General features: G+C 40.7%; 2 protein-coding genes across 2 annotated transcripts; both read left to right on the top strand.

Moving 5' to 3' along the window:
• Positions 1-2,902: 2,902 nt before the first annotated feature.
• Positions 2,903-15,196, top strand: KDELR2 (KDEL endoplasmic reticulum protein retention receptor 2). The gene is made up of 5 exons (XM_075179685.1): positions 2,903-3,187; positions 9,966-10,066; positions 12,016-12,174; positions 12,914-13,166; positions 14,482-15,196. Exons 1-5 carry the CDS (start codon positions 3,097-3,099, stop codon positions 14,514-14,516), a joined length of 639 nt encoding a protein of 212 aa, XP_075035786.1. The 5' UTR covers positions 2,903-3,096; the 3' UTR covers positions 14,517-15,196.
• A 7,300-nt stretch (positions 15,197-22,496) lies between these two features.
• Positions 22,497-54,029, top strand: DAGLB (diacylglycerol lipase beta). The gene is made up of 15 exons (XM_075179684.1): positions 22,497-22,695; positions 24,853-25,004; positions 26,836-27,010; positions 27,499-27,760; positions 36,442-36,564; positions 38,133-38,260; positions 38,813-38,939; positions 39,043-39,126; positions 41,267-41,344; positions 46,158-46,238; positions 47,196-47,323; positions 48,362-48,430; positions 48,512-48,584; positions 50,074-50,324; positions 51,671-54,029. Exons 1-15 carry the CDS (start codon positions 22,601-22,603, stop codon positions 51,867-51,869), a joined length of 2,025 nt encoding a protein of 674 aa, XP_075035785.1. The 5' UTR covers positions 22,497-22,600; the 3' UTR covers positions 51,870-54,029.
• The last annotated feature ends 6,919 nt before the right edge of the window (positions 54,030-60,948 follow it).

The following is a 60,948-nucleotide window of genomic DNA, read 5'->3' as shown; positions in this document are numbered from 1 at the left end:
TACTGTTTTGTAACCTACAATTGTCAAACTACTGCATTTTTCATGCATTTTATATGCATATTTCTATACTGCATTTTTTTTAATTGCCCATGTAAACTTTTTGTATTTATAGAAACCATGAGGCTACATACACACTGGCCTTTGGAATGTGTTTTCTAACACGTTAAACCACAAGTACAAATGCATATAAACCAATCTTTTTAAAAATGAGACAAAACAGGGAAGCCAGACGCATGTGGAAACGCCTATTTTATTTTTTAAAATTCTTTTTATTGTTATCGCTTTGAAGCAAAGCAATACAGAATGAAACACTGATGAACATAATGTTTAGATAGTTGTGTATGAAACAACATTATGAAAAATAATTATGTATACACCATATAGCAGTAAGGTGTTTAACATATATATCCGTATTTAGTGTATATATAGGAGAACAAGCATATATATATATATATATATATATATACATATACAAAAGAGAAAGAGAAGCGCCAAATCATAGTGTGATATTGCCAAAACAGAGCAGTGATCAGGATAATTATCAAATTGGCCTCGTACCAAATGTAAGAAGTAAATTAGCTTATCTGAGAAAATATCCCTCTGCGGTCCCCAGATCCTTTTGGTGCAGATTAAGGAACTCCAAACTAAAACTCAGATAGAAAATAGCAAACAATAGTGTAGTGCGTTTACAACAGAAGTAAAATAACATAAATTTATTCATAAAATTGTATCCATAAACAGCAAATCAATGCCCGTACATTGAATAAAATCAAATCAAGCTTATCTGTGCACTGTGATCATCCACTGTCCAAAATATATCTCGCCATAATCTTGACCCATTATTCGCTTCATTAAGTTTTTTCATCTTTAATCTCCTATTTATGGGAGATTGTAGTGCTATTTGAACACATTGTGTTTGAAAATAAAGTTTCGTGTTCTCTGTAAAGCTTTATTGATCAAATTGCAACGGAAGTGATGTATTCCTGTAAAACGGAAGTCATCCGGACAGTCTGAAGGGCGGAAGTGAGAGCGGGGTAGCGCTTCTCACTGGCACTGGTAACTTCCGGTTTCCGGTATTCCCATCGTGAAATTGGTGAGGAGCGGGCATTATAAAAAGAAGGCATGTTCCGACTGGTAGTATTCACCCTTTTGATAAAGTCTAGTAGACGAAACGCGTCAAGGGATTTTCTGATGTGCATCTGATTTGATCTGTCGGCTGAACACGCATTGTCGCTTGTCACCAGAGGGGCTAAGGAACTACTATCTCCTGTTTGTGTATTGGTGTAAAGGAGCCAGGATCACCAGTGGATGGCGAGATCTATATTGGACAGTGGATGATCACAGTGCACAGATAAGCTTGATTTGATTTTATTCATTGTACGGGCATTGATTTGCTGTTTATGGATACAATTTTATGAATAAATTTATGTTATTTTACTTCTGTTGTAAACGCACTACACTATTGTTTGCTATTTTCTATCTGAGTTTTAGTTTGGAGTTCCTTAATCTGCACCAAAAGGATCTGGGGACCGCAGAGGGATATTTTCTCAGATAAGCGAATTTACTTCATATATCTGGTACGAGGCCAATTTGATAATTATCCTGATCACTGCTCTGTTTTGGCAATATCACACTATGTTCTGGCGCTTCTCTTTCTCTTTTGTGTATCTAGGTTGTACATCTGCAAGCTGATGTTTTAAAGGGAAGCAGCCTACTGTATGTGATTTTTAATATTTGAGCACAGGTTTTAAACACGTGATCATTGGTGTTTGCACTGAGCGCCGTTGTCTTTTCACATTTCTGTAATATATATATATATATATATATATATATATATAAAACGCACTTATGAGAACAATTGGAACGCTTCAAATAGAAGACAATGATATATGCCTAATGTGCTCCACTGCTGCCGTGTGGGAAGGTACCCCCATTTTACAACAGAATACGCGGGTCATCCAGGAGTAAACACCTTGTAGAGAGGTGTTTCCATGGCACACCGCCAGTGGGTGTGGCCAACATGCTTTGGGGCGTGGCTATAATTTTAGACAGTTCTTGGCTGCTCTCCAACTCTTCCTATCCCCATCATATACACGGGCAATGCTGCCTGCACTACTGTTAGGGGCACACAGCTCTCCCTTTTCGAGCAGAGCTGTGTGATGTGGGATATACCTCCCAACTGTCCCTACAATCAGGACCCTGATTGAGTGTGTCAGAACAGTTGACAGACTGTCCTGCTCTCTCCTACCTGTTCTTGCTGCTTTCAATACATGTTGGGGAGAGATGGCTGTGAACAGTGCAGACAGAAACGATCTGCACACAAGCTGCAAAGTGGCTGGTCCCAGGGCAGGGTCCAGCCACCTCAAGCATACAGTACCCCAGGCTGGGAGGGGGGTTTCCAGGCACTATTTTAACTGCGCTGACATGCATTAAATGCAATTAACTGGAACAATAAGAGTGAGGAATAACCACTGCAGTGCAAAGCAAGTTAAACACACCTAAAGATACAGCTACGTGTGGTCTGATTTAGTACACGTATTTTTACTTTCACAGCTATTTAGATGCATTAGAAATACATTTCGGATATAGAATTTTGTAGCCTGTGTTTGTAAAGTTTTCTAAATTTCTGATATATAAAAGTTAAGCACTATGTCAGGCTTGGACAAGCTGTGGCTAACTGGGCCGTGCAGAATCCCCACATGATGCCTAACCCTCCATTAGGTCTAATGTGTGGGGAGGGGGGGTTATATAGACTTCACTCTTTACACTGAAAAAATGTAAAGACCATTCTGGGATAGCCCCGCCCTCTCGGGGGGCGTGGCCACGCCACGGGACAGACAGGGGAACGCACGTTGCAGAGGAGGGAGGACACACGCGCGTCACTCTGCCTGAGCGCTGTTTCCCGGCGTGCTTTGCGTCCGCTGCAGATAGGCCACGTCCCCGGGCCACGTCGCTCGGCGCTCGCCATTTTAACGGATTGAAAGCAGCGTCTGCAGCGTCAGAGCCAGTCTCCACCGCCCCGGGTCACCTCTGCCCTCTCTTCTCCCCCGGTCACCGTACAACCCTTATCCCAGGCTACCCATCTCTCCTGACACAATGAACATCTTCAGGTTAAGCGGGGACTTGTCCCACCTGGCAGCCATCATCATCCTGCTGCTGAAGATCTGGAAAACCCGATCCTGTGCAGGTGAGTGCAGCCTGCACCCAGAGGTGCCTGTGTGGGTGGGTGCTGGTGGCAGCTCCATGGCTCTCCCACTGCAGCAGATGCTGTGTATTTACTATACAATGCAACTTTATACCGACCCCTGATCTATTTCATGTGTAACTTGTGCATGCACAATTACTGTAACAACTGTATTTATCTCATTGGTTTGTGCATTATACAGTGAGTTCTCTGCACATATACTGTCTCGTTATTGCCATAGGAAGATCCCACAAAGTAAGATCTTTAGATACAATGTAATAATGCTTAAATGCATTTATTCTTAGGGTGTAGGATTTTTTTTTTTTACTTCATTTATTGAAAATATTCAGTAATATTCTATTGGAGATGACCCATGTCATCATAGAGGAGCATTCTCAGGACTTTAGTTCTTCCACTCAGGAAAATGTCATTATGTAGCTTATTTTCAGTCTGATAAATCGTGATCTATTTAAGGATGTGTGTGTGTATGTATGTATGTGTATATATATATATATATATATATATATATATATATATATATATATATGTGTTAATACAGATGCTGAAGGTGTAAACTGCTTTGTATTTTGCTCAGTTGGTGTTTTTGAGTTTAGACAAAGTAGAGTTTTGTTAATTGCAAATGGTTTGGGACTATGCCCTGTTGTTTGACATCAGTCAGATAAAACAGTGCAGGGTGAGTGCTTCCTCATGCTGTGTATTATTGTGCATGGTCATCACTTGCACTCACAGCTGCTTGATGCATGTGCAGGAGCCTGGAAGTGAATGAATCAGTGCCTGGTCTAAATGATAAGCTCTGGCTTGAACTGTGTGAATCTGACGTGGCAGCCGGCTATAAGGCGTGGTGAGGCCGTAATCCGTCAGATCCCGTTATTACATGTCAACCATTAACCCCTTCCCTGTGGTAGATGACTGAAATAGTTTACAAGGCGCCCTTGCAGCCCTCCCTGGATTTGGAATCTCTCTCTGTGTACTATATACAGTGTGACAATATTGGTGAAGAGTAACAGGGCTGTTACTAAGGATGCAGCCACATCATCACTCGTGTTATTGGTTAACCGATAGTGACTTATTTTCATGCTGCCTACCTGCTGAGATGTTGGTTACAATGAAACCCTAAAATTGTAGGGACTCTTAATAGTATGTTCATTTGACATATGCTTAAATATGTCCATTTTTTTTTCTACTTTATACTTAGTGACTTGAATGTTTTACCACTGAAACAAAGCACATAGCTCCCTTAAATAAAAAAGAAATAGTGTATGTGTGTATGTATATATGTGTGTATATATATATATATATATATATAAATTTTTTTTTTTTTATTTTTTTTTCCACTATCCTGAAGTTGTGAGTATATATGTAACATCTATCCATATAACCCTGCAATTATCTAGTTCCTATAGACAGGAACATTCAACATGTTTACAGCTTTCACTGAATGACTTTTGTCTTCCATTGTGGAACTGTGCTTCTCTCTAGTTCTCAGTGGTATGTCACTTCACTTCCCTGCAAAGCAGTTAGCTGTGTTATCATTTAACAGTGGGAAGTGTGCATGGCACTGTTGGGTAACAGGAGGCCCTAGGGGGTGGCATGTGGCACTATGAGCCTTCATCTATTGGCCCCCAGCTATTGTAACAATTGTATAAAATGCTTTCTGATGATATTACAGCTAGGTTTCTTTTTCTTTTATTAAATAGAGCAAAATAAGTCACCAAGTAAGACCTAAATTGCAAGGCTGTTGTAGAGACAAAGTGGACCTGCCTTCAGTGATTCCACATGAGATAAATGGAAATAAATATTTAGGCTACATACCCAATGATGTGCATTTAAAAATAAAAAAAGTGTTATAACTAGTATAGGCATATCAAACACTTTCTACTCTTTATAGAGATGATTGTTTCAAATGCAAATAAAAAAAGAAAATGGGTATGGTGACACTATGTTGAATCATTTTTAGTGTCAGATATGTTTAACCCCCCCCCTCCAATAATAGTGTAATTGTAGTCTTATTTCAATTATTCTGCAATGTGTGTACTATTTATCTCCTCTCTATTAATTAGCAATTGATATATATTAAGTGATTGTAGGATTTAATTGGACATGCCTCTAAAAAGTTGAATTGAAACAGTCTCAGAACTATGGCCTGATTGAGGTATAATTACTTATATGGCTTCCTTTTGACATGTTCTGTAGAATTAACTTACTGTGGTGTCAGGTGGGTACTTGGTACACTAGTGCATTTTCATGTAGAAAGTGGTAGACTTCATGTTGCTTCAGTGCTGAGATTAAAGTGAGAGTAGCATGCTCCTACCCATCAAACTAGAGTGACTGACTATGCTCAATGCAACACTTTCTGAATAATTGTCCCCCCCTTAGGCCTTGTCACATGCCTTCTTTGTCAAATATATACGTTTTACTTGGACATTTCAGCCCTTGGATTAGTTTGGTGTATTATGTTTGTCTTAGTACAAAGCCATGCACACTTTGTTGTAATGCTTTTACATATTTTAAAATGTATATGTCTGGCTGAATTTTGTTCAATATCGGCACTATGCGTGGCATTAATCGTGGCAGCAGGAGTTACTGCTCTGCTGGATTCTCTTGTATACAGCAAATAAATTAGCAGTGCATTCAATATTTGCATTGCATCTGACTATATTTAATTGCCTGCCTGCCCCCCTTTTTTTTTTTTTTTTTCCTGGAAGCTGTTCATGGAGAGGTGCTTACACTACTTGTTTTTTGTCTGACTATTATTTAGTTGGCAGCGATTAATTTTACATCTTTATAAATTGTGCTGGGATTATGCTTATTGTGGCAATTAATCCGCTCTAAAGACAGTGCTGCCTTATATGATTTTTGCACGTCCTGCTTTGAGGGGTGAACCAGTGTTTGCAAGGATTCCACCTACCAACTCATTTCAGTTCTCTCTTGTAAATAGTTATCTACCCTTCATGGACACCCCCCCCCTCTTCAAAATGAACATCATAATCATCAAGTGAGTCTCTTAGCCAAGTGGCTTCTTATTTGCGTTATTGCTGTGCCTTGAAGTGTGTTGCAGAATATGAGGTGGTTCCTGAGGCAGGTCCAGTGACTTGCATAAACTTGCTGTTTCCAAAAGAGGGCTTGGTAACCATGCATGCATTGTATTTATGACTGACTAGTACAATTTTAAATACAGTTGCAAGTTTTAGGTTTATAGAAGTGATCAGCACTAAAGAGATAATGGCCATCTCCTTCATATTGTTACACATGTGGAAGGAAGGTCCATGTGGTTATAGTACTCCCCTGTTTTAGTATCCCCTTTTCTTTGAATTCTTTGTAAAGTGGTATGATGAGTGTTGCAGTGACATCATTATTTATACCGTTGATTGCAGTACGCTGTAGATGTGTGCAGACTATGACCATTGTAAAGAAGAATATCAGCGGGTGCCAGTACTTTATTATGTATTCTAATTATATTCAAGTCACCATTCTGTTTTAGAATAACTCTTTAAAATGTGGCAGGGATAATTTAGTGTTAATGTAGTTCAAGTTCTATTGTTAATACAAGCTTTCTTTTCTGTAGCTATCTTTCAATACGATTCAATGGAATGCCATGACTATTTCCAATTTTGTATGATTCTTTTCGTTGTCATGTCTGAGAATATTACAGATCAGAAAACATCTAAAAGTATTAACACCAGTCACCAAGCAGCAGGTCCACTGCATTACATTCTATATTTTCCCTAGAACTTCTATTGAAATTGAGTGTTTGATGGGAGAAGGTCTTCTTGCTGAGTTATTGAACTCCAATTTCTGCACTAAAGATTTAAGAAGTGTGCATTTGGTGTAGTTGGTGTTTCTTTCCGTCACCTGTGTATTTCTTGATTTCAAGTCAATAATGCCTGCTACCTTTATGATTTGTGGCCTGTGAGTCTTAATCTAGATGTTTTGTATGCCATATTTTAAGAACAATGAAATAATGTCAGGGACACCAGCCTATGCCTGCTCCCTGATCTGTTAACTTATCAAATAATCAAACAATATATCCCCTCTATTTTATCAGAAAACCTCTCCTGACTACCTTTACCTGTCAAAAGCCACATTTGTGACTTGGATGTTTACTGTAAGGGCCATCCCAGGATTCCAGCACTCAATCTTACACTTGCCTATTCCTAAGGTTACAGATCTAACAAGACCCTTCTGCACCACAGCCACCCACTTCCACACCTCAATTGCTACCATCTACATATAAGGCTTGTAAACAGCCTATTACTTACCCAATTGTGTACACTCTGTGCTCTGATAGATAAGAGTTAACAGTTCCCACCCTGCAGTGGCGCACCCTTCGTTAAAGAAGTGCCCTACATATTGGCACTGTACTATACAGCGGCCGCGGCGCTGTCAAAGAAGCGTCTGCGGCGGTGCTGTATTGTATACAGCACCGCCGCGGACGCTTCTTTGACAGCGCCGCAGCTGCTGTATAGTACAGTGCTGGCTAAACGGGTTTTTTTTTCCCTTTGGTGGAGGAGAAACACCCCCCCCCCCCTTAAAAAAACCTCTGTGCGCCTCTGCACTGGTATTTAAAGGGTTAACGCCGCCAAACAATCAACTTCTAAACATGCCATGAATTAGTTTGGCAGAATAAGGACAGCACTTATTAAATTGAAATTTAATATACAGAAAAAAGTGTAATGATTACAGATTATAAAACCAATTAATAGGATGACATAACTTGCAGCAAAACATTTAAAATAGAAAGGAGAAAGTTTGAGTATAAATTTGCATACAAGTTGTGTAATCTCTGCCAAGGGAAATTGACTTGCAATATGGACAGTTTATAAATTTATGATTTCCCAAATGTCTGACAATATCTTGTACATGGTCCCATCCTTTAAAGACACTTTTTTCACCTTTCGCCTCTTATTTGGGTGGTCTCCATAGGAGGTCTGTGGCCGTTTAATAACCACAGTTTACATCTTCCCTGTTTAATACCCCAATTATAAAAGGTAACCTATCTTTTCTAGGGAGGGTCACATAGACCCAATGTTATCATTGGTAAATTTGTATTGGATTTATTAATCTACAGGTACCAAACAGAGGTCAAGTGGATAAGTTGAGCTGAATCTTATATTTGTCTATATAAAATATAACAAGCTATCATGTGGTCAGAGCCCATGTCTCTTGGTGTAAGACCCCCTGCTAGCTTGATTCCTTAAAGCCTCTTTGGGTGCCAAAAACCACTCCAGTACCAAGACATAGCTCACCCCACGAGGCCTTTGAAACTGTTCAATGCCCCCTTAAGGTGACAGTGTTATCTTGTAGTCCTTGGGTCTGCTAGTACCCTGTAGGGCCACAGAATAAACACAGGCCAGTATTCCTGGCCTCACATTGAGTTAGATCATTATCTATGTGAGAGCAGGTCTGTCTTTGAAGTCATTTGCATCCCACAGAGTAACACAAATTATACATGGATTAATTTGCTAGACAGTAGTAACAACACAGCTGTATCATTAGAGGCTCAAACAAAGTGGTTGACTGATGGGTTATTTGTGTGGGTTTTGTTTTTCTTCTTTTGGGTGTTCTGTCCTTCCCCAACGCAAACTAAAATCTCATTTAAGACCAGTTTTCACTAAAGGTGCCACACACTTGCTAATCTTGCTTCATGGTCTGAGATTAGAGTGGTATCATTTTTCAATTGGGCAACTTGTGTGGGTTGTTGTACAGTTAGTTGTCCAGCTCTTGGGTCAGGTGTCTGGATTAGTTATAGCATTGCTGTGGCCTATTGGTATTGTTGATTTAAGGGGTGGAACTAACCAGGCTGTAATTGGGCATTAAATTAGTTATTTAGTAATGACCAACATTGGTGAAATTGGTCATTTGTTGTGTTTATCATTTTTTTTTTCTCTGAACAGTAACTGTCCATACTCTACTTTTAAAATGTTACTTACCCTCGTCTGGAATATGTTACACAGTTTGTTTTCCATTTCAGTTGTACTAATGTGTTTTTATGCCCTTTGCACTTGGAGCAGAGTGAACCGTTTAATGTGGAATAAAGTTTATAAAGAGGCTCATTCAGTTACAGATGAGTGAAAATGTCAAAACTTCTATTTCTTATTCAGATTGTGGACATGACACTTATGTGGAAGTCACCCTCTTTATATTTTATTTTTTTAATTCTACCTGGACTTCTCCCCTACTCCCACCGCACCACAAAGCAAAATGAATTGACACTGGAATCATCCTAGCTCTAGTAATAGACTGTAAACTCCACAAAATTACAAATACTGTTCATAGTGGGAAAGCAAAACTCAGATTGTGCTGACTGGGAATTCTCGCAAATGTCTTTTATTGCCGCAGAGCTGTGTGCTTCTCTCTACATACAATCTATGACTCTGACGGCCAGTTAGGTTGTTTTAGACCAATTGCCTTCAAATCGCTGTACTTGAGTCCAGTAAAACGTCTCATCAAGAGCCTTCCAATGTTGACGGGCCAAATGCTGACAGCTCTGGTCAACTGTGATTTTTGCCCTATAAGATGATGTCAGGCCACTAAACTGTAATAAACCTTTCTGATTTGTCCACACATATTTTAGCACCAATAGTTCTTAAGAAACCCAATCTAGACTTAACAATGTGTGCATTAAATTTTCTTGTTCTGTTTTTCACATTGGTATTCTGTAATACTATGGCTGCATATTTTTGTTATCGTTGTTGTTCAGGATAGGTATACTTCCAGTTGGGTTTTGGTTTTTATAGTTTTTTAATCTTATTTTTTGCAGGTATTTCTGGAAAGAGTCAGCTGCTCTTTGCGATGGTGTTTACCACCCGGTATCTGGATCTCCTCACGTCGTTCATTTCTTTGTACAATACTAGTATGAAGGTAAGGCGTTGACCATTGTGAGTGTGTGACACAAATGTGCTGCGACCAGTCATTAGCCTAACTTGCCCCAGAATAATCCCAATTTCCAGTTGCTATGGGTTACAGCACATCTCTACAGTATCTAATGCATTATGAAATAGACTTGCTGAGATTTCCCTCAAGTTCACCTGGTCTCTGAGTAAGGACAATGGTGCCACCACTAGAATGACCTCGCCATTGGCTGCCATCTTCCTTACTACTTTTACTTATGACACAACCGACAAGAAATAATTGAGATTGCATTTTTTTTATAAGGGTATGTCTAAAGAGCAACTATACTGAACGTCTTATGCCTCATCTACTATGTAAATGGTAGTTAATTTAGAAAAATGACTGATTTAAAAAGGAAAAAACCCTGTGGGGGGAAAAGTGATTTTGAAGCATGTAAATGAGGGGTGGGGGGGGGACAGCTGCAAAAAAATTAAGAACCTAAGAAATTCTATCTTTTTAGTGATAAATCAATCTTGCTTACGTGGTCTTAAGTCATGCAAAATGAATGTACCTGTAGATTTTGTTTGGCAGCATCCCTGGTATGAAACGGGGAGTGCACTGTTGTGATAAGTGCAGACTAGTATTTGATTTGTCACCTAAGGTAGTTTTTCCTCATTATGTAACAAAGGGATAAATGTTCCCGGCATCAGACTGCAGGCTCATCTGGGGGAGAGATCTGCATGTAGAGAATGTTGCAGTCATTACTCATCCTCTGCTCTCAATAGCTATTCAATAAGCTTTTATGATGTTGGGCTGGTTGGCAATAAGGGAGTGTATGTATTAATACATTTCTGACTGGAGAAACACAAACGTCTGTTTTCATATAATGGAGCAGAAAATGTATTTCTGCTGCTCTTGTTTCTCCCAGAAAAAGAAATGTAACACCCCTTTTGTAATTTGTTTAAAGCTTTGAAGGCATATTATACCGACGACTTGTGTATTCTGAAAAGTGACTATTCTACCTTTGTTCACGGTTGAGGGGATGGTTCCATTATGGAATATATGTACATTCTTTCCTTTTACAGCAGCATGCAGTAAGGCAGCTTACACTTTTGTTTGCCTGATTGCATTTATTGATAAGATGTGGGTAAAAATTAGAATAATTCCTCTTCTCCTTCTATAAGCACTGAAAGGCGTGAAGCCAGTTTTCAGAACGTTTTGCATATGTTTTTGAAAAGCTGTTTTTCTGTGAAGTTCATGTAAGGGAATGGCTTTAACAATGAAATAAGAGGAATATTTAAGTACTAATGGAGTCATAGGTCTTGACAACTAAGCAATGATTTACATTGTAGCATTGTGCCACATCAATTACTGATCGAGGAGCTGGAGGTAGAACAATGACTCTAGGTCTATTTGGTGTGTAAGATAACATAGTATTTTCATTCCCAGTCATCATAAATACTGCATACCAAACATAACAGCTATGTGTGCATGAGTTCTTCTCTTACTGCCAATGGATTTATTGTATTGAAGAGCTGCTCATATGGCAGATTAACACGTTTTATGGTGTAATGGGTGGCACTGAGAAGAGTTTGTCAGACATCTGCATCCGTGATGGCCAACGTGTGGCCCCCCAGCTCGTATTAAGTGAGTGGGAAGGATGTGTGGGCTGTTTTAGGTCAAGCGGAAGGTATGAGAGGTGTTTTTGGGATAAATGGGTTTGTTAAGGGCATTGTTTGGGAGCACATGTGAGATCTATTCTAAGGGCATATAGTTTATTTTTTTTATTATATACCAGAGAGTGCGCAATTAATTTTGTTAGAAAAATGGCATACTTAGTAACCAGTGTAGCTAAACATCGCTGGTATAATCCTGGCCTTAAGGCAGTTGGTAAAATCTAGTTCATTAACTGCCATTCAACCTTTTTTTGTTTATGTAAATATTTTGAGATGTCTGTAAAAACTTTAATTACTTTTCAGCTCATCTACATTGGCTGCGCATACGCAACAGTCTATCTGATCTACATGAAATTCAAGGCCACGTACGATGGGAACCATGACACATTCAGAGTGGAATTTCTTGTTGTTCCTGTTGGTGGATTGTCCGTCCTTGTTAATCACGACTTCTCTCCCCTCGAGGTACTATCTGGTTTGTTTGTTTGTGAAATCTTAGACTAGCTTCCCACTGTAATTACATATATGGGTGCTGGGCATACATTGGTCCGCTCACAGTAGAGCATTTGGCTTGTCTTTCCGTGTTTACTTGTTTAGTTTTCTTTCCTCGTCTACTTCCGTCTGAAGGACAATAACCAGTTTGTCATTGTGTGTATAATTTTATATGGTAAATTAGATAGTGATGTGATTACATGTGTGGGTTAATGTATGATATAACCTGTGTTATTAGCTCACTGGTGCTCTGTAATAACAGGAAAAACACATTTTAGTGGAGACTTGCATTGAGAACTTAAAGGTCTTTACCACTTTGCTGGCAATGTAGCTTGGACATGCTAGGAAAAAAGCCAGAGAAAATTATGTAAAATAACTTTCTTTGGCTGGTGGGATATAGGACAAAGTCAACAGATCACATATATACAGGGTAATAATGAATCTTGCACAGACTGATATACTTGGTCATAGAGCATCACCTTACAGATTCACAAACAAATCTGTGTGTGGGGAAGGGGAGTTGTGTTCACTCTCGTCTGCTGCCCTCGTTTGAACACATAACAAATTAGTCATTTGTTATTGAGGAAAACATGTAAAACGGTAACTACAAATGCACTTGTAAATGATGTAATAAATGTACATAATAAAAAAAAAGAGCAGCATAACTCTTCTGACTTAAAACCAAGATGTCGGTTTTTTTTTTCTCCTGTAGATCCTATGGACCTTCTCCATTTATTTGGAGTCCGTGGCCATCCTGCCTCAGCTCTTCATGATTAGCAAAACGGGTGAAGCGGAGACAATCACTACTCATTACCTGTTCTTCTTGGGCTTGTACCGTGCCTTATATCTCTTCAACTGGATTTGGCGCTATTCCTTTGAAGGTTTCTTTGACCTGATCGCTATTGTGGCAGGTGTGGTGCAGACCATCCTGTACTGCGACTTCTTCTACTTGTATGTTACAAAAGGTGAGTGCGTTTCTCTTAGCAGTACATGCACGATCCTAGCGTAACCAGCTCTTTCCGATTTTTAAAGTCTTGGATAAACATGAAAGTGAGTTAAGTTAAAAGGCCACTAACATCAAAGAAGACATTTACAATATTTTCCCATAGCACTCAATGTAAGTTTGCAACGGCCTTAACATGAATCAGGTTCCCGGTATTTTATTTACTGCTCTGCTATAGAAAAAAAAAAAACTTGCATCCTCCTTTGTGAATATTTTGCTGACCTTGCCACAGAACTTGCTCATGCCGCGTTTTAGATGAATTGCGATGTCTTCCTGGATCATGAATTCGTTTCACGGTGACATGCATCAGTGTTCTGAAAGGAGCAAATCTGTCAATGTGCTTGTCCAAATTAGCCTTCTAAAATACAGTGCATAGGTTTTGCTATATTTTGCAACTATACGGAAAGAAAGCACTTCACTCTTATCTTAATAAATGTTCTTTGCTTAATTGTGCCTAGTACTGAGGAATGCGTATGCTAGACATGGGGTTATGCGATCTCTGTACAGGCTGAGTACATTCAGGAAATGTCTTCATCTAATGGCCGGCCCATGTTGTCATTCCTCAATTTATAACCTGTCTGAGCCACAAGATCACAAGCCCACTTAGTTATTCCTGTGTGATAATTCTTACAATGCAGCACTGACGCCAGGATTTTGGAAGGAAGTTTGGGGGGAAAGAAAAGTCTGTAGAAGCTTTTAAAGCTATGATCTTATTTACCTTGGATAAAAGAAAAATGTAAAAATGGATTGTTGGAGAATTAAGCCTTCTGTATGCTTTGTGTAATGGGTACTTGATAATTATAGAGCAACTAGAGTTTCCTAGTGATTTTTGCGTAGTTGATATCGCAACTGCAAATTTATTTAACTGGGTTATTAATCACACCTCTGCTTACACAATGTGTCACTTGCCACACACAGTAAACGCAGCAATTTTGTGGGCTAAGCCAAGATTTAAAATGGATTTTGATGGCAGATAAGAATCGTTTGGCCCCATCTAGTCTGCCCAATTTTGAACATATAGTAATCTCAATCTCTATTTGATCCTTTTATTCTTTGTAAAGATATCCTTGCGTCTATCACTAGCATGTTTGAGGAACTAGTAACTAACACTTTTTGCCTCGTGCTTCAGTAAAGTCGGTGTTTCCTACTGAACAGGTAGAATGTTGGTTCAGCTGACAAAATGGCTGCTGCGTCTGTGGAGTTGTTTGTCCTCTTCAATGCATTTTAAGCTTACAGTTTTGGAAATTCAGTACATTCATACTGTTTTCTCTTTGCAGTACTAAAGGGAAAGAAGTTGAGTTTGCCAGCATAAGTGCCAAAGACCAGCAGCTGTCGTCCTCACCATTCGGACAGAACAATCCTTACTATAAGTGAAGAAGTAAGATGCGTGAAGCAGAGTCAGACACTACTTTTATATGCAGAACTGCCCTTTTTGCTGCCGGAGAGGCCCAGAACGGAGTGAGATGCCAGCCCCTCCAACAGCAAAGTGGTTTAATAAGTGACTCTCGGAAACCAGCTGATTTGTTTTATGCATCTTGCCTTCCCTGTTTTTTATGATGTATAAAGATTTTTTTACATAAAAGGTATACTGTAATAATAGATCCAGTGCGCAGGTCCAGTTCAATAGTTGTAAAAGTGAAAATTTTTGTGCAGTTTACAACTAGGTTCAAGTGCAAAATTTCTTTCTTTTTTTTTTTCTTTTTTAATTCCCCCAGCCCCCTTCCTCATCCACAGTTACTGGCTTTTTTTCAAGAGCTGTTGATTTATATATTTTCTTTGTTTTGAATGCTATTAGTCTGTTTGTAATAACTCCAATATTTCCTAGTCATTCCACTATAATTTATTTTCTCTTGGGTGAGGTCTAGGGGGGCTGCTTGTTCTGGAATTATCACATCTATTTCAAGGATTTTTTGTTTTTTTTATTTTTCCTGATTCCGTTTAAGTCACGTTTTCATGAAAGATTTCTCAGAATAAAGCATATGGATCACGGTATGTTGTCAGCATGTTGCAGTGTACATGGCCGTTATGGGATTGGGTACCATTATACAAAATAACCCCCACACTTTTTGAATTTTATACATGTTACCAAGTGTATATGTAGGCGGTTTTTTGTTTTTGTTTTTTTTGGGGATTTATTCAACGTAAAGAATACAGAGAATGATTAAAGAGGAGGAAGTGCCATTAAGTAGGCCAAAGGAACCTTGTACCTTTCACAAAGAAATCTGTTTAGAACCAACCTTTTTTCAGAGTGACTTCTTCTTTTTAAGACGGTCCCTAACAAGTGACACATAGGACACTAGTGCTGGCAGTTAGTGGTTATATTGGTGCAGGCACTATGTTCTGAATCCTTTGTCGGATAAACAGATGTGGTCTGTCATGCCCATTTCACCCTTTAGTACACTAGTGGGTCACTTGTGACTCCAGCTTTCAGACTACAACTTTGGGCATCCACAAAAGGGGCGCTGCATCGTGGCCACAATATAGCCATCCCCCTCCCCCCATTCTCGCTACTTTTTGGAATCTAACCATGCAGTACATTCTGTATTAAAAGGAAAATGATATGAAATATCAATGGGTTGAAGTAAAAATATATGTTTAAAAAAAAGAGTGTCTTTTTTATTTCTTATTTCTGTGTAGCACAAACACAACTTTTGCTTCCTTGGAAATCAGTTGACAAATGTTTTTTAATGGCTGGTGAACATGACATTGTACATATCATAATTTCACAACTTCTCTACAGTTGTCATGGCTTCGCATCAACTGGCATTTTTCTTAACAAACCACCTTCCCCATAGTGTAGCAGGAAGTAATCTGTCTCTTCTGTTCCGTATGGGATCTATGGAGAGATGTCTGATCAGTGCGCACAGCGATCTTATAAAAGTGGAAGAGAGTAGGCGCTAGGGAGAGTAAAGCATTTCTTACTTTGGACCTATTCTGTCATCTACTTTGAAAAGATGGTTGTGTGTATTACAACAGTGATAATTATCTTGGCGACGAGCATAATTCCAACGAGAGATGTGGACATTACAATGCTGATATAGCTGTTCTAGCGATATAGTAAATGTAGACTTACAGAGAAAGTGAAAGTAAAAATTTGCACTAAGATTGGAATGTCGGAAGTTTAATTCTAGTCACTTAAGATTGCGGCAGTAAGATTGCTGGTCTTTAGGGAGTGATGCGACCACTCGGCTCCAGGATAATGTACATGTGTTAATACAACACCTAAAATAAAAAGCCTAGCGGGTCTGGCTTATAAACACTTTTAACTGTAGCGCTGCCAAAGTTAAGTGTTTATATAAAAAAAAAAGAAACTCACCCCTACGCTTATTTTAGCTTTTATATTAACCGTTGTACATTATCCTGGAGCTGAGTGGTCGCATCGCCCCCTCAAGACCAGCAATCTCACTGTCGGAATCTTAAGTGACTAGAATTAAACTTCCAGCATCCAATCTGTTTCAAATTTTTACTTGCAGAGAAAGTGAAAGTCTACATTTACTACATGTTGCTATAACGGCTATCTACATTGTAGTATTTACATCTCTTGTTTGAATTATACTTGTTGCTAATTCGCACCCTACCCCTTTGCAACAGTGTTTCTGAATAGAGCTTCATGATCTTGACTTGAGCATTCATTTTCCTTCTGTTCAGGTGCCAATATAAGAAGCAAAGAACAATTTAAAATAATGCCTGCGTGCATATTGCCTTAGGAAATCTGACGCAAAGCTGTCAAATGATATATCGCCATATGCTGCTTTACATAACATGCTGTGTATCCTTGTTGCTGTTCTAACCCAGTTACATGTAACATAGGCTGTGTAGTCATAGACTGATCACCTCTGCTCTGCATAAATGTAACTCAACCTATCTTTGTGTACTTTTGCAGCAATGGTGAACTTGTATATCTACATCCAACATATTTCAAAATGCAACAGTGGCTTGTTAACTAAAATAAAACAAATCACAATTACTTGATGGGAACGATTGCATATTCTGTACTTGAACTCCGGAGTGACGGTTTCTAACCAGAAAACAAAAATTCCTGTACTAATAGTAGTTGGTACAGGAATTGGTGAGTCACTCTTGTCACTAAATAGTGCACACAAGTTCCTGTACACACACACACTCGCACACGGCCTTAGGAGCTTAATCAGTACAATTTCCCTATTTTGCAAGCGCACTACATCTTCACCATTGGACTCTAGCACAAAGATGGCCATGGATGTATATAGATCATTGGGCCCTCGACCTTCAACTTCAGTGAATGAACAGTGCAGCTTAATGGGGCGGTTGCTAGTAATATATAACAGCCATTAACTGTTTCTTCCTTGGCTAATCCTGACTTTTTGATATATGAATCTATTTTATTTTAATGTGTTTTATAAGCTGTTCATTATGACAGTTGAGTTCTAGTCTCATTATCATCTATTTGTAAGACATCAGTGCTCCTCTGCAGCGGACTGGTACCTGTTGTCTGCCACTGCTCTCATCTACTCCTCCAATTCATTGCCTGAGTTCTTCTACTGCTTCTTACCTTATACATGCAGTGGGTAGAGGAGGGAATGTCTCTGGTATCACATGTTGGGCTGCTGCTGTGACTCAGTGACAGGCTAGGAACATAGTAACTTTTTTTTGTGTACATTCAATTTTTATTGAAAGTGGTACAGCTTTGGTAACTTACAAAATCAGGAAAGCATGGGGCACAAATTCCATAACAATGTATTGTTACTAAATCTCTCTCAAATTGGCAATAAAAAAAAACAACCTAATGGAAATACAGATGAGTCGATAGAACAAAACCTTAAACAATATAGCACTGATGTATAGTGCAATAGACCAGGTGAGAAGGGTTTAACACTCACTTGTGTCAAAGGGCATATAATGGGGTATCTTTACAGTTCATCCATTTGAACCACAGTGTGCAATATGTGCAGAACTTGTCTGTGGACGATAAAAATCAGGTTATCCATGGACGTGTAAAAGTCCAGTCTCGCAAATCATTTCTCTACGGACAGTGGTGTTGGAGCCTTTGCGGCACAATTAAGATATTTCAGGGTGTATTGCTTATACTGAGAAATTGATATCCCCGTAACATTAAGTAGCCAGAAATTTGGACTGTTTGCAGATCCAATCCCTGTGATTGCCTTTGATAAGTATCACTGCCTCCCAGAAAGGATGGAGTGCAGTACATCCCCACCAAATATGTAGATGGGAGCCAGGGCCTGAATTGCACCTCCAACATAGATCCATGAGGGCAGGGTACATCTCGACAAGCAAGCTGGGACGGAGCATAGGGATTTTATCACCTCTTTATACTTTCTCATAGCCTATCAATGACCTGGAGCAGCAGTCTATACCATCTATCAGAATTCTATAAGAATGTATTTACTGATGCAAGTATTATTATAATTCGAATAGAAGAACTCCTGTGTAGTATTTGGTAACCAACAACAAAGCAAAGGTTGGCATTTAAACTTTGTGTCTGATGTCCTGTGCTTAAAAAATATAAAACTTTATGCATGTACTGTTCCCTCCAGTTCCTTCTAATATTGGAACCGAGCAAACAAATGGTAAAAGGTAAATGTCTGCCATAAATATTAAAAAGAGGTCACTTCCTGGTTATAGCTCCTATATAAAGTGCAACAAAATAAATATACAAATACGCAGGAAAAACTTATGTGCTGCAAATTCCAACACAGATTATAGCACAGTGATTTCTCTGTAGACTTTTTGCTTGTGGCTCATAGAACTATGAACAAAAATCAGCAAAGAAATTACATAGTAATGGTAATAATGCGCTGACCATGTTGCTCTAAAAAATGTGGGGAATTGAATCTGCCCTCATATCTCAAAATGCCACCTGTAATTACAGCGCTGTGGTCTGATGTCACACTGCATATTGTGGATATCCTACCTGTGACTATTGGAGCCAAGTGCCCTAAATCTGATATTGTAATGCCCTCAGTGTGTAACTAGGCAGTGGACGTCATTGGTGAATAGACGGAAGAATTTATGTTTGTAAATCCACATACTTGTCTGGCAAGTGTAAATCAAGGTCTCGGCCCATTTCCTGGTCTTTGGACACAACCCTGTAAAAGTATGTACATCTACTTTGTAGGATTGGCAGACAAACCTGGAAAAATGCAGAATGGAAACCGTAAACACATCACATCATCGATCCAGCCTACTACCCACTTGTGCTGTTCACCTGACTTACTGTCTGTTTTAGCCTTATTTACGACATCAGGATTGTCTTTATTACATGTGTTACTTTTGGGTGATTAAGAATTTTATTACTTGGGTTATAGTGCACCTACAAATGTGCTTTCCTGCAAAAGCAGCTGGACGTTGGAAAGTTTGTCCCATTAGAACTACAGGGATGAGACCCAATGTCAGGCACATCGGTGGTGATGGAAAATATAAGAGTTTTTGCAGGGAGAAAAAGGGACTGTGCATCCTCCCTGTAATGTGTCTTCTCCACCTCTTTATAACATTTAAATAATCGTGTCCCGCAAAACAAAATGTCATCTTTGTACTTCAGTGCAGGTGTGTGCCCACTTGTGCACCTAACCACACTGAGCTAGAAGCTCCCTTTTGATGCCCAACCACTCCAATCCGCTAATGAAAACTTCTGTGTGCCGGTACACTCCACCATATTGTCCTGCAGATCCATGAGCTTCCGTTAAACTAGGCGTATTTGCAGAAATGTTTGCACATGGCATCCCAAAAGAGCATTTGTACTGCAGTCTTCCACTTGGGCAGTTCAGTGTCCTGAGCTTTGCCAATACTGATGGCAGCACTATGACTATGAAGAACCGCTTGGCTGTCTACTGTGGATAACCACTGTATACAATAACTATGTATTTTGCCATCTTCAAATCCATGAAGCAAGGAATTCATGTCAGGTAATATGTAGTATTATGCCTTGCCCTATGAATTGGACTATAACACCTTGCTATACAATGGGGTTTATTTACAAGCAAATGAAAATGTGTAATAAACAAGCAAAATTAGGTTTCATCCTTGTAATTTAAGTAAGGCTATAAAAGCAGACTTCTGATTGGTAGTGATACTTCTGTACTGTCTTACCCTGTATAGTCTACTGTTTGTACCATGTACGGCGCTGCGGAAACCTTGTGGCGCCTTACAAATAAACAATAATAATAATAATAGCTATGGGTTTTTGCATATTTGAAGTGTGTTAGTTACTGCACCCATCACTTTCCCCACTGTGGAGGATATGCTAAGTATAGATACATTGGTGTAGTCAATGTTACAATCATATTGTTTCCATAACAAGTTAAATCATCATCATTAATTTATATAGCGCTACTAATCCTGCAGCACTGTACAGAGCATATTTGTCAATTACATCAGTCCCTGCCCTTTTGTAGCTTACAGTCTAAAAACACACACACACACACACACACACTCTCTCTCTCTCTCTCTCTCGATCTCTATCGATCTCTCTCTCTCGATCTCTCTCTCTCTCTCGATTCAGAACCGGAAGACTTGTGGTAAATGTGGCACCAATGTAGCACCTGAGGGTAGCAGAAATCTAACCAGGTTCAGCATCCACACACACCCTCGTCCATATTGCAGTGAAAGCCATGGACGTTAGCGGTCCTCCAGCATTAAAGGATTATAATAAGTATATAAAATTAATTGTTACAAGAACACTTACTAAAGAAGTAGAGTTGAGCCAATAGACATGCATTTTTATTTTAACATGCTACTGATCAATGAGCTCCATTACTGTTGATACAGTACCCAATAGACACACTCAAAAAAGCCGGATTAATACTAAATTCACACATCCACACTAAATTCACACAAAAAGCTGGATTTATACTAAATTAACATAAAAAGACAGATCCACACAAAAAATGGATCCATACTAAATTCACACAAACACACTTGGATCCACACTAAATTCACACAAAATGTACAATTCACTAAAAACTAAAACACTAAAAATTCACATGGATGTATACTAAATTCCCAGATAAAGCCAGATCCAGCTTTTTGTATATATTTAGTGTGGATCCTCCTTTTACCCTATAGAGCTGCAAATATGAGTCAAAAACTGCAATATCAACAATAGCATGTTAGTTATTTCCCTTCAAACTTGGTGTGACTAGTCGCAAATTTTGAATCTATCAATCTGTATAAAGCCTTTTTATTGCTTAGAAGACTCATAGGTAGATCAAAGATCATGACTAGACTTAGCAACCAATTAGGAACATTTTAAAGGAAAAACATGCAAGTGACCCAGCACAAGGTCTCTATGGGACGGACCTGGGGGGGGGGGGGGGGGGGGGGCAGATGCCCTACTGCCCCCAAGCCCAGCCTGCCCCTGTCTGTGTATTAACTATCTCTTCCCCATTCCATGTAGATGTAACATTGAGTCGCTATACCACATTTGCAGCATTAAATGAACAACCACCCATCTCTACTGTTTTCCCCAATGTGGTAAATGGGCAGGGGTGGTCCTCCCCTGGAATCTCTGTGGGCAGCTTACAGGGGGACAGTCTGTCCAGTCCTATTAAGTAAAGATGACAAATGAAAATATTCTATTCAGCTCAATTCCTGCACAATGGACGTCTCCTAAGAACTTTAATTTTGAATACTATCATTTGCAGAGTACACAGCTTAGATGGAACAATAATTATAATGAAAGCAACATTTTTATGCTTTTAAATAAGAGTAGTGTCCTGTTATAATATTACAAGAATATGTTCATTTGTGTACAGCTCCTCTTGTTGATTAGCACAATCAAAACTTACAACAGTGTCATTCTGAGGTAGAAAAACTTTAGTGATAGCAACTGCAGCTCCACAAGTAGTTCTTAGGATAACACCGACACTTTATCTTAGCTCACTAATACATATACTCTGATATGATACAGCCATTTCTAATAAAATTATTATTTGTTCTTTAAGTAAAAACAAATTATAATTTATTGTTACTTATATAAATATTCTATATATAGATCAAGGTACAATTAATGAATATCATAAAACAAATGTAGATATGTTTCTAGTGTACAGAATACAATGTCATAGGATATTTATGTAGTCTCAATATTAATGATTTCTGCTTCTGCAAAGTTTGTGGTTTTTAATTTTTCTGTATCCTCTATCTTTATTTTATTAGTACTAAAATGACTGGCTTAGTTCTATATAATATCACATAATATTGTGCAATGGTTCAGTGAAGTATGAGGAAAGTGATGTAATGCTGCACGGAGCTGGCAGCCAGGTGTCGCTGTTTCCGGCCGGAGTGATTAGAGCGCTGCACACAGTGAGAGGGACTGAGCAGTGTGATCCCTGGGCTGTGTCATAGTGTCGCCGCACAGGGGGACCTCTATCCTGGTAGCTGCCCGGGACCCCCAGCAAGATGCCGGGCTTGTTCATGTTTGGTAGGCGCTGGGTTATAGCCAGTGATGACCTGGTCTTCCCTGGAGCCTTTGAGCTGCTGATCAGGCTGATATGGTGAGTGATGACTGGATGTGTGTTATTGGTGGGTGAAAGGCTTGGGCAGCCTCTATAGCTGCTGTGGAAGGTCCCAGGATGCCCTCTGACTGGCAGGACCTTGCTGGGACTTGTAGTTATGGAGCCATAGATTGCCTCACTCTGTTATAATGGGTCAGTAGTGTGAGAGAGAGTTAAACATACTGGGACACTTTTAGGTCTTTAAAATCAGGCAACCAATATATGATGGTCTTAATATGCCATTCAGTACAATATAATGGAGTTCTATGGGATTGCTCCTTAAATATTTTGTGTTTATGCAAACCCACTGCACTGGGCAGAAATCTAGGGGCACTGCTCCTGGAGGATTTTGCACTACACCTTGCATTTTGTAAGGGCCCCTGATGGAATTAAAATCCTACCCATGTACCCGAATGCTTCAATCTGTACAGAATATTTCTGTTTACTCGGTCAACGCAAGTCTGTCATCATGACACAAGCGTCTTGACCTGAAGCTGTAACCTTATAAACAGCTTTTTAAAATCTCTGACTGTCAACAAAGTGACTTAAGTATACTTTATTTAGGTCTATTATTTAGCTTGCTATTTAAACATATTGTCTGTTCTTGTATGTTATAGCAGTTCTTGTTTAACCACATCTTGTGAAAGAAATTTTCTCAAAAATTGAATGTTGTAGCTTACCAAACACTGCAGGATTTCTTAAGAGTATTGGTCAATCTTCTTTCTTTATTCTCCTTTCTTTGCTTCTGAGTCTGAGGAAGAAAAACTACAGAGAACAATGTAAATGGCCAACACCATAATATAGACCGATTTGGAAAGTCGAGATTAATGACATTATAATAGGTCGACAATTGTAATGTAGACAGTATTATTAGGTCGACAATTGTAATGTAGACAGTATTATTAGGTCGACAATTGTAATGTAAACAGTATTATTAGGTCGACAATTGTAATGTAGACAGTATTATTAGGTAGACAATTGTAATGTAGACAGTATTATTAGGTAGACAATTGTAATGTAGACAGTATTATTAGGTCGACAATTGTAATGTAGACAGTATTATTAGGTCGACAATTGTAATGTAAACAGTATTATTAGGTCGACAATTGTAATGTAGACAGTATTATTAGGTCGACAATTGTAGTGTAGACAGTATGATTAGGTCGACAATTATAGTGTAGACAGTATGATTAGGTCGACAAGTCTAATGTAGAAAGTATGATTAGGTCGACAATAATATCCTTAACTATGTAATACTGTAGACATTTGAATTGTAAACCAAATAATACTGTCTACATTACAATTGTTGACCAAAGGAATGTCTACCTGTTGACCACATACCAGGGGCTGATATACATCTCTACTGTAAAGTCTAGGGATATTAGTGACCATATAAAGGTACAAGGCTGTGGGCTACAGTAACTTCAAATATCCTGAATAATTTCCAGTTAAATTATTCCTTATAATGCACATGCTTTCATACTGAACATTGAAGTCATGAAGTCACAACTCGCCATTAATACAGATAGTATTTACTGAACGTTTTTATATCAATTAGCATCACTTCTGTAATATAGAAACATTACAGATTTTTGTTGATTATCTTCTAACAAACTAATGGATCCCACACACAGAGATTTGTTGAAGAGGGAGGCAATCTGATCTGACACACCTCTGAATGGGCCATAAATGTTTAAAGTCTAATGTCCGGATCTGTATCAGTTTTTTCCAGCTTTCATCTGGTTGCCATGCATTTTGGATGCATGATAAAGAATGGAAGTCACATGATAAATAGAATATATTACTTTCTATTGCACTTATACATCTTGATTGTGTTATGAGTTAAATGGCGTTTATCCAATTATTTCTTCCTGTGTTTTATATGCATATTCCATGCTTTCTTGATGTGTGTTTTAAAAACACCAAAGGGTATATTTACTATACTGCGGGTTTGAAAAAAGCAACCAATCAGATTATATGTCATTTTGTAACATTCACCAAATAAATGAAAGCTACAACCTGATTCGTTGCTATAGGCAACAGCTCAAAATGTCTTTAATATAATTGCGCCCGGAAGATGCAAATATTCCACTAACTTACTTTATAACTGTTGAAGGATCAATAAGTGTTCTATTTCAGCATGTTTGTTTCTTTCAGGTGGATTGGGATGTTAGTGCTCTATTATGTCCACAAAGGGCAATTTGATTGCATCGGAGGACCTGTACTGCACAGTTACCTGATTGTACTTATTATCATGTTGGCTGCAATAATATGCTCAGTATCTGCCATTGTCTATGTCAGTATGCAAGGTGAGAGTAATTATCCTTCTAGTTAGTTTGCTTCATTTGTTACTGGCTTGTTTACTAATTTATTATTTTTTTTACAGATTTTTTTATTTATTTTTATGTCTAGAGCAGTGGTGAGCAAACTCAGTCCTCAAGGGCTACCAACAGTTCATGTTTTTAGGATTTCTGTCTGTAGAAACAGCTGGGATAATTACTGACCCAGCCAAATAGATTAACTCAGCTGTGAAATCCTAAAAACATGAACTGGTGGTAGCCCTTGAGGACTGAGTTTACCCAACACTGGTCTAGAGCATTGTAAGGTTGACCGAGGGCATGTACTTAGTTGCACTATGTAGGATTGGTAACATTGCCTGGGCACAAGGGAGCTGTCTTGGTACTGGTGTTTAGTGGGAGGCTGTACTGCATTAGAGAGCTGAGATGCATTTATCTGTAGTCTGCCATTTTCTGCATTGTTGTCTGTTAATATGGATATAGGATGCTAGGTCACCATGTACGACATTGAGTCTAGTAAAGTCCGGGATTGGGAGGGATGTAGCATTATTTTTCTGAAAGAAAGTCACTCAACTCACGCCTGGTTGAGGCGATGGAAAGTGCTATCTCTGCCATTGTACCAGAATATCCCATAAATGCTCACTTACGTTCAGAAGTGGTGATTGAGAAGGTCATAACATCATGTCAAACCATTGGATGACAACTCATGCTCCTGTTGCCACCCCTTCCGTCAGAATAGAGATGCTGCAACATGGGGTGAAGCTGACCACTGAGTACCCGTAAGTAGCAATTGGCTCTGACCTTTCCTTCAAAACCATGCCAGGAAAACGTACCCTACAACAACACAGAACTACCATACACTGTTGGAAACAAGCGTGAAGCATGATTGGTCTGACCATGTCACCTTCCGCCACTGGTCAATAGTCCTTTGCTCCTCTGAACCCACAAGCGTGCATTGCCTGATGTGAGGGGTGGTTTCTGCACCGCAGCTGACAATGATAGCCTTCTATCTGGACTTCTCATCAGACTGTTTTTGATGAATCCGCTGCTCGCACCACATTTGCAATCTACGGTCAGTTGGTAAGCAGTTGCTCAGCTGTGTTGGACTTTGAATTAATACACTGATATCAAAATCCTGGATTATTCTGCTTTCTGGTGTCCTTTGCGGATGGTGTTTTTCCATGCTGTCATCACCTTAGAAACCGTTGCTCATTACGCATTAGGAAGTCTCGCTGTCTTGGTCACTGAATGACCTGGCAAACGCTTCTCAACAATCGTCTCTCTTTCAAAGTCACTGAGCTCTTCTATAGCATACATGCTAGCCATCATTCTAACCAGGGCAGTCCAGCATTTTTATGAATGACCCTGACCATGCTGGGATGTTATTTACTTAATTAACGCATGAGCCACACCTATATGGAAGCCTTTGCTTTCAGTATGCTTGGTGTTCCTCATTTACCCAGGTGTTTCCATTTTGTGTCTATTACCTGTATATTTTGATCTACCCTATCTCAGGACCAACGTTTTCTTTCTTTTACATGTGACCTTTAAGCCATATTATCTGGCTATTATCTGCAATGCATTTTGTTCATCCACCTGTTACCAGAATAGGCCAGGGAATGACCTCAGTATAATTACATGAGACTGCATGAGATTTTATTAAGACAATAACTGTAGACTTGCTCTTTCTAAAATGTTACCATATCCACAAAGCTCTACTAATGTGTATTAAATGGACGATATACTGGATTTATCAAATGATAAAGTGAATGATTGGTTCATTACCATGTGTGTCATTTGCTGTGTTATATTTATAGTCACTGTCTTCTGTGTTGTTTTGCAGGTACAATCTCCAACCCAGGGCCCAGGAAGTGTATGCCTAAACTCCTATACATCCGCCTGGCCCTCTATGTGCCGGAATTTGTGTGGGCAATTTTGGGTGCAATCTGGGTGTCGGACAATGGGGTTGAATGTAAGAAAGCAGTGGTACATGTCATTCTGGTTACAGTCATCGCTAGGTAAGATCGCTATGCTTGCTCTTTACACGAGAGTAGTTATTTAATAGTATGCCACTTTAGTCACCATAGTAGAAGGACTATGTAGTTCTGATTTATGCTAACATGTAGATCAGGCCTGTCCAACCTGCGGCCCTCCAGGTGTTGTGAAACTACAAACCCCAGCATGCTTTGCCAGTAGACAGCCTGTTGATAGCTGGAAGGGCATGCTGGGACTTGTAGTTTCTCAACATCTGGAGGGCCGCAGTTTGGACAGGCCTGATGTAGATTATATGTATTGCTTGCTGCTGTATTTCCCAGAAGCCTTCAAGTCACTGACTTGTTTTAGTCTAAAAGGTATCCAGTTACACAACAGCAGACTCTATATTTACTGTTGTAATTACTTATTAGGAAAAATAAATAAAAACCAAGAAATCTAGGCAATGCTTTTTCATTGTATTTGGAATGTCATAGTTGTCAGCATAAACTCCCCTTCCTCTCTGGTGTTGCAGTTGGATTATCATACTGTTCACTGCCATAGCTGTTATTATCGTCTTTGATCCATTGGGCCGCAAGAAAGCTCAGTCTTATGCGGGCAGCGAAGACCACGATCTGGAGAGCAGCCAGTCACAGCAGATGGTTTACAACATTAAGAATACTGCCACCAGGGTGTGGGAGACGCGCATCCGACTGCTCTGCTGCTGTGTGGGCAATGACAACGACAACAGAGCCGCGTTCTCCAGCATCGCAGATCTCTTCAGCACCTACTTCTCGGTAAGATTTTCCATACAACTAGATACAGTTTTCAGCATGGTCTTTTCTGCTGTTTATTATATATTTTAATTTTCAATTGCTGAAAAGTAAAAGCATATATTTTTTATTTTTTTTAGCCAAGCTAGGCATAATAACTGCAAATGGTTAATGTTATGAATACAAGTTCCTCCCTATCTTTTAGTATTGGTTAGATACACCCTGTATCTCACGACAGCTGTATCTGAAGACTGTTCTCCTTACATATGCCCAGCCTTTTTTGCTGACTAATCTGACCGGGGGCAGTGGGTATCGCATTCATCACCACTTATTTATATAGCGTTAATATAGAGAATATTTTCTTACACAGTATCCCTGCCCCTTTGGAGCTTACAGTCTAAATTCACTAACACACACACACACACACACACACACACTAATTCACCTACTAGTTTTTGGATTGTGAGAGGAAACTTACGCAAACACGTGAAGAAAATATAAACTCCACACAGTTAAGGTCCTGGTAGGGAATCTGGTGCTGTGAGACAGAAGTGCTAACCACTGGGCCACTGTAGTGGTATGAAACCACCAGTGCAAGGAGCTGTTCAGGGCAGGTTTCTCAAACATGCCGACATCCAGCAGATGATGCAGCAGTGGAGGCCGGGCCTATGCAGAGATCCGCATGTAATTCCATTCCTTCAATTTATCAGATTATCAGGTACAGGAACCATTAAATACACTCTGCCGTAGAGATTATATCTTATCAACAGTAAAGGATAGACTTTTATTTGCAAAATAGAACCTTTGGGCTTTTATTATTAAGAGTTGACTTTCTTCATTTATTAGTAAATAATCCACTATGGGTCACTATCGATAGCTTATGTCATGTCACATGTCACCATGGCAGATTAGAAGGCTAGCTGTCTAGCTGAAACATGAAGATAGGGTGCTTATCACCAATGGGGTACTTCTACGGGTGTCTTTTTAATTTTTTTTTATTATTAATAAAAATAATTTTTAATTTGCTACTTCAGTAATTACAGTACGTTTGTATTTCTACAAAAGTAACATAAATTGTCCATAGAAAATGTTATAATGTGCAGTGTTAATACTGATAGCTGTATCTATAGTAAGTATTGTATGAAAGGGATGGCAACATACTTGAGGGACAAATGTTGAAGCTTTTCCCAAATTATTTCTCTTTGATCCTATCTGGGGGACACTGCTACCATGGGGTTGTGGAGGGCAGGGAGGGAGTTGGCACTTAACTAGTTAACTTGTTTAATGTATCCTTGCTGACAGACCCCCCTCCCCTCTCCAATCCCCTGTAGCTCCTCAGTTTAGACTAAGTGCCCAAGAAGTTGAGCTTACTTTTTTGTGCTAGATAGCTTTTTTTCCTTTGTTTTCACCTTTATTTTTTTTAGAGGTACAATTTTTTCGTTTTACATTTGATCTGAGGAGTGTGTTCTACAAAGAGAATACACTCCTATGGGGCAGCGGCACTCCTCTCTCTGGAGAGAGCAAACGGCTCTCAATGACAGCTGGCAGTGTCTTTATCAGAGTGACAAGTGGCTTATTCAAGCCGCTGTCACACTGATAGCCTCCCGAACACCAGCGCTGCCTTTACAGGCATAGAGCGCCGGTACTCGGAGCGGTGGTGGCCTCCGGGGGCAGACCAAGTTCCCTCCTCAGAGAAAGGAGGGGGGAATCTTGGCTTCAGCTGCTGGATCTGTTTTGCTCTGTAGAAGAAGGTTTCTACATGCAGCGCCTGACACAATAGATGTCAGACAGCGCCGATTCAAAGTACAGCAGCAGGAAATGTCGGGGGGCAGGGCTAAATAATATAGAGCTACCCCACCTATTCCAGATACATGGTTGAACCTGTCTAAGCGCCAAAGGCAGCCCAGGAAAACAGACTTCCTCAGCCTGACACTATCTTCAGGGGACACTGCTGACGACTCCTCTCCTGACATATCGTGCTCGGCTGCAAGGCTATGTACCATTATTTTATACCTTTCTATTCATATTAGAGAGTTATTTGTTATATGTGTGCAAGTAGTAATAAAATCTTTTTGTATTCTACTTAGCCAACTCACATCCTTTTTATATGCTGGTTACAATATACAACTTTTACTGTTCTAGATTAGTTGCTATACTTGTATTTATTCAAACTATATCTTGTGTGACTGTATTTCTAACGCTCATTATGCAGGCCCAGCCTAATGTACTACCACTACTGGAGGAACCGGCATGGGTATCTTCCCTGGCACAGTCAGTTACTTCTCTGGTCCAACTATTTACTAAGTCTACGGGGATAACAGCGGTTTCTGCTGTTATCCCCGCCGATTCATAGCAAACTGCCCTTCCTGGGGCTTTGGGGATGCCAGTGACCGCCGGGACATCGGAAGTGGCTGGGGCAGGTCCATCATCCTCTGTCACGAACCCGGGCCTTACCTCTAGAGAACCAACTTGGTCCTTATTATTGGTCAGAGGCCTGAATATATTAAACTGTTTTCAAGAGTCTCCAAGATCTGGACTCTCTAGAAATAAGAGGCTTCGGTCTACAAATCTTCTTCTATCCCATTCTGCTTCTGAGGGGTCTTCAAAAGAGGGCGAACCCACTTTTGACTCAGATTCTGCACAGGTCATGGACCTGGAAGAATCCTCTAAATATCAGGGTATTGACAAACTGGTCTTAGCAGTAAGGCAAGAATTGGACCTTACAGGTTTGGATGAACCAAAATCTTCGGATCAGGGTGTTTTAAAAAAAAATAAAAAAAAAATGAGAAGACGCGCTATCTGTTTTCCACCGTCAGTAGAATTAAGAGGCATAGCAGAAGCAGCTTGGAAATTAACAGACCGGAAGTTTGATTCCAAGGAGATCCCTTACCCTGTACCCGTTACAGGAAGAGGACCTGGCCTGCTGGGAACAGATCCCAAAGGTTGACACTCCGGTGGCTCGTTTAGCTCGCCACACTACGCTTCCAATACAGGGTACAGCAGCCCTACAAGACGCCACAGACCACAAGGTCGAGGCTCAGTTAAATCAATCTTTGTAGCGGCAAGTACCTCTTTCAGACCCATGTTTTCATCGGCTTGGGTTGCCAGAGCAATGGAAGCATGGCCAGAACAGTTGGCCGAGGGACTGTAGGATTCAGAATTGCTTCCCCTTGCCTTGCATCTAAAGGAAGCTTCTGGATACTAATATGAGGGGGCCCAAAATGCAGCCTCTATTTCCTCCTCTATACAGGCTTCCACGGTGACAGCGAGAAGGACCCTATTACTGAGGTCCTGGGATGCAGATGCAGAGTCTAAAAAATCTCTTGAAGTGTTACCTTATTCAGGCGCAAGTTTATTTGGCCCTGAATTAGACAATATCATTTGTCAGGCCACTGGTGGTAAAAGCACGTTTCTGCCGGTGAACATTACTAAGTCTAAGCCTCCTCGTTTTTGCTCCTTTCGGGGGGCCCTTTTGCTAGAGGTCAGACGGCTAGGGACAGACCTACAGGTAGCAGGGGATGCTCTTACAGAGGTAGGTCCTCCTTCTCTACGAGACGCCTGTCAGCAAAAGTTCCGGACAAAACGACATCCCGACTGTCATCCACCCCTTCTTGCGACTGCAGGAGTGGGGGGCGATTTGACTCTGTTCAGGGAGTAGTGGATAGCGTCCTCCCAAGACCTCTGGGATCATGACAAGAGGGTACATGATAGACCTGTTAAGTCCAGCCCCATGTCGCTTCTTTGCAACATCGTTACCACACGATCCAGAAAGGAGACAGGCGAAGCAGCTAAGTGTCGCTTCTCTTCTTTCTGACTTTCAGTAGACATTTGCACGGTAACAGACAGCCAGAAAAGACAAGGTTTTTATTCAAACCTGTTTTTGGTTACTAAGCCGGATGGATCATTCCGAACCATTTTAAATTTAAGAATGTTAAATCCACACCTAAGAGTGGAGAGATTTCCCTCCGATCAGTAATAAACGGACTAGAGGCAAATTAATTTTTTGCGTCGATATAAAGGACACTTACCTTCACGTCCCCATTTGGGAGGGACATCAGTCACTTCTCAGATTTACAGTGGGATTAGCCCACTACCGTTTCCGGCCACTCCCCTTCGGCCTTTTCACGGCACCCAGAGTATTCACAATAATCATGTACGTGATGGCATCATGTCTTCAGTCCAGAGGGGTTAATATTGTACCATATTTAGACGACCTCCTCAACAAGGCCACATCACCGAATTTGTTACAACACCTGATTTCTGATCATCAGGATTCTTGAGGACCCCGGATGGTTAATAAACCTAAAGAAATCTCAATTGATTCCCTGGCAAAGAATGACCTTCCTGGGGCTCATCATGGACACCAGGGAGCAAAAGGTGTTCCTCCCAGAGGAGATGTCCAGGTCGTTTCTGGAAGTAACTTCACAGGTCTTGGCCACTCCTAGTCCAACCATTCACTTATGCATACGTCTCCTAGGGAAGATGGTGTCGACCTTTGAGACTATTCCTTACGGTCGTTTACACTACCGCTGCTTCCAGTGGGACCTTTTAATAAAGTGGTCAGGTTCCCATCTGCACTTGGAACGCCAGAAAATCCGCTTGTCTTCCAAAGCGAGAGTGTCTCTTCAGTGGTGGTTGGTCCAGGATCACCTGGCGGTAGGCTGGTCCTTTGTCCCGTGGTCCTGGATCATAGTGAAGGCCTGTGGCCCTTCATTTACGACTTCAAGGCCTTTGGTCGACTCAGGAGTCTTTCCTGTCTATCAACATTCTGGAGTTGAAGACCATGTTAATGAGCCTTCAGGGGGTCCAGACCATACTTCGGGGTTTTCCGGTCAGGATACAATCCAACAATGGCACGGCAGTGGCTTATGTCAACAGACAGGGAGGAATCAGAAGTTCAGGTGCAATGGCAGCACAGATATTCGCCTGGGCGGAACAAAATGTGCCCACAATCTCAACGGGATTCATCCCAGGCATCCAGAACTGGTAAGCAGATTATCTAAGCCGTCATGCCGGGGGAGTGGTCACTCCATCTGGAGGTCTTCCAGTCATTGATCCGGAGATGGGGTCTCCCGGACCTGGACCTGGACCTCATGGCGTCAAGGCACAGCAGGAAGGTCCCAAGATTCTGCGCAAGGGCAAGGGACCCCCTGGCAGTAGCCATTGTTGTCATGACAATGCCCTGGGTCTTCCAGTTGGAATATCTGTTTCCCCCTAAACTCATGATTCACCGCGTTCTCAGGCGAGGAAGGCAAGGGGGACTCCCAGTGATACTAGTGGCTTCTGGCCGAGGAGAGTATGGTATGCAGACATCATTTCAGTGGCGGTGGATCAAGGAGTATGTCTTCCACTACGAGACAACCTCCTTCTCCAAGGACCATTCCGACATCAGGACTTGCCTTGGTTGACTTTAACGGCATGGCTGTTGAAGCCAGCCTTTGGCGGTCTGGAGGATTCTTTCCTAGGGTCGTGAACACGCTGTTACGAGCTCGTAAGCCAGTCTCGGCTCGTATCTACCGCCGCATCTGCCATTCCTCCAAAATGGCCTGGATGCAGGTCTTAGGTTGGGCTCCTTTAAAGTGCAAATATCAGCCCTTTTGGTTTTCTTTCATCTTTGATTGGCATGCCGGATATTAAGACGTTTCTACAGGGAGTCTTGCATATCCAGCCTCCTTACTCCTTATGCCCCACCTACGGCACCATGGGATCTCAACCTGGTGCTTGATATGCTTAAAGGATCTCCCTTTGATCCATTACATTCAGCAGATCTAAGGTTCTTAACGGGGAAAGTAGTGTTTCTTCTGGCAATTGCATTGGCTCGCAGAGTGTCAGAGTTAGGAGCCCTTTCTTGTCGTGAGCCATATTTGGTTTTTCACGAGGACAGAGCGGCTTTACGGACTATTCCTTCGTTCATACCACAGGTGGTTTTGGCTTTACACATGAACCAAGAAATAGTGGTTCCAGTGTTTCAGGTGGGGGCATCGTCTTCCGACCAGAATTCGATGGAGAGTTTAGTGCCAGGTTGACTTACTGCCCATTCCACCCGGTCGTGGGGGCGTCTTGGGCAGCGAGAAATGGGGCCTCAGCGGACCAACTTTGCAGAGCAGCCACCTGGTCCTTTTTCTATACTTTTACAAAAAAAAAATTTTTTTAAATACGTTTTATTAGTAACATCTTATCTTGAACAGTGTTACAAAATAGAAAAATGTGTGTATGAAGGTGCCAGTATGGCCACAGTCTCTCCAACATGTTGGACTTGTTTGAGGGAATATAATATGGAGCCTAGAGGGAACGAAGTACCATCTATGCAGCAATTTATTGGCGTTTTCTTTGACACGGACATTTATGGAACAACGTGCTGTCCACTCATAGATGTCTGACCATTCTACTGGATCTAGAGATGTTCCCAAATCTGCCTCCCACTGTGTCTGAAAACGATCCTTGGCCTCCGTGGAGGTGGGGAGTAGGGCATTGTATAGCGTTGAGATTAGACCTTTTGAGGATGGCCCCGATAGGCATAAGTTCTCAAACTCAGTGGGGGGCCTAGCACACAAATGAACCTTAACCTGTTGGTGATAATGTCTGATTTGTAAGTATTGGTGGAACTGTCCCATCACAAACCCGCACCGTTCAATCAATTCTGAGAACTGAGGGAACGTTAGAGTCTTTGTTATGTGGTTTAGCAGTAATAATTTACCTTCCCCTGCCCATTTTGTGTACATAGGACGTGATAGGCCTGGTGTAAAATGGCTGGATTCAGCCAAAGAGGTATAAGTATCTGGGGGGGGGGCAGGAGATAGAGATGCCATTCTACTACACCGAGACCAGATTGAAAGGGAGAGGGCTATGACCGGATGAGTTCGAGAGGGGGCTGGGCGTTGTGCGGCTGAAAGCCAGAGGATAGAACAAATCGGTCAGCCTCCTAACGGATCGGATTCTATATCCACCCAAACCCTGGTCCCAGGCGGGGAGTGCCATTGGACACATTGAGCTACACGTGCCGCATAGTAATAGTTGTTAAGATTGGGTATGCTGAGTCCACCTGCCATGGGAGAGCGTTGTAGAATACGAGCAGAGATCCTGGGTCTCTTATTTGACCAAATGAAGCGCATGATAGAAGTTTGCAACATTTTAAAAGTAGAGATAGGAACTTTGATGGGGAGGGTATGGAAAAGGTAAAGCAGCCTGGGGAGCAAATTCATCTTCACTGATGTAATCCGGCCCACCCAAGAAATTATCAACTTGTCCCAAGAAATCATATCTTTTTTTGAGGCATGCTATCAATTGGGGGTAGTTTGCTTGGTAGAGGTCTTCTACCTTTCTAGTAATTGCTATACCCAGATATTTGATACTATCGGAATTCCAGTGAAATGGAAAATTTAGCTCCAGAAGCTGCTTCAACTTCGGTGGGATATTGAGATCCAGGATAACCGTCTTGGCCGTATTGACCTTAAAGTTCGAGACTATAGAAAAATTATCGAGCTCCTGAAATAGGTTTGGTAACGATGTTAGGGGATTAGTAATAGTAAGGAGGATATCATCTGCATAGAGCGCAATCTTATAGATGCTGGAGGATAGTTGTATGCCAGAGATGTTGGGATTTTTACAAAATTTTACCACTTCAATGTCTTTGCGTCTTCAGATACCAATTTTGGCCATAGTGCTCTACGTGCCGAGCTTTCAGAGCTGTCCCACCTTTAGGGGGGGCTGCTTTAGAGTGCCTCCCTTCTGCTCTATGTTCTTGGTTGATTGGCCTATCTTCCTTGGGGCTTTATAATCAAACTGAGGAGCTACAGGGGACTGCAGAGGGGAGGGGTCTGTCAACTAGTTAACTTGTTTAATGTATCCTTGCTAAGTGCCAAATCCCTCGCTCCCCTGCACAACCCCATGGTAGCAGTGTCCCCCAAATGGAATCAGAGAAACGGATTTATCGTAAGTATAACAAATTCTCTTTTTGATAAAAAGGGTAGCTGCTTATTTGGGATTTCTCAGTGACAGCTCTTATGTCATTACTGAAAGAGCTTCACAAATAACATTAGTACAACCTGCCGTAGGGCAAGTCCCTAACAGAAAATAAACAGCTGTTTTACACTGACATTTACTCTTTATAACAAAATGTCACGTAGGGAAAATAAATCCATCTGTATTAGTTCTTTGTGGCTCAGTTTTAATAAATGACGCTCGATAGGTAGGACTTCAATAACAGAAATAAAAAAGCAAGTCTGTTTTATAAATGTAACTAGTACATATATCCTAAGTTAGCATCCCACTAAATAACAGTGTAGCCCAACAGCTTTGCTGGGATTGACTTCCAGCATTCCCTCTTCTATTTCTGCGTGTGTGTGAGTCTTGGGTGACTCAAGTTACTGTACAATGTGAAAAAAGTGGAATTTTGGAGACCCATTAAGTTGGGTATTAAGTGTGGGAGAATAGATGCTGAGTAGGACTCTGGGGATCTAGGTCATGTGTGAGCAGGTGTTATTTCTTGTAGCTGACAAGTTAAAATAACATTGACAGACAATATTTCCTCTCTTCCTCTCCCCTTCGTCCCAGGCATCCAGTCAATGACGGGACCCTCTGATATCAACTCCAATCACCTGTTGACATCTGCCTGTCATTATATTAGCAGTAGATAAACCTCTATCGGCATTAATGGCTGACCATGCTTGTGGAATATATTAATATTATTGGCACTTCTATTTCAGGACACAGATTTGGTTCCTAGTGATATTGCTGCCGGGCTGACTCTTCTTCACCAGGAACAGGACAAAGTAGAGCTCAGTCGGGATCTAGATGAAGTTGTGTCCCAATCTCCAACACATTCTGCGGTAAGTCCCCATTACCTGTTGAAGTAACCTTAGCTGTGGGTGGGATGGCCGATCATTTCTTCCTGCTGTTGGCCCAGTTGAGATGGGTATTTTCAAAACGTTTCCGTATTATGCATTATAGAGTAACAAAAGAGGTCTTTGTGACTATATTTCAACTGTGACAGTCTGTTACCTGATGCAAAACTTGCACTGATTTCTCTTCACACCCCATAGAGGTGCAAGGAGAAATCCACAATGTTGGGGCACCGTAGTACCCTGGCGGAACATTGCGGCTAATTGAATTCCCCCTTCTGAGTGAAGAATATGGCAGAGACCGTTCCTGAATATCACCCTGAACTCTTATCATGCAGTGTATCGCCACCCTGCTGACACACACACATTCATTTACAAGACTATATGAGATCCCAGTCCTTCTGTAGGCATGATCCCTAGCAATGTCGGGGAAAAGGCCACAATAAAGTAAATAAATACTATTTTGTTTCAACTTACAATCTCTTCAATCATTGTGCCTCCTGGCTCTCACAACAATGAAGTAGACATGTCACCTACGTACCGCAATATAACTAGGACCTAATAAACAGAACTGAATAATGGATCAGCCCACAACATGGCTGCCTCAGCTTGTCTGTAGGTGGAAGTCCATTCTAATTTATATCAGAATTATATATACAAAATTAAAAGTGTGTGTGTGTGTGTGTGGATACCGGATTTATCTGGCCAAATTCTACCCACTTCACACTGGCTGGCCACCCAGCGGTGCCTTATTATGCCAGGGAAGCATACCCAGGACCTTCTAAGCTTCCTACAGTCAAATGCAGTTAGAAAGTAAAACAATACTTTTATTGTAATCAAAACAATCACTAAATAAATGCCAGGCAGGCTACCAAATCATCTGTCCCTTACCACACTAGCTTAAGGAGTTAGTCACCTGGCTGTCCTGACTTGGAGACCCCTGAATCTTCCTCTGTAGGAAGATGTAGTCCTCTGGTAGAGAGGGGTTGGAGAGGGAGTAAAGATGAGCTATCATTCCACAGTGGCTCCCCTGAGTCTCTCCGACAGAATGTCTCAGGCAGTCATGTGGAAGACAATGGATAATAATTGGCTTTCCCCACCTCCCGAACTAAGACATCACTCAGCACCTCCTGAAATTAACCCTTTACACTACTTTGTGATGTCACAGGGTCCCCAGCTGTTCCATGCTTCCTGTAGAGAAAGGAGGAGGAGAATGAATGTAGCTACAGCCCCTTCACCTGAATCCTTTAATCTCATCCTTACCCATAAACCACCTGGCTTCACTTTAAGAACAATAAATAACAGCTTCACTGCAATATATACAATATACATATTTACAATGAGTTACAATGAGTTACAATGTCCCCTTATCCACATGTAATTAGACACTGCAGTTGTAGTCTGTTGAGCTGGGGAATAAAAAACATGGCTGTAAAAAGTACATGTTGTAATGCTCCACATTTTGTGAGAAACGAAGGACAGGCTGCTTGAGGGGATATCAAACTTTTTTTGTCGCATGCAGTCAGAGAGGGCGCTGATAAGATCTGTTGTTGCAGAGAGAGGATCTGGACATGGAGCTGGAGAAGGCTGCTCACTACATGCGGTTTGCAGCAGCAGCCTATGGGTGGCCCCTCTACGTATACAGCAACCCCCTTACCGGACTCTGCAAGCTGTGTGGAGAGTGGTGAGTGCTTGTCCTACTTACTCTAACTGCAGCTGGGAAGTCTGGGGATTTCCTGTGTATTCTTACATCACAATAGATGTTCTCAATGTGCGCATTGCCACAAATGTTATGAAATATTCAAAATACTTGTTTGTTTACCCTTCTTGCAAGAAGTGTTGGTCTCTATTGCCTGTAACTGTGAGTCAGACGTGTGAACACCAGGGGCATGTAACAAATACCTAGGAGCGTATGTTGGTGTATACCGGTTCCTCTGGTTTAATGTGGCAGCTGTCCAGGTGTACAGGCTGCAGCTTCCAAATAACTAGGGCAAAACCAGTGACACACGGTGCAAGTTATTTATTATTAGGCTAGAACCCAATATGAATAAAACTCCATTTGTTGAATTCTGGCTTTAAATGGGGACAGACCATACTACTGGGAAATGAGGAACGCTGTAGGCTGTAATATAACATGTAGTGAAACAGAAGTGCTTTAGATAGACAAAGAGAGTCTTTTATGTCTGTGTATTTCCTTATTTTCCTGAGTTTATGTCCCTTTGATTCTTCTCTCCAGTTGCCCCAACCGAAGAGCCCAGCGAGATATTGTAGGCGGTGATCACCTCAACTGCCACTTCGGCTCCATCTTGCAAACAACAGGACTCCAGTATCGAGATTTCATCCACATCACCTTTCATAACAAGGTGAGGTCATAACCTGGTCCATTGTTTTCTAGCTGTATATATCTGATGTATTTCTGGGATTATTCCAATAAAATATTCTTCTGAACTCATTTCTTTGTTTTAGATCTATGAAATACCGTTTTTTGTAGCCCTTGATCACAAGACGGAAGCCATCTTGGTAGCTGTCAGAGGAACGTTGTCGCTTGAGGTATCTGCACTGATTAATACTTCTGTGTGGGAAGATACGTGGTTCCCAAATCACTCAGACACGGTATTGGAGGAAAAATAGAAGGATGATTTATTCTGCAGAACAGGATTAAATACAGCACGACCCCTGAACAATAGCAGGTCGAACAAGTGAGGAAATCGGTTCAAATAAATCTAGTGGGATAGGTACAGCACTGCCCCCTTAACGATAGCAGGTTCAACAATTGAGGAAATCCGTTGAAATAAATCCAGTGAGATATGTTCCACAGTGATTCTCTGGCAGAGCATCATCTCTTGGCCAAAGTCAGTCACTGTATCTCAGTTCCCAGGATAGCCTCTATCACTTCATAATCCCACAATGGAAACTGCCTGCCCAGGGGAGATGCGACTGCTGGGCTTCTCACATTATCCAGCCCCCTCCCCGATTTCTCCCAGGTGTCTTGCCCCAGGTGACCCCTGCCTGTCTGTAGAGCTCACTAGTGGACAGTAGGGAGTGAACAGAAGGAACAATGGTACCTTAATTCACTCAACTCCTGAGTGTTCTCTGTGGAGGTGGAATTTAACCCCAGATATGCTTTTCCAAGGAGATGTTACATTTCCATCACTGGTACTTCCTGAGAACAACAGGGCTAAAAAGTGCAGTCCGGGTATGGATTAGAATAAGGTGTTGTAACTCTGGTTCCATACACCATGGGCCTGATTCATTAAGGAACTTAAATTAAGAAGTTTCTTATTTCAGTCTCCTGGACAAAACCATGTTACAATGCAAGGGGTGCAAATTAGTGTTCTGTTTTGCACATAAGTTAAGTACTGACTGTTTTTTCATGTAGCACACAAATACTTGATAGCTTATTTGTACACTGAAATTTAAAGTTGATATTTGTGTGCTACATGAAAAAACAGTCAGTATTTAACTTATGTGCAAAACAGAATACTAATTTGCACCCCTTGCATTGTAACTGAAATAAGAAACTTCTTAATTTAAGTTCCTTAATGAATCGGGCCCCATGTCCCATTCTTTACATTGTGTAATATGGACTTTTTATGTGTTCTACAGCAGCTTTGCCTGGACAATGTTCTGATTGCCTGGTTATGTGCTTGATGTATGAACCTCCCATCCCTTTGTTTTTTATTGAAACACACATATTGGTTCATCTCTGAACTGTTGAGATAATCTGGATTTCAGATTTTATTATTGGTATAGGAAAGTTTATCCTCCACCTAAGAAAGAGATAATTGGTAACATTTCCGTATGTTCATAATTTAACTGTTGGTCATTCCATCTTTTATGTGTATATTTCAATAGTTACATGATTTTAAGGAGATCAAATTAAAAATTTATAAGTGAAGGAAAGAACAGAACCTGTTTAACCACCACTTTTGGCACCTAATTTCAGCTAAATACACTGACCTGCCCACACACTTCTGGAACAGTGCAGGGGTATATTTACTAAACTGCGGGTTTGAAAAGTGAAGGTGTTGCCTATAGCAACCAATCAGATTCTAGCTGTCATTTTTCTAGAATGTACTAAATAAATAACTGGAATCTGATTGGTTGCTATAGGCAACATCACCACTTTTTTAAAGCCGCAGTTTAGTAAATATACCCCAAAGTCGTTTATAAAACTCTTAACATGAAAACTATTTTCACCATCAAACTGTTTCAGCCATCTTTGTCTAAATCATTTTCCTATAAATGTTCATATGTACGTCTTACGTTGCTACTACTGCCATCCACTGGCCCCATCTCCAAATGTTAATGTGCCATGCACCAATCTCGTTGTCTGGCCGCACTTGCCGGCCGTCTCGACCAACGTTTGATAGTGGCCCATAAGATGTTGTTCAGGATCGATAGTCTTCATGATATATGTACACAGTGATCTGCAGCCAGTTAGGTCTACAATGGCGTACATGGCTGTGTATGTGTAACTGTGTCACTACTACCCCCGCCAAATGTACATCCATGGCCCTGCCGCAATCATTGCTATGTCTGCTGTCACTGTCATGGGCTGCTACAACTGCTGTTCTTCTGCATCTCTCTTACAATACTTGCAGAAGAACTCTTACCATTACTTAAATCTTCCTGGTCTCTGATTTGTACATCATTTTGTTCATTCGTTTGTTACATGCTCTCTGTGCAGGATGTTCTTACTGACCTCTCGGCGGACTGTGAGAATCTGCACATGGATGGGGTGGAGGGAGATTGCTTTTCACATAAGGTAAGGAATCTGTTCATGTAATGATTGTCTCGCTGTGATCTAGAGAGTACCTACCCCGGGGCACTAGCACCTCGCCTTGGAGAAACATTTAGTCTCTCTGGCCAACTTGCTTTATCTAGGCTTGTGATTGATGCGGGAGATGATGAATAGTGACTGTTATACTGGAGACCTTATGGGCCTGATGCTGAGTTAGGAACAAAGCAAAAGAAGGAACAAATTTGCACCTTGGAAAACCATGTCGCACCACAGTGGGACACATTTAAAATGTGCAGGTAGAGTTGGGTCGTGACTTTAGCTCAACTCTAAATTGCAGTGTAAAATAAAGCTGTCCAGTATTTATGTGCTATAGGCAAAGCAGCCAGCATTTACCTGCAAGCCAAATAATAAATAATAGTTTGCTCCCCTTGCAGGGCAACATGGTTTGTCCAGGAGCACAGCTACTCCTTGGCATCAGGCACTGTGTCTGTATAACTCACCTCTTACTCTGGTAGGCATTGTGTCACATTGAGCACTCTGCTATACCTCTGAAAGCAATACAGAGTTGTTAGTTCTTTCCTGTTCAGTTTATGCAATGGCACATAGACTGTTTTAGCTGTGTTGCGATGCCTCTGCTGAAATTGTAACGTGTCTAATCTATATTAATCTATATTGGATGTACTTGTACAATTGGATGAATGAGAATGTCTGCAAATATGTGCAGGGGAAAAACAAAGGAAACATTTATTTATTACTGTGATAAGTAAAACCAATATGCAAATACAGTGGCTATAAAACTATTCACCTTTTTGGCATTTTTAAAATTTGGCAGGAATTCTAACCACAGATCAACACCCAATACTCTGGAATGTAAACTAAAAAAATAAATTAAAATCTAATTTTTCTTAATTCATTACTAAAAAAATTAAAGAAAAAATAAATCGGACAAAAATTGAATACATATGTATTCACCTTTCTTGTTTTACTACTTGGTAGAAAGACTGTTAGAGTTGAGTTTCATCGGATTAGAAATAGACTGTTGGCAAATAGCAATTTTCAAATCTTTCAATTGAATCTAGCTACGGAATTTGCTGGCGCTATATAAATAAATGATGATGATGAATTGAGATTCAGGCTTTGACTGGGCCACGCTAGGACGGGTGTAGTACAAGTTAATGATAATGTAAACACCGACAGTGTTTACACCTACATAATTCTTACGATAGTGAAGAAAGCGACATGTAAAAAACTACTTATCTGTAAACAGACACACTGGAAATCCGATGTGAGGAGAGGGCGACACTTCCAAATGACGTAACTTGTAATTAAGTAGGTGTAAACACTGTCAGTGTTTACATCACCGTTACTACAATTACCACCGCTAGGACATTGACCTCTTTTTAAGCCACTTCCATGTATATTTTGTTGTTTGCTTTGTGTTATTGCCATGCTGGAATATAAATGTTCTCCTAAGTCCTAGGTCTCTTGCAGATTGCTGCATGTTTGTCTATATATTGCCACATCCATTTAACTCTATTGTGACAAGTCCCTTAAGTAAAGAATTCTTCCCATAGTATTGCGCTTCTGGCATTGTGCTTCACGGTAGAGACAGTGTTCTTGGTACAATCACCTAGCGTTGAGGCCAAACATTTCAATCTTGGTCTCCTAAGACCTTAGAATCTCCCTCCATGCTGTGTGTGGGACTCCATGCACATTGTAGACACGATTTTATGGGAGTTTATTTTTTGCTAACCTTCTATAAGCCACAGTTTTCTAAGGTGTCCAGCTTGTTTTACAACATTTTCCTATCTTTGCCATGTAAGACTATAACTCGGAGTTGCCTTGGATCTCTTGATGGGCTCTCCAACAAGTGCCCTTCATGCATGGATGCTCTGTTTTGGAGAACGGTATGTTCTTGACTAAGTCACAGTTATCTTCATTTATTTATGTTGGACTTGACAGTGCTTTATGGGATATTAGAATTTTTCTTACATCCTTCCCCTGATTGATACCTTTCAATAGCATTTTCTTAGATTTGCTCTGAATATTCTTTAATCTTCATAATGAAGCTCCTTTTTGGAAATGCATATGCGTGGACCTCTCACAGTCAGCTATATTTATTTTCTGAAATCAATTGAAATGCTTTAATTGTATACAAATGGGCTCTAATAACAATTATTTGACCTCTGAAGACCTTTATAAGAGGATACAAACGGAGTAAATACTAAGATGATAAACTATTGTATATTTTTGGTTTATAAACAGTTAAGGAAAAGTTTTATGTTGTTTTGTTTAATTGTCATTAACAGTGGAAAGTGTTTTGTGTTGATCACTGTTATGAATTTCCCAATAAATCCATTTTTGATTCCACGAAGTAAGAAAATAAAATGTGAAAGATGCAAAAAGGTTGAATACTTCTTATTGCCATTGTATATTTTCACTTATTGTATGTATTATTTAAATTTTTTGGGTTGTTAGGCACTCTTTAAATGCATACCTACTGGCTGGGAGCACCCAACAAGATCTCTCTTAACCCTGTTCTACTGACATTTCCAAAATTAGCTGTTTTTAAAAAGTCTCTTACTGCCAGCAATGTCTGATGTGGATACCCTGTAGTTATTAACCAGGCAATAAGCTTATATTGCATACTGAATCCATGTTAAAGGAATCAATCCCCAATAAATGTATTCATGTTATACTTCTTCAATTATAAATGTTTTTTTTAATAATACATTTTTTTTTTTTTCTTTTTAAAAAGCATTTGATGTACTAGATTTTGCTACAAAAATTGTTGAATAATCATTAGTTCATCTCGTGCTGTGGTAGTTGAGGCTCACTTCAGTCATTCTCAGTCTAGATAACTGTGTCGGCAGCACTTGATGTTTAGTGACGCTTTTATGTTGATTAGAACAGATAAGAAGAGACAGGGCTGAGGAATACGCCAGTAAAGTGAATGTAGCCTTTACTTCTTGGATGAACTACGTCAAATTATGTTGCCTACATAAAGCCATGCAGTAAATGGCTTCACACCAAATCATTGTTCTTTTCTCTAATTTATAGGCATTAGCATGGTGTGAACCAGATATCTGAAAGTGGTTTCTCAGGAATCTCATGCATCATCATCATCACCAGTTATTTATATAGCACCACTAATTCCGCAGCGCTGTACTCAGAGAGAACTCGCTCATATCCGTCCCTGCCCCATTGGAGCTTACAGTCTAAATTCCCTAACACACACACACACACACACACACACACACACACACACACACACACACACACACACTAGGTTCAATTTGTTAGCAGCCAATTAACCTACCACACACACACACACACACACTCTAGGTTCAATTTGTTAGCAGCCAATTAACCTACCAGTATGTTTTTGGGAGTGTGGGAGGAAACCGGAGCACCCGGAGGAGATCCACGCAAACACGGGGAGAACATACAAACTCCTCACAGATAAGGCCATGGTCGGGAATTGAAATCATGACCCCAGTGCTGTAAGGCAGAAATGCTAACCACCGTGCTGCCCGATCACACAGAGAAATCATCTGTGTCAGAGAATACAATTACAGAGATGTATCAGTTTGCAGAATGGAGTACTTTGAAAGGACCATAGATGACAGAAGGGATGTGCCAAGACGTGACCGCGAGAATACATTCAGGTGTCTTTTTCCATGTTTGCAGCCCTGAGACACGTCTATAACTTCCAGTGATATATGGCCCCTGCTCTTAAACCATTCTAGGACATCGTCCCTAACTGATCTGTAAATATAAGACCCACAAGTCACCACCTTGACAGCCCTGATAAAGGGAGCTCTGTGCAGTATATATGTAAGCGGGGATAGTTGTGGAAGGCGCTAGCCTCCATTCCTCTCAGTACTTCATACCACTCCTAACACTCTGTGTAGCAGGATGGCTACGTGTGGATCAGAGAACAGCCCAATGACTGGGTGTTAGCGGGACAGAGCCAAACCATGATATTAATATTGAGTGCAACTAATGAGGATGCAAATACATTTTGTCCCACCAGAGTAAACATTTTTAAATTGCATAACTGACATGTATAGTTTACAGTAAATCCTGTCCTGGACGCCTTATCAGGTAATCTCTTAAGTTCAGGGAACACAGCATTACCCCTTAGCGATAGGGGCTCTGCTCAGTATTGGAATATATTGTTTCTGGTGTAAGTATTGTGCAGCATATGCAGGCTCCCGCCTTGGAGAAAGTACAGTTGCTGTTCCGGCACGTTTAGTAAATGCCTTACTACAAATAACTATGTCTCATACACAGGATGGCTTTGCACGGACATGTGTGCAATAGCCGAACCTTTTTATACAGTGACCACCTATTATTTTCTGAAGATTTTTACAGGACGGTACATCTCTAGCACATGACTCAAGTACTCTTATTTTGTTTAATTGTGTCCACCTTCTCCTTTGCTCCTGTCCTATGGCTATAAACAGGTTTTAGCTATCTCTCCTTTTTAGTAAAGTGATGCATTAAATCTCCCTAAGCACGAGATGCCACATTCATATAACTGGAATACTTGTGTCTGCAGGTCCAAGGTCCACAGTTAGATCTGGTGTACACACACGTGCCATTTTTAGGTGTTTCCCAAAGCGCATAAATCTCTTTCCTGAATGTTATCCACGTATTACTATAAAAAGGCCCCCATCCCATTTCTATCACGTAAGTCCTAGGAAGGTTTTCTGTGATGGAATGCATACCTGCCGACGCATGAATATTATTTTATATAGACAGCTTTTTGTGTACATTCATGTGTATGCACATACATGGTATATTATACACTCCGTTTTGTACTTTCTTTTAGGGTATTATTCAAACGGCAAATTACATTTACAGAAGACTTATAAATGATGGCATATTGAACCAGGCTTTCACCGTTGCACCGGTAAGTGTTTAACCCCGAACCTTTTAGAAATAATGTCTGCATAGGACCAGTGTTACTCTGCCAGTCACTGAGAACGCACCATCAATGATAGAATGTCACAGCAAAAAATACACCCTCGTTCCTATGCATCTTATTTTGTTTTTACTTAAGGAGCTGCAAATGTATTGCACTTGTGGTTTAATGCTTGTTTTGTACTATCCTTAGTTATATGTTTATAATACACAAGTTTTCATATACAGTATGTATAAACTCCTGTACATAATATCTGCATAAACAGTGAGTTCTGAAGCCATCGATTATAATCGATGAGTTGTGATGTCACTGCCTCAGTGTTCATTAGGAAACGTGTGTATCTTAAGTAATACACCCTAATGTATATTATTCTGGATGTGTTAGTCACTTTGGACATCTGTGACTTGTATAGAAGCATTTTATATGGTCATTGATCTCCGCAGTGACTTATTAGAATATGATATACAGTAAGGAGGTACATTATACCATATATACACAAAGGTGATAGGGGACTCTGGAATCGGTAATGAAGTGGAGACTCTTGTTTGTCTTATGTCTCCTGTATATTCAGCTTGAATGTTAATAAAATCAAACTCTCAGAAGTGTGTTTGACAAGTTAATATTTTCATATTATGTTTTATACTTTTTGGTAAAATGAATTACATTTTCCAGTTTGCATGCATTAAGTATCCTGTTATGATGCCTTATCCGTTCATTATGGTGGCTAGTTTTTGCTTGGTTCTATCACTGCCAGCAATATAGAGTTCTCTGTGGACTGTAAAAGCAGTATTATCCTTAATGAAAGAAATCTTGTACAGATTTGAATGATGCAAAGGAAAAAGCACCATTTCAATGTGGAACGATGCCTGTACCAAAATATGGAGCCTTTTTCTGGTGGTTTTTTTTCTTTATTCTGAGTTTTTTACCCCCGTATCTCTCTTGCAGGAGTACAAGCTTGTCATAGTAGGGCATAGTTTGGGTGCTGGAACAGCTTCCTTGTTGGCGATCCTGCTTCGAAGTTCATTCCCTACACTCAAATGCTATGCATTTTCACCACCAGGGGGCCTCCTGAGGTAAGAATGCACAGTTACTACACTGAATGGAAAGTGCACCATCCGCTATAGAATCATCATCAACATTTATTTATATAGCGCCAGCAAATTCTGTAGCACTTTACAATTGGGAACAAACATTAATAAAACAATACTGGGTAATACATGCAGACAGAGGGGTAAGAGGGCTTACAATCTATGGGACAATGGGAGTTTGATACACAAGGGCACGTGCTACATCATATTGCACATTGGACCAGCCAGAATGCAAATATAAAAAGTATTCAGTGGGCTGTATGATCAGTCACACAGCAATGTTGGTTAGAGGGTTGTTGTCTTGTGTTAGCTGTGAAGAGGGTGGTAATAGGGTTACCTAGGGGGATCAAGATGCTGATTGAGGAATATTATAAGCTTGTCTGAAGAGGAGGGTTTTCAGAGAACACCTGAAGGTTTAAAGACTAGAGGAAAGTCTTATAGTGCAAGGTAGGGAATTCCATAAAGTGGGTGCAGCCCAAAAATGATCTGTAGATTTCTGTATGTGCTGTAAATTGTGTGTGCTATATTGGGTTTATTTGCTTGATCATTTATGCACAATGCCATCAGAGTTTACCTAAAGCCTGTTAGTGTCACCTGCAGGTATATGTCAGCAGGCACGATTCATTATTTTTCCATGGGTTACTGTTTGGTTTTGGCTCAGTACTCTTTCTGTCCTGTATGATTCATGTGACCCCTGTCCGTGTCATATGACTTCCCTATTAGTATCTATATCCAATGTCACTGGCTTCACCTAGTACATATTACATGTACAAACAACCTTACATTTCTAGGAATGTTAATTAGGCTGCAGCCAGTCTGACTATGTTGTAATTAGGCCAGCTAAGTCATTAAAAGGCAGAGCCTGAACTTAAAACACCCTTTTCTCATCCAGGATGCCAGATAGGAGTTATCAGTGTTAGTCATTCTTTTACATGTTACATGTTACAGAGCCATTTTACCTTGGTGTAGTGAGATGATAGGATTCTGAAAACTGGTTTCTTTAATTTGTGTTTCTCCCTCCAGCAAAGCTCTTGCTGATTATTCAAAGACTTTCATCGTCTCAATAATAGTGGGGAAAGATCTTGTACCAAGGTAAGGATCCAGTTCTGTCTGTCGCTCTCTCTACATGCCGTCCCATTCCCTCACTGACGATCATTATCCTGTCCTGCACAGGTTGAGTTTACCCAACATGGAAGACCTGAAAAGCCGAATATTAAGGATGGTGGTCAACTGCAACCGGCCCAAGGTGCGTGAATGTGGAGTAAGAATGAATGAAAAGAAAAAACATAAATTTCATGATTGTGTGAGCAGAATCCATGGCAAACAGTGTAGATTATTAAAACATGGCTTCATAATGAAATCTGCGTGCTTTCCTTGTGACACCACCTGGTTGTTTGTAGAAATGTAAATAGAACCTGTCCCCACTTTCTATATTTTATTAGTCTATTGCATTGTGCACTGTGTTCTCCCGTTACCCTGTTTGTCTACAAAAGACTATGTAATACATTGTGCAGTCTATGCACTGTGCTGGTCCGGGGTTGGCTGACTATACATCACAGCAGGACAGCTGGCCATGAGGAGAGTTTTATAGCAATTACCCATTATAAGGTGAATGGGGTATGGGAGAATCCCATTTCTTCTTCTTTATCTTGTTAAGCACATAGTGCACAAGGTACTGAGTAATAAAGGTGTAAACAGCCAATGTAAAACTTTAATTATTGTGTCTTTTATATAGACAAGTACAGTAACAGAGGAAAATGCTGCACACAGCTGTTCTCAGTCAGCTGGTTACAGTTCAGTTTCCTTTCAGTTAGATCAGTGATGGGCACCCAATATAACTCAAGGAAGGATTGCCCGATTGCCCTATTTAAAGAATGAAAAACAGCCCCAAAAAACCCCACACCACTCACCCCAAAATGTTTCTCATTTGCTCCAAAGTTTCATCTCATGTCACTCTTGTCCAATAGCCCCACATGTCCTCAGACCACCCCCTGCCATAAAATGCCTCCTCTTGCACTGAGATACATAAAATACCCACCACAAGCCCTCCGATCCCTCATGTACTCCAAAACTTCCCCACATGCCAATCACAATCACCTCACAGGATGCCACTCACACCCCTACCTCAAAATAGTCACACATTTCATCAGAAAACCACTGGCCACAAAATGCCCCCACATGCCCACAGACTCCCACAACCCCTCAGATCCCACATGTACTGCGAATCTCCTGCTCTTGTCCCTTTCATCTCCCCTACGTTTCTAAGAATACTTTCCTGCACACCTGGAGCCTGCAGAGGAAGCATGTGCTGCAGAATGCACTGCACCCTCTCCTCCTCCTCTGATTGGTTGTGTTGCGTGACCACTATGCAGTGTGCAGCAGAGATCACATGACGCGGAAGCTGGCTGCTCCCATTCAGTCTTATTCTTTGTTTTATAACAAAGCAGGGAATAGGTCAGATTGAGAGCACAGAGCTGGGGGCCACATACAAAGGCTTGCCAGGCTGCTGGCGACCCACGGGCCGCTTATTGCCCACATCTGAATTAAGCTGATTTATCTTCATTGAACGCTCTAGGTCTGTGTATTGCATTGCCATTTTGTATGCGCCTTTTTTATGTACACCTATAGAGAAAGAATTTCCGTTGGCACCTTATCCCATGTGAACCATACAGCTTAGTAGACTGTGTGATATACTTCCATCAATGATTACAATTATTTCCTTGCTCCATGCTCAGTATCAGATCCTGCTGCGTGGATGTTGGTATGAAATATTCGGTGGCAGTCCAGATAACTTCCCAACAGAACTGGATGGTCGAAACCTGGCATCATTGTCACAGCCTCTGCTGGCTGAGCAGAGCCTACTGGTGCAGAAGTCCACCTCATACAATACTCTGGTAGATTCGTCCCCTCTCGATTCCCCTCGATACCCTCTTCTGTATCTACCTGGAAGAATCATCCACATTACAGAAGACAGCAGGTCGGGATGGTGAGTACATCCCACTTCTTGCACATCTTCTCACTTACATGTGTTCCAAATTTTGCTAAAGACACTTTTACAAGACCACTAAACCTAGCAAGGGTTTTGTAGTACGATACACAAAGACGTGAAAATGTTAGGAGCTTCTCAGAAATCTAAATATGATAGAGTTGTGTTCTTGGGGGAACTTTTTTTATCCTGTGCAGAGAAACTTCCTGTTTCCAGTATTAAAGTGCACACAGGCAGCATTTTTTTTTTTATCTGAAATAATACAGTAGTGATAGAGAACAATCATTGACTCCTCTGGATAGCAAATTTCAACACTATCAAGTTCTGCAAAGGTATGGAATCACTTACAAAGATTTGTCAGTCCTACTCGATGCCTTTTCATATGGGTCAACTTGGATTTTCGGGTTAGTGGTGCATTGCATATGTGTGGTTTCCATGAGGCAATACCTACTAAATAAATTTATTTTTTCCCCCCCCCATACATTTCACTGACTTTGGATATGTATTTGAAAAAGATCACCATTATCCCTTTAATATAATAAGGGTTAGTGACCCCATAACTTTGACATTCGTCTTGAATCAGCATAGTAAAAGTAACTCTACTTAGGCCGTCCGCATTCCTGAAACACGCCTCTAGCAGGAATATCATGCCCACATAGTAGGAAATGTATATATCCAGATATTATTGGAATACATGGAGGCTGACGTTTGAAGTAAACGTGGGTGTCTCAGTACAGGGATGTCTGTTTTATTATCAGTTCTAGATATGCTCCAGGTGTAAGGCTGGGTACACACTACAGAAATGTTCTCCCGATATGTTATCTATAACGATTTTACCAACAACTGATTAAAAGTCCCAATCAGCCTGCTGATTCATGTGTACACACTATACACACGATTACCTTCAGATCTGTGCTCTTCATCTGTCATAACCATCTGCTGAACAGATCATGATTACGGAGATCCTGATCGTGACTGCATACACACTGCAGAATTGGAGCGACATTGTTCCATTGATGAACAAGTTTTTTAGTCTGGTTTAAAAATCAAATGAAACGATGCGATGTGCTCCGGAATGATATTCGCTCATCGTTGCAGAGTGCACACTAATGAGATATTGGGCCGAACGGTTGTTTATCGTGTGATTCTGTAATGATGATGATGATGATTGGCCCTATAATCTTCTGAAACACTGTAGTGTGTACCCAGCCTAAATAAGGGGCTCTTTGTGTTATCTGCATTGTCTGCTCTGTCCTGTACATTGATAACTGCCCTTTTCATTATATAGAGGTTTTAATCTAATCTATATTTCTGTCCCAATGGTTATGGATATCTTTCTTTTACAGGCTGTGTTTTTCCGATGTGAAATACAATGCAAAGTGGTCAAAGGAGACTTCATTCAGCAGTATTTACATCAGCCCCAGAATGATTACAGACCACATGCCAGACATTGTACTAAATGCCCTAAACAGCCTGTGCCAGGAGAGAGCCGGTTGTGTCTCCTGTCAGACTCCAGAAAGCGTATTACACACAAACCGGATCTAGTCCATGCTGGATGTACACACCAAGCACCTTCTGAGCTTTGTGGATCTGAAGAAAACATTTTAAAGCTTTTTTTACATAGTGAACCAGGACCTTCCTTGTACAGCAGGAGGATGAGGACGCGGCCTCTAGGATATAATCCTAGCGGAGAGGAAAGCGCTCACGTTTGTTGGCTGATGCTGTATCCTTTTAGTTGGAGACCAGCAAGTCTTGGATGTTATTTTTAAGTGGATACATTTGTTTTGTTTTTTTAAATGGAAGATACCAAGAAAAGCAACAAAAATAGTAAAGAGCAACAATTCCACATTGCTTCAATTATGTATAATGTATGGCCTTGTGCAATTAAGGAGACAATAAGGGAGCTATCCATGTCTGCTATGCAGGATATTGTGTGTTTTTTTATGTTTTGTCCTTGTATGTGTGTACGTAATATTAGACGGATGTGTAGTAATCAAGAAAGATAGGTGTGAAGGGGTTTTGACTGGTTGTAAAATGTGGGGCATTTATTTAAACTGGTGCACATGTAAAAAGGTGCTGTAATTTATAGTAACCAATGAGATTCTGTTTATTTTATTCTATTAGTGCTTAGAAAATGAAAGCAGGCATCTGGTTGCTATGGGTTACATCACCTTTTTTTTTTTAATGCAGAATTTTGCATAAATGTTAGAAAGTGTGTTGGCTCTCGGTGTATAGAATATTGTGTGCAAGGAACTGAATGCTGAGCTTGTTATGCTAAGCGTAAGCTCGGATCACACATTATTCTGCAGTATCTCCTTAATATGTCTCCACTGTAATGTAACCAACCACTTGTCATCTACTGCTGCCTTGTGGTGTAACATACACTGTCACTGTCCAATGCTCACATACAGGTCTTCCCAGTCGTCTGTTTCGTCTAAGTCAGTTTCCTTTCATACACATAGGTAAATAAAGGGCTGAGTGAACCTACTAATGTATAGTAATCCTTAAACACCCCTTGTATGTAATCGGGGAGCACACGTTAGGTAATTTATATTGTGTAACAGAATACACATGTTTGAAACATACAGTATTACTTATTGCTACTTAAAATGTATATTGCACTCACACCAGGAATATTCTGTGGACAACAGTATGTTAAAATGTATCCTATTCTATGTTACGATTTATTTATCGCTATCCTCACTATAATGTCAGTTTTGACCTTTGTTTCAAGCTGGTAGTATAAGGAAGTGGGTGTGGGGGTATATGTGTGTGTGTGTGTATATATATATATATATATAATGTGTATGTGTGTATACACACACTCACACTCACTATAGATTTCTATGACACAGGGTGCCAGGGGGGAGGGTCACAAGGGCGATGGAGCGAGGGGAGAGAGGCGATCAGAGAAGGAGGAGGGGCACAATATGAGTGACTGCAAGTTAGGGGGATATGCCTGGCCAGAGACACTAGACTCTGCAGCGCTCTCTTCCCAAGTCTATGGGAAGTGATTCCCCGCGGAGCACGTTGAGAAGTAAGGCAGAGGGTGAGCAGGGCAGAGCCAGTGTAATAACGAGCACAGAGGGTATATAGTATACATCAGTGTACGTGAGAAGCGGCCTGAGCAGCTGATCTGCACACAGGCCCTGTCACGATGAAATGAGACTAATATATATATATATAGCTTGGGTACAAATATTTTTTTTTTTTTGGGGGGGGGTTTAAGGATATTTTTGATAAATGGGTAACTTATCACTAATAGACCTGTAATACTGGGGACTATTCAGCAGACCTGTTCATGTGTTACGAAAACCACTGAGCAGCAGTAGCCATTTCCATATCGATGATACTTCTATATAGACACCGAAATGCATCCACATACGCACAACCCGGCCACCTTATGCTTTTACAGCTTACAGTTTTCCAGAGACACTGAAAACATTTATATTTATTTCTTAAGTCTTGTTTATTACTCATCATTTTTCTTATCCTTGATTTACAAATTCTTCACTGTTTTGTTGTTAAGGTGTTTTTTGTCCACATTTCATAAACCACTTTTATTTTTTGGTGAATTGAAAGTACTGGCGTTTGTTTGGTATACAAAACTAAATGCACATGTATATAAATTGTGGATGTTCTGCTTTTACTGTGTAAACATTTCATACATTGCTAAGAACTCTAAATAAAGTGCTTTTAGAGTGTCTTTTCCTCAAATTAGACCCCTACCTACTGCGAAGGCCTGAGTTGTGCAAGTGACAGGTGTACGAGACATCTTAAAGCCTCTAAACAGACCACTCTGGTTATGGGTAATTGGAGAAAAGGGAGTTTTAGTATGGTATTGGAAAGCTGTGTTTCCAATCTCAGAGCTGGTATTCTGTGTTCCTGGAATGAAAGGAGGAGAGTGGGTGGGCTTCCCATTCATGTAACAAGCCATTTAATGGACTGCAGATGTGGTGCAAAAATAAAAGAGTGGGACAATCATTTAGCTGTATCCCAGGGCCTGTGGAAAATCAGGAAAGGATAACCTAAGAGAGAGACAACTGACCTGTAAGCTGGAAAAACTTACTCTTGTGATTTATTGGTTTGTGTGGACTGGACACTAGGTTTTCCATAACTACAAAGACACTTTACATCAGGCCTTGATAACCTGTGGCTCTCCAAGTGTTGTGAGACTACAAACCCCAGCATGCTTTGCCAGTAGATAGCCAGCCGATAGCTAGCAGAGCATGTTGAGACATGTAGTTTCACAACACCTGGAGAGCCACAGGTTGGCCAGGCCTGCTTTAGATGTTTTGTTGGAGTCAGACAGGCTTAGGATTTACTTCTGTTGTTGTTTTTTTCTCATTTGTATCCTGCACACTAGCTAGATGTGGTCTAGTTGGACCCTCATTGCTGGACTTTGTAGCTATTATCTGCTGAATCATAGATGGTTTTCACCAGTTCATCACAATGTGGTGAACGCTGTTTCTTTGATACTTTTGCTTTTAAATAAAATAAATAAATAGTCTCTTGCTAACTGGCATAAGGAGAGAGGATTTCAGGGCGTGACCTGAGCTCGTCAGGCCAGGCCCTGGCATTGTGATCCTTCCTGGTGGTGTAAGAATTGTTCATGGGAAATGGTTGTGGATATTTAGGGCTAGAGAAGACATCTGAGAGAATGTTACAGTGGTTTATTTTCTAGCCAAGTGAATGTTAAGATGCGTCTGAGTATTGGTGCTTCCTGGCCAGAGTCTCTGTACAATGCTCCCAATCCCTTGGTCCCGTTCCCACTATAGAGATAAGCTTTTTCCAAAGTAGCTATGGATCTAGTTGGGCCTATCATTATATTCTAGTCATAATGGTCTTACTTTGTACCCAGAAGTGATATGTTACATATCACCTAAGACCATTGCTTGAGAATCAGTCCATGTAGCAGGGTGGGAACCCTAAAACAGATCCTGAATGGACAAAGCACCCCCTTCATGGTGACAATCTTAAAGGAAATGTTCAAATTAATTAAGGCGATGGGAAAAACTGGCACTATCTTTTGCTATACCTTAGGGGTTGTCATTAAAAAAATCTATATTAAGGGTTGAGTATGATATAGAGGTGCAAAAGAAGGCCCTGAATATTGATTTGTTTAATCTCAGTAGATGCTAAACACTTATAACAGGTTACAGTCCTGAAATACTAGCACATAGAAAGTATGACACTGATACAAAATATGTAATAGGAAAAATGATTTACAGTTGCACAGATCTTTCTAGGATCGGTGTAAGAACCCCAAAGGATCCTTTCAGTTTTCACTATTTTCCCGTCTCATACATCAACCTTCTTAGGATTTGGAAACCAATACTAACTTTAGACAGTAGTACTGTATCCAAGCGTGAAATGTGTGTGTCATTAATACCATTATCTAAGACTTACATTAGGAGCATTATTTATCAAGGAATTACCATTGAGTAGCAGTAAGAGGAGGAGAGGGAGAATGAAACACAAATTTCCCGGGCCCCCGAGATTTCTTTACAATTTTCTGGATGGACTGCAGCGGAGATCTGCCGACTCCCTGTCTGAAAAATATGGCCGTCCCCGAGGTAGTTTCTTTTGAATATTACATTCCTATTTGTGTTCTGTACCCAGGATTTTAGATGTGAAGTTTTGATTACCCTTGAAGTGCTCTATTGTGACTCAATGTTCCTGGAATGGGGATCAAGAGTAATAAGTATGACCCCATTTGGGAGCCCTGTTTTACGTTTCATTCTCCCTCTCCTCCCCTTACTGCTACTCAATGGTAATGTCATGCTTCCTTTCTGTCTGCCCCTATACAATACACAACAGTTGATATTTTTTACTCACTACCTATTTGTCCATTGTGGTTTCCTAATTGTCCATTTGTCCATTTGATCTTTGTATGATTTCTCTCCTAACAGGCGCTCTGCTCTCTTCCTATCCAACACACACACTAACACACGCACACACACACACTTTTTTTCTTCTGCCCTTACCTCCCTATTTTCCCCTTATGCACAAAGTGTGCAATGTCATGCTGCTGATGTGGTGGTCTTCTCCCTGAGAGGCAATAGATGAATTTATTATTTAAATAGATATGTACACAAGATGTATGGATGAAAAAGAAGTAAAGAGGTGATGTTTTGTCCCCGTGGTATTAACTTATACATTTCTTGAGATTTTTAAATCAAATCTATTATTATTATCATTTATTTATATAGCGCCACTAATTACGCAGCGCTGTACAGAGAACTCACTCACATCAGTCCCTGCCCCATTGGAGCTTACAGTCTAAATTCCCACACGCACACGTACGTTTTGGGAGTGTGGGAGGAAACCGGAGCACCTGAAGGAAACCCACGCAAACACGGGGAGAACATACAAACTCCTCACAGATAAAGCCATGGTCGGGAATTGAACTCGTGACCCCAATGCTGTAAGGTGGAAGTGCTAACCACTTGGTCAATGATTTATTTTATTGTCATGTTATGAATACAATAACCAGTTAAAATTTAAAAAATCGGGACTGTCCCAGGGGCCCCTTGTATCTGAGCCCCTGAGGACAATACAACCAAACTCTGACATTCATTTCACGGACAAAGAATCAAAGTTTTCCATGAAACTAATTAGCAAATATATATTACACTTAATCCAAATGGATTTTTTTTTTCTGTTGTATGCCTTGTAAAAAAAAAATATATATTGTTAAAATAAACATTTGTTATAACAACATTATGCGAGCATACAACATTTTTACAAAATATAGTGCACAAGTGTGTAATTTATTATTATTTTTTTTTACATATATTCTTGAATTATTTCAATTTTTAGATAAAATTTTAGACTCATTTTATAAAATTCTCTCAAATAAACACAAGGATATGGATGGTGCAGGGCCACCATGAAGGGTTATGGCTGGTACAGCTGTGGGGAGCCCATCGGTCCGGGCCCCCTGCTCTGACCCCTGTGCTTCCTTGAAGCGGCGGCTCCTGGTCACTGATAGGCCGGGAGTGCACACACAGTGACATTATTACTGTATGACAAGCTCCCAGTCATTCAATGACTGGGCTCCGCCGCATCGTGCTGACAATAAGATGAGTGAATTAGCATCTGCTGTGATATGTGAAGGGGGGGTGACTGATTAATTATACCAGGCCCCGTGGCTTCTGATGGCAGCCCTGGGATGGAGTGTCCTCCACTCACCCACCTTTCCCTGTCTACAAGTTTAAGTGCTGGTTACCACTGAATGTGAAGCATGATTGCATAGAGATACCCAATGTAAGAAATAGGGAAATATTTGTTTACTTTTTTTGTTCTTTACATGAAATTCCCAAAAAATAAATGTCAGATAAAATTAAGTACACTCAAAGAAACTATTTAGAGGCTGGAAACTGTAGTAACTAAAACTAGGCTGGTTTATCCAGTTACTGGGACACTTTTCAGAATGAAATGTATGAAACATGAATTACATGTGGAATAGGGAATATCACCTCTATGGCCTATCCAAACAAGACCGTGTTGGCCATCTCTGACCCTGTGTTATTCTCAGCTATCGTACACACAAAGACTCATTTATTAATCCATGTAACCAGACCCTGATGAAGAACGAAAGTGTCTTTTTATGCACTAATAATACCCCTGGAGGCTGGAGAAGGTAGATAAGAATGTGGGATTGTTTAATGACATGTTTATGTTCACTGTGTGCTAACATAAATGACTGTTTTTTTTTAACTGCACTCTGATCAGGAACCTCATTGTTTTCCTATGACAGATTTAACCTCTAACCTTTAAAAAACTTCAACCCACAGTCCACAGTTACATCATCTGTCCTTCCTCTTACTCTGAGCAGCAGATGTCACGCCCTGGTAGAAATATTATACAGCTAGGAGCAAATTAATGAATTAGCAGCATTAATTAATTCCTACTGTGTTAAACTGAGTCTGATGTAACAAATAGGCTGCTGACCAATAAGAGTACCATGGCTGTCAGGGGCGAACGGAGGATTGTCGGGGGGGGGGGGGGGGGGGGGATTCCCCCCCCGAACCCCCCCAAAAAAAACAACCCCCCGCTAATCAATTTATACATGCACACACTCAGTGGCTACTTTATTAGGTACGCCTTCTTGTTAATGCAAATATCTAATCAGTCAATCATGTGGCAGCAACACACTGCATAAAAGTATGCAGACATGGTCAAGAGGTTCCATTGTTGTTCAGGCTAAACACCAGAATGAGGAAGACGTGAGCTAAATGACTTTGCCCAAGGAGCGATTGTTTTGGTGATTTCAGTCTTTCAGAAACTGCTGATTTCCTGGGGCTTTCACACAACAATTTCTTGTTATGAGCGGCAGTTCTGTGGAATGCTTGTTAATGAGAGAGGTCAGGCGAGTTCAAGCTGACAGAAAAGCAACAGTCCAATAACCATGTGTTACAACAGTGGTAAGCAGATGAGCATCTTGAACCTTGAAATGGATGGTCTACAGCAGGGTTTACGCCTGTAAATGTGGCCCAGAAGGAGTGTTGGTTGTGGCAAGGGGGCAGCACTGTTAGTGGAAAAAAAAAAAATCCTGCAAAAAAAAGAAAAGAAAATACTTACCTTGCGGTCACGTCAGCTGGTACTCCGGCTCCCTCCCTTTTCTCTTCATTTGTGCGGTGCTCGCAGTGAATGTCGGGCGTGATGTCATCACGCCCGACATCCATTGCGGAGCGCAGCACAGAGGTGTCACCCGCGCGAGAAGAACAATCAGCAGCACAGAATTGGAGAAAAGAAGAGAAGAGGACAGGAGAACAAGCCGATTAAAAGGTAAGTTAAGGGGGATTTTTTTTATTATTTCAAGGGAGGCTGACCAGTGAATAAAAGTCACCTGGTCCTGGAGCATCATGGACCTTATCTCCCTGCTACATACTTCTACTTGTAATACTAATGGGGCATTATATATTATTCTCTTTGGCCCATTATAAGTTGTTATCCCTTAACTATCATAGTGGTGTCATTAGCAAAACAGGTTACAATTTGTGGTCACAGTGGTGTATGTCAGGTACCGCAGGCCTGGTCAGGGCACCCTGATATACAATGCCTGGCTTAAATGCACTTTATTGATATTGCATCAAAATAATACAAAAAGTGATTATAGTATAATAACTAGAGAGGATTTTTTGAACAGGGCGATTGAAAGGTAAGTATAGGGGGATTTTAAAAAAAAATGATATATATATCACTTTTTTTCGCATATATATATATATGTTAACTATGTTTTCTATGGTTTTTTGGATGATCAGCTATCGTTATTGTTAGTGTATCTTATGTGCGGCCCAAACCAACTCGTCGTCTTCCAATGTGGCCCAGGGAAGCTAAAAGGTTGGACACCCCTGGTCTACAGCATCAGAAGACCACACCGGTTTCCTCTCCTGTGAGCTAAGAACAGGAAACTGAGGCTACAGTTGTGACAGGCTCACCAAATCTGTACAGTTTAATATTGGAACAAAGGTGCTTGGGCTGACGAATCTCAATTTTCGTTGTGACATGCAAATTGTGGGTCAGAATTTGTCATAAACAACATGAATCTATGGAAACATCCTGACTTGTGTCAATGGTGCAGGCTAGTGGTGTAATTGTATGGGGAAAGTTTTCAGACTGGGCCACCGGGAGACCGGGCTATCCCCCAGTAGGCCCCGACCCTGATTTTCACCCCTCTTCGTTGGTGGGGGGAGCGTTAAAATAAAAAAATACTCACGTGACCGTGGCGCTCACCGACTCCTCTCTGCTCCGTTCGCACTGAATGTCGGGCGTGATGTCATCACGCCCGACGTTCAGTGAGGAGCACCGCAGAGAGGAGTTGGGAAGAAGACAGAAGAGAAGAAAGAAGCCATTAGAAAAGGTAAGTGAAGGAACGGAAGCAAGGGGGAGCACGGCAGGGTGAAAGGGGGGCAGAGTGAGGGGGGAGCATGGCAGAGTGTGAAAGGGATGCCAAAGCAGCATGGCAGAGTGTGAAGGGGAGGGGGGGGGGGGGGGCAAAAGCAGCATGGAGGGTGCAGTGTGATCATAAGGAGGCACAGCATGGTGATGAAGGGCACAGTAATGTGTGTGTGATGGCACGGCGGGCTTGTGGCAATGTAATGTGTGTGTGGTAGGGGGTGGCTAACTAATGGGTGCTATTTTGTTTGTAGGGTGAAGGTGGGGCAATTTAATTTTATAGTGGGGACTATTAATTTAAGATGGATGGTTTGGGGGCTATTCATTGAATTTGGGGCTGAGCATGAGATCTATTTATTAAATGTGAATATGAATTATTTAATGGTAGTGACGGTTGTGGGAAATTATATTTAATTATAAAGTTATATTTATGCCATCGTAAATGTGATTAATTTATTGCAGGGGCTGTCTGGAGGGAGGGAAATAGGTTTTTTTAAATGGGAATACTATTACTTTATTGTTGGGGCTGGAGGAAGGTCTAAGTATTAATTGTGGGTCCTATTGGTTTATCGCCGGGGCCGGTTGGAATTTTCTAAATGTACCCATTATTTTTTTCCAAATAGGGCCCCCAACATTCCAGAAACTAGCAGCCACAGGTGGTAAAAGTGACGAGAACAGGTAGGACAGTCTATCAAATGTTCTGAGTCTAGTGCAGTCTTGG

The sequence above is a fragment of the Mixophyes fleayi genome, chromosome 7 (genome assembly GCF_038048845.1).
Source record: "Mixophyes fleayi isolate aMixFle1 chromosome 7, aMixFle1.hap1, whole genome shotgun sequence".
NCBI lineage: Eukaryota > Metazoa > Chordata > Amphibia > Anura > Limnodynastidae > Mixophyes > Mixophyes fleayi.
The sequence above is the reverse complement of the archived record's forward strand: the minus strand, read 5'-3'. Positions and strand labels throughout refer to the sequence as shown.

Excerpts from the sequence above, each read along its gene's own strand:
- KDELR2 (XM_075179685.1), top strand. The coding sequence starts at position 3,097 with ATGAACATCTTCAGGTTAAGCGGGGACTTGTCCCACCTGGCAGCCATC. Across the intron at positions 3,188-9,965 it reads GAAAACCCGATCCTGTGCAG|GTATTTCTGGAAAGAGTCAG; the intron begins GTGAGTGCAGCC and ends TATTTTTTGCAG. Across the intron at positions 12,175-12,913 it reads ACGACTTCTCTCCCCTCGAG|ATCCTATGGACCTTCTCCAT; the intron begins GTACTATCTGGT and ends TTTCTCCTGTAG.
- DAGLB (XM_075179684.1), top strand. The coding sequence starts at position 22,601 with ATGCCGGGCTTGTTCATGTTTGGTAGGCGCTGGGTTATAGCCAGTGAT. Across the intron at positions 22,696-24,852 it reads CTGCTGATCAGGCTGATATG|GTGGATTGGGATGTTAGTGC; the intron begins GTGAGTGATGAC and ends TGTTTCTTTCAG. Across the intron at positions 50,325-51,670 it reads GAAGACAGCAGGTCGGGATG|GCTGTGTTTTTCCGATGTGA; the intron begins GTGAGTACATCC and ends TTTCTTTTACAG.